The sequence below is a fragment of the Gossypium arboreum genome, chromosome 12, assembly GCF_025698485.1.
Source record: "Gossypium arboreum isolate Shixiya-1 chromosome 12, ASM2569848v2, whole genome shotgun sequence".
Taxonomy (NCBI): Eukaryota; Viridiplantae; Streptophyta; class Magnoliopsida; order Malvales; family Malvaceae; genus Gossypium; species Gossypium arboreum.
The window spans coordinates 86,663,296-86,735,384 of NC_069081.1; the positions used below are offsets into that span (position 1 = coordinate 86,663,296).

The 72,089-nt window shown below is 33.3% G+C and overlaps 3 protein-coding genes, 1 long non-coding RNA gene and 1 pseudogene across 6 annotated transcripts; 4 read left to right on the plus strand and 1 right to left on the minus strand.

Annotated features, from left to right (window-relative positions):
* The first annotated feature begins 2,600 nt into the window (after window positions 1–2,600).
* On the plus strand, window positions 2,601–3,703 carry LOC108482691 (ethylene-responsive transcription factor 13-like). Its single transcript, XM_017785812.2, has one exon. The coding sequence runs from the start codon at window positions 2,779–2,781 to the stop codon at window positions 3,559–3,561; it is 783 nt and encodes a 260-aa protein (XP_017641301.1). The 5' UTR covers window positions 2,601–2,778; the 3' UTR covers window positions 3,562–3,703.
* Window positions 3,704–6,736: 3,033 nt separating this feature from the next.
* Window positions 6,737–7,594, plus strand: LOC108481630 (ethylene-responsive transcription factor 2-like). The gene has a single exon (XM_017784739.2). It carries the CDS (start codon window positions 6,887–6,889, stop codon window positions 7,514–7,516), a length of 630 nt encoding a protein of 209 aa, XP_017640228.1. The 5' UTR covers window positions 6,737–6,886; the 3' UTR covers window positions 7,517–7,594.
* A 12,821-nt stretch (window positions 7,595–20,415) lies between these two features.
* LOC108480313 (COP9 signalosome complex subunit 7-like) lies at window positions 20,416–25,035 on the minus strand. 2 transcript variants are annotated; one of them, XM_017783262.2, is made up of 9 exons: window positions 24,556–25,035; window positions 23,834–23,909; window positions 23,087–23,175; window positions 22,685–22,774; window positions 22,426–22,470; window positions 22,279–22,349; window positions 21,932–22,070; window positions 21,590–21,678; window positions 20,416–20,761 (listed from the first exon to the last, which is right to left on the minus strand). In XM_017783262.2, exons 1-9 carry the CDS (start codon window positions 24,712–24,714, stop codon window positions 20,740–20,742), a joined length of 780 nt encoding a protein of 259 aa, XP_017638751.1. In that variant the 5' UTR covers window positions 24,715–25,035; the 3' UTR covers window positions 20,416–20,739. The 2 variants fall into 2 exon arrangements, with proteins under 2 accessions (XP_017638751.1, XP_017638752.1); XM_017783263.2 differs by having other exon boundaries at window positions 21,590–21,698.
* A 6,455-nt stretch (window positions 25,036–31,490) lies between these two features.
* Window positions 31,491–32,847, plus strand: LOC108482126 (uncharacterized). The gene is made up of 3 exons (XR_001870831.2): window positions 31,491–31,706; window positions 31,965–32,331; window positions 32,414–32,847. It is a non-coding gene; the product is annotated as an uncharacterized LOC108482126 (long non-coding RNA).
* Window positions 32,848–33,375: 528 nt separating this feature from the next.
* Window positions 33,376–40,486, plus strand: LOC108480356 (protein VASCULAR ASSOCIATED DEATH 1, chloroplastic-like; annotated as a pseudogene). Its single transcript, XR_008275918.1, has 18 exons — window positions 33,376–33,795; window positions 34,585–34,644; window positions 35,248–35,298; window positions 35,528–35,580; window positions 35,702–35,797; window positions 35,923–35,990; window positions 36,249–36,306; window positions 36,539–36,639; window positions 36,754–36,905; window positions 37,567–37,607; window positions 37,718–37,805; window positions 38,017–38,037; window positions 38,280–38,334; window positions 38,907–38,973; window positions 39,231–39,329; window positions 39,789–39,850; window positions 39,938–39,977; window positions 40,072–40,486. The product of XR_008275918.1 is annotated as a protein VASCULAR ASSOCIATED DEATH 1, chloroplastic-like (transcript).
* The last annotated feature ends 31,603 nt before the right edge of the window (window positions 40,487–72,089 follow it).

The window sequence follows — 72,089 nt, forward strand, 5'->3', positions numbered from 1 at the left end:
ATTTTAATTTATTGAAACTTTCAATATTTTTTATTATTTGTTCTTTTAGATTTTTATGAATTATATGTATACTACCACGTTCGTTTTTCCATCTAAAAGAAAATAATTTAATTAAAATTTGAAAATTAAAGGTTAAAGTGACATAATAAATAAATATTAGGGATTAAAATTTATCATTACACCTAAATAAAATCTAAAATATTAATTAATAAATTGCACAAGAAATTCAAAATCAGAATCAAGATGTAAAATCTTTGTGTTCATATGGAAAATTTTGTACGATGTATAAGCAGTCAACCTTCGTTTTAGAAAAGTTTTGTACGAAAAATTAACTCTTACAACACGAGGAAATAAAAAAGAGCCTTAAAAGTGGTACCACTGTACGTAAGTCATAAATCTTTAGGACAATTAATAGGACATAAACTAATTTAATGTCTGGAGAAGATCTTCTGTCGTTTTCAAATATTCCGAGTTTACGAAAATGTCAACACCGAGTCTTCCATTAATGTCTTCCTACTTTGTTTCTAATTATTGTCAATTAAGCATGCTTTGTTTTGAAAAGAATAAGAGAGGAAAATATGGAACATGAAAACCCTAGCTTGTGATGTAATTAAAATATGTTAAATTGGTGTCAATTGAGTTTTACTTCGATTAATATTGATATTGTTGTCAGTATAAGAGGTCATGAGTTCAAGTGTGCTGAAGTGCATTATTTCTCTATTTAAGGGTTGAAGAAGAGTTATGGATAATGATAAGAACTATATTAGTATACGTGCGGAAATCATGGATTTAAAACATAGTTACATATTTAACAAAACATAAAATAAATAATGAAATTTATAATTTGAAACTAATTAATCTTAATAACACATGGAATTAACAATATAATACATTAGACTAACAATACTAAATGCACTACAATTATTTATCATGGCGTTGTTATCGATCGTGAGTTAGTGTCGAGTTAATTTGTGACACTAACTCAATTAACAACATTATTAATATACACAACTGATAGAGATAATAATTTGTGCATATTAAAATAAAAAGGTATAAAACGTGTTGAAATGAAGTTTTTGTGGAGAGATAAACTTAAGATTTTATTAATCCAATTGACGTGAGTTCAAATTCTATCATATGCATATTTTTATTAGTTTTTATGAAAATGAAAAGACTAAAATACTTTCAAATAATATTTATTGGTTTTAATTACGAAAGAGCATTTCCATAATTTTCTTACCTGAGTTGGTGACCGGTTGAAGATAACACAAATTCAGTAAAACACTTAATAAATTGTATAAATATACAACTAATAGGGGTAATAAAAGTGTGCATAATAAAATTAAAATGTATATAAATATCAAAATAAAGCTTTAGCTAAATGGTAAATTAAAAGTTTATCTAATGTAATTGGCATGGGTTTAAATCTCACCATAGGCATATTTTATTGATTTTTTAAAAGTAAAAATACTAAAATATCCTCGAATAATATTATTTATTTTAACTACGGAGGGAGTATTCTCGTAACTTCCTAATTGAGTTGGTGACCCAGTTGAGGGTGGCACCAACTCAGTCAGGTAAGGGTGATATCGGTTCGGTTCGATCGAGTTTTTTAGTTTTTTTTTTAATCGTCCATCACAAATCGGTTTGATTTTCAAATTTTCCATGTTAATTTTTTTTATTTTCAAACTTATTTTGATAAAATGAGTTTTGTTTTATAGCTTTTGAATATTATTTGACAAAATTTCAAGGATTTTTCATTAATATTTCTAAAAACAATAGAACTTTTAAGTTATTTTCACTATTTTAAATATAAAATATTTATTTTTATCGTAAAAATTAAAAGTAATTATATATTAAATAAAAAATAGAATTCAATTCGTTTTCATGGAATCGTAGTTTTGAACTTACATTTCATATACCATCCAAATACTTGATCGATCTTCAATTTGATTGAATTTGAAAGTAAGAAAGATTAAAACATTTTAAAAGAAAATAAATATTAACAGTTATCCTAAGAATTAAAATTAATTATATATCAAATAAAAATAGAATTGATTCGTTTACATGGAATCGCAGCTTTTAAACTTAAATTTCATATATCATCCAAACACTTTGATCGATCTTCTATTTGATTGGTTTTGAATGTAGTAAAAGATTAAAACATTTTGAAAGAAAATAAATATTAATGTTATCCTAAAAATTAGAAAATAAATGAGGGCTACTTTCAAGATAAATTAAAAAAAAACATAAAAAAATATTCCAAAACCCTAATATTTCCATACATTATAAGCTTTGGAACAAAGAGAAAAGATTGTATCATTTTTATCTATTTTTAATAGGAAAATGAGAAAACAGATTTTTTCTTCCGGGAAAAAATTTCTTATTTTTCCTTTTTCAATTAGAAAAAAATATGAATAATATGAAATTACAGTTTGATAATCATCTCGGATGGAGCAATATGATTATGCTTTGAACTTTTTTGTTTTCGAAGAAATGATTGTAAACACTCGAGGTTATTGAAAACTAAAATCTTCCCCCAACCTCCTCCACTTCAATATTAATTATAAATTAATGACCCCAAAGGCCCTAAAGGGAACATTCATAGAAATGTCCTCGAAAGCAAAACATCAAGGCTTTGGCTTTAGCTTTAGTTCCCATTTTGATTATGTCTCCTTATATAACCCACAATATCCTTGGCCAATGGCAACCTCTTCATAGTTCACTTACACTCTCAAAAGAAAAAAAAGAGTTCAAAGCTTTGTGATTTTTAAGCTTATGGAGGTTATTTCAGAGTCAGAGTTCAATATACTTGAATCTTTTCATCACTATCTTTTTGATGATTTTTATGAAATTCCAGCAGCAACCATAACTTGCAGCAGTGATAATGGTGTTTTTGTTGATCAACCTTGTTACAACAGGAGTTTAAGTTTCAGTGGTGTTTTCTTGAATGAAAGTTGGGGTGATTTGCCCTTAAAAATGGATGATTCGGAGGATATGGTGGTTTACAGTGCTTTACGTGACGCTGCAAACTCTGGGTGGACTCCTTCTAACGAGGTTACGGCGGCGGAGGCGGTTGAAGAGGTGGTGGTTTCAAGCGGGGAAGAGAAAGAAGGGATAGTTAATGTGGAGCGTGAAGCAAACGCGCCACGTCCGCCGAGGGGGATGAATTTTAAAGGGGTGAGAAGACGGCCGTGGGGGAAGTACGCGGCGGAGATTAGGGACCCGAAGAGGAACGGCGCCAGGATTTGGCTCGGAACCTACGAGACGCCTGAAGATGCTGCTTTGGCTTACGATAGAGCCGCTTTTGAAATGCGTGGGGCTAAGGCTAAGCTGAATTTCCCTCACTTGATTGGCTCTAACACTTCGGAGCCGATTAGAGTTGGTTCGAGGCGCCGGTCACCGGCACATTCAGCTTCGACGATGTCCTACGGATTGAGAGATAGCTCGCCGAAGCCGAAGAAGAGGAAGAGTGCAAGCAACTCAGAGGATAAAGCCACGCCGGAAGTGGTTCAATTGAATACTTGGTCAACATTTGGAGACCAGTTTTGGATTATTTGAGTCCGACCCATTTTTACTTGGACCTAAAATAATACCCCTGAATTTTAAAAAAAAAAAAAACACTAACGAAATAATAGTTTTTTTTTTAATCTTGAAAATGAATTTTTTTTTACCATTTCTCATTAGTGTAATAAGTCCTTTATTTATATTTCTTATTTTTTTTAATAAACTCATTATAGGTTCTGAGCGGATCTCTTTTTGATATAATATTTACAACTATTCATAACCCCTGCTCTTAGAGTGAACATTCGAACAAGTCGAGTCGAATCGAGTAAAAAAATTTCGAATTAATCAAGTTGACAAATTTTATTTTAACAACAGAACTCAATTTTAATTTTTTAAAATCTAATCAAATTAACAAATCCTATTATTTATACTTAATATTGCGTGTACTTATTATTTAACTAGAAAATAAAGTACAAGACTATTTAATTATATAAGGAAGGTTGATGGATAAATATTTATCAAAATGACGTAGTTTTAATTTTTAACTTAATGGTTTTGACTTTTAATTTTGAAAAGATAAACATTTATCAAAATGATCGAAATTTTTTATTTTTTATTCAAGTTGATCCGAATAACTTGATTAACTCGATTAAGTTAAATTATTTAATTCAAAATTTAAATTTTTATTAAATTTTTCGAATAGAATCGATTTTGCTCAATCCTACCCTCCTCAATTAAAAAGATAATGCGCTTGATGTACTTGAACTCACATCTTCCTATATTGATAATAATATTCATACCAATCGAACTAAAACTTAATCAACATATTTTTAATTTTTAATCTTACTTTTCCTTGTGAATCGAAAATTATTATTTGATTGTTTAATAAAATATTTTAATGTAATACCAATTCAAATATCATCTTAATTAACTATCACTATATATTAACGACTTCAATTTAGACTGGGATGAAGCTAAAAATCATTTTTATTAATTAAATTTTCATATATAAATATTAACTCAAGTATTTCAATAACAATTCAATAAAAATAATATAATTTCTTTTAGCATAATTTTTTTCAATCTTTAAATCAAAATAAAAGCACATCTTTGTTATTGAAATACTTGAGTTAATGCTTAATTGATAAATAATATAATTTTTATATATCATAAATTTTAAAATATATATATATTTTTATGAATAATATTTTAGTAACTAAAATGTTTTTTCCTTAAAAGTAAAAGGCCACAAATTTTCCACCGAGATGGGCGATAAAAGACTAACATCAGCCAGTTGAGAGTCAATGACAATGAGCGATTTGGTCAAATAATAGTACAGTAAAAAGAGAGTAAAAACCGTATGAAAATCATGTTTATTAAAATATTTATTTGTATTAAAATAAATTTATTATTATTTATTTATATATTTATTATTATATTTTATTTTATTTAATAATTTCATGTTATTATTTATTGATAATTTACGAAATTTATACACAAATAATCCATTAAATATTATATATATGTCAATTACTGACATAAATTAATTATCTAATTAACCATAATTTAATACTACTACTAAATAATAGAAATAAATATTAAATTTATATATAAAGTTTAATTTAATATGTGATTTGATATATAAATTTTGATTTGATTAAATCTAAACACATTTAAAGAAATGAATATATATACATTTACTTTCATATCGAATTAATATTTTTATTTATATATACAATATATTAACGTAAAATACCTATAATTCTAAACATTCAACTTTATCATTGCAATTAATAAATATATTTTTTTACGTATTTTTCACTCCGTAATCTTATTATTTATAAATTGAATGACATATTAAAATTCATAAAAATTATATAAAAAATTAAGAGAAGCTTCATGGAAAAAGATAAATATTGCAAACACAGAGTAAAATGGCAGACATGTTACTCCAAGTTCCTATAAACCTTATAAAATAATATAATATATAATAATATGTAACATGTGAATGCTCATTTTAAAGTCCTACCCAACAAAAGAAAACTTCATTTTAAGTTAAAACCAATGAATAAATAAATAAATAAATAAAAAGAAAACAGTATGAACGCTTGAATAAAAGTTATACCACTAATGAAATCTATGACAAATAATGCAATCAAATTAAGTGCCAAAATCTTTGGAGATAATGGGGTTTTAAAAAGTATAAATTAATATTTAGTCAAATTTTTCTCTTTGGTCCTTTAAATTTTTTCTCTATATTGATTTTGGGATTTTGCGGTTTTTATAATTTACTTCTTAAACTTCGATTTTGTTAATATATTAATGACGTGACATTTGAGAGATGTTATAATTTTAATAATTTGTTGTGTTTTATATAATATTTTAAAAAATTCAATGATCAAATAGAAAAATATTATCAAATCTTAGGATTAATGTGGATAAAAAAAGTTTAGGGATCAAGTTCGAAAAAATTATTAAATTCAAGACCTAATGTTGCTTTACTCCAAAATCCTAACATGAAAGTATTTTAAAATAATAGGTAAACTACACCCCAAGGTCATTAAACTATTAGCAAAGCTTATGTTTTGATTACTCAACTTTAAAAAATTAAAAAATAGTCACTGAATTATTCAAAAATTTTCATTTAAGTCACCGGATTGTTAAAATTGTTGTTACATGACTTTCTCTGTTCGCACTACTTACACCAATAAAAAACTATCATTTCCCTTCTCTTCTACAATTTAGTTTCTTTTTCATGAAACAACTTTAAATATTATGAGTTTACAAACTAAAATCCAAACAATTTTTTTCTTTAAACTTCGATACTGATTATCAAATCAACTTAAATATAATATATGTTCTTCTACTCGCCGATGGGTATTAATCTACCGTATTGATCGCCAAATCAACTCTTAGACCTCACTAACTAGACTTTAAAAAAAAAATAAAAAACCTTAACAATCTAGGAATTTAAATAAAAATTCTCAAATATTGTAATGAGATATATGAAAATTTTTAAAAATAATTTAGTGTGGGAATTATTTAGTAGAGTAAGTGGGGGATTTTTGGTTGAGAAATATTTGGAAAAAGTGGATAATAATTCAGACAAGCTGGTCAATGGTGGAATAATATTGGACTTTTGTCCCAATTAATTGTTTAGTACAAAAGCAAAGGTTTAAACAAACATTAAAGAGGCACTTCAAAAACGTGATCAAATTACATATAATTTTCAAAGCCTCAACCCCCTGAGAGTGAAACTTCCCAGAAATAGAATCGTCATTGTAATAAAAGAAAATCCATTTATATATATGATCAAAGTGGACTCAAAAAAATTCAAACCTACACGTCCCAGTCTCAGGTGTCAACGTCAAACAGGAAAATGTATGGAGAAAGTGTCGATATCGGCCTTCTGGAGTCTATTGGTCGGTATCTTTTGGAAGATGATTTTGAAACCCAATGTCCGGCGACTGATGATACTATTAATGTTGATCAATGGATAACCTTTGATCAGTTTTTGGATGATTTCGCCGTCGCTGGAGAATTAAATGTCTCCTTTCCGACCAGAGAAGTGAATGCTGATTCCGAAGTGGTGGAAACTAAACCCCACGCGCTGCCGAAGAAGGCGCATTATAAGGGTGTGAGGAGGAGGCCGTGGGGGACATACGCGGCGGAGATAAGGGATCCGAAGAGGAAAGGTGCGAGGATCTGGTTGGGTACTTACGAGACGCCTGAGGATGCAGCGTTGGCTTATGATAGAGCGGCTTTCGAAATGCGCGGCGCGAAAGCCAAGCTGAATTTCCCTCACCTTGTTGGGTCGGATCAGGTGGAACCGGTAAGAGTGAGCAATAACAAGCGGCGGTCTCCGGAGCCTGCTTCGTCTTTGGCTTGGTTATCATCGGCTTCGTCCACGTCGGATAACGGAACTCCCACGTCGAAACGGAGGATGAATGAGATTAACTCAGTTGTTAAATCTGAGTTAGGAAGCGAATTTGAACTAAACATGTATTAAATCAGTTGATCCTAACTGAGTTTGTGCAGACAGTTATCTGATAAATGGAAAAATTAGTGATTTACTACTAATTTTATTCTATTTTTAGCAAAAAAAAGTTTTGGCCTTTTTAATTAAAAATTCGACATTCAAATTTTTTCGCTATTTTTATTTAATTTCTCGTTATTGAATATAACAATAAGGTGAAAATTCATAATTTTAAAACCTTTGCAAGATATATTTTATACATAAATTATAATTTTTATAAAATCAAAAAGATTTTATATTGAACCCCATATGATGATCGATGGTTAATAGTGTTTATCGCTTTAAAAGTGACTTGAATTTGAGTTGTACTAATCACATTTATTATTCGAGTTTTACTTTAATATTATAATTCACAAAGAAAAATAGATTTTATATTATTTTAAAGATTATTCTTTTCAGATTTTTAAATAAAATATACCTTTCCAACTAATGAAAGCAAAGAAATTAAAATATATTAATTAATTATTTGTGTAAATAATTCTCACGTGAGATGTTATCATTTTGTCGTATAAAGAAAATTACTTGAAAGTTGGTAGCCTATAATTAATTTAGGCCTACACTAATACGGTGTAAAGGACTAAACTAAGATCAATGGTGAACATCTTCAATAGTCAAAGCATTTCATAAAAAAGGATTTACGTCCGAATTAAATCAATTTGAAATTTTATCAAATTAAATCATAATTAAATTTTCTTTAGAGTATTGTATAAACTTAATAATATTAGATATTTTTATTAAAGTTAAATAAAGTATTATATTTTTATTATTAAATTACGTTCGGTTCAAATCTTTTCAAAGATTAAATTACTTGTGTCACGGGGTTAGAATTTTAGTCTTAATCCGTGTGACCTTAGATAATTTCTTGTGTTCAAATCCGTCTAAGTTAACCTAACTCTCGCAAAGTGAGAATTCTTTATAGAAATTCCCCAAGGCACTAAAAATAAAGCGGAAGTAGTCCAAGCCAAAATAACAATGAAAAAATAGAAAATGCCACAAGAAAGTAAAACACGCCAAGTGTTTGAATAAATGTTCTCAAATTATTCTATTACTCCATAAAGAGTACAAAGAATGGGATGATTACAAATAAAGGGGAAGAATTCTATTTATAGTTGAGCTCCCCCAAAATCAATGGTACAGATTGGGTTACATCAACAGTCGAGATTAAAGACTATCTACAATTGAGATTCTTAAGGGATTGACTCGATCCTTTAAGATTACAAAATCAAATCTTATCAAATTACATATCTTCAAATATTACTTTCCATATTTACCAAGGTAGTCCTAACTTTCCATAAGTGTTTCACTGGGCCAGCTCAAATGGGTTAAATGAGCCCCACTTAATAAGTTGACCTCCATGATACGCTTTTTGTGCAATGGTCACGGGTTTTGAATCGTGGTTCGTGACATTCTCTCCCACCCATCTCGCAATGCCTTCGTTGCGTCCTCGGAATGGAACTAGATTGACTCACTATTGAACTTTCTCGATGCCCTGGCTCTTTTTTGACTAGTCTCACTATCAGGTAGTCTCGCCCCTCAAAACCTTTGCCTCAGTTTCCATCGTCTCCTAGCTTGAACCATTCTACTCATTGGTACATCTAGTTTATAAGAGCCTACCACTCTTACTTGCCTTGATTGAGATCCCCTTGATCCTCACAAATAAGCTTCGACACACCCACATTGAACACAGGGTTAACCGTGAGTATTCTCGCCAACTTTGATTTGTCAGCCCCTCGACTTACCCACTTTAGAACTCTAAAAGGGCTATTATGTCATTACCAAGCTAACAGTAAGCTAAAATGAAAAACACTAGGAATGTGTTTGAGATGTACCTCGTTCACATCATTTACTCATCTCAACTACCTAGTCTGCATCACCACTTTACCCCCAAAGTCCAATGCACAACCCACCTCTCTTATAAGTCGTAGCCCCACTAATAACTTAATAAGCTTCATATTTGTTTCCTGCGCCTCTAACACTTTCGAGGAGGTCTTCCTGGTGCTCTATTCTACCAAGTCGATGTTCCTCCCATACGAAACATCCTTTACTAGCTGGATTGCTAAAAATACCTTCATCCCAACCTTCATGTCTTGATTTACTGACACAACACATCGTGGTTGCGAATCATCAAATATAAGAATGCAACCAACAAAATGACAAAGACGCGCCTTAATCCGGTCAAGGAAGTTCAAGCCAAGAACAAGGTCATAATCATCTAAGTGGATTACCTCAAAATCTTCCTTGCCCTTCCACTCGTCAATTTGTAACTCCACTCGTCGTGCTACTCCCATAGTTAGGACCTGATCTTCCACAATCCATTGTGGCAAATGAGGTTCTTTCCAGCACTTAATAAGCTTATTTTCAGGCAATTTACTTAGCTTTTTAGTAGTTTTTCATTTTAATAAATTTATGTCTGATTTCAATATAATAAGCATTTTTACGCACTTTTAGGTGCTTTGATGCTCCGTTAGGCCAATACGGGCCTAAGGAATGACTAATGGGTTAATTGAGTGTGCAGGATACCATTTCAGGCTAAGGAATTTAAAGAACGACTCCAATGTCGTGACATCCATTGGTAGCGTTGCAACAACCAACTTCAAAGGTCAAAATCTGGATTCAGATACGGCAATGTTGTGACACCAATTCTCAGTGTTGCGACAATGAACTTTAAATGCAAGCTAGGAGAGCAAAGTCGATGTTGTCGCGACACCAACTCTTCCATGTTGCGACATCCAACTTCAAAGGCATGTAAAGGAATACGAAGGCCTTGATATCGTGACACAAGTACTCAATGTCGCGACATGCAACTTTGATACTTCCAGGAAAGATAATTTATTTTCGATGTCGCGACACCGATTCGACGAGGGCCAAATTACAATTAAGGGTTTTTTAGTCTGTACAAATCATTTTAACTATGTTTATTCACTTGTAATGGATCTAATATGGTCATAAAACACGATAACTATAAATAACAATGCTTAATGCTTGATTAGGTAGCTTATTCCTTTAGTTAATTTTTAGTTTTCTAAATTAGGGTTTGTTTTCATTGGGAATTTGATGTCAACTTTTATTTTGGATTCAATTTCAATTTTTGTTTTGTTTTCTTTAGTAATTTTTAGTTTTTCTCTTGTGTTGCCTTTCAATTGTTGTTCACTTGACGACTGTTAACAGGTTTCTAGATTCCGAGCTCAATCAAAATCCAAATGATCAAAATTTTCTTTTCCCTTTACTTTTATTTTGATATTTGTTTTAACATCTGAATTGAATTTAAGGAAAATTGCATCTAAATTCATGATAAACTAAAACCTTAGAGAGATTAACGATCCGATGTAGAATTAATTAACTAAAGAATTAGGGTTTGCCTTAGTATTAGTTGGATTAAATTATGTGTGCTTAAACCCTAAGAAGTTATCTAGGTAAATGAGGTCAAAAGAATAGTTTATCGAGTACCTCTTAATTTAACCTAGTTTAAATTACAAGGCCAATGTTGGAAAAAAAGCATGAAAAACATAACGGAAAGTAAATTAAGGGAAAAACCAAAGTTTTAAAAAAAAAATCCAAAACAAGATCTTGGTTGTGATATCTAAAGTAATAAACATTTAATCAAAATTGTACCTTTTCGATTTGTCTAAGATGAGTGATTTGACTGAGTAGTCTTCTCCGTTATCCTCAAGCTCATGTTTGTCGAGTGTTGGCTCGCTTCAAATCAGAAAATTTTTCACAAAAATTGCCAGTGGGGTAATTTCGTAATTTCTCTAAACTTTTGGGTCAAGTTGTAAATCATAAAAAAATATCTAGACATTTTTAATTTTCTCTCTACAACTTTCTCTTGAATTCAAGTATGTGTAAAATAATGACCCAAGACTTTCTTTATATAGGAGAGTTTAGAGAGTTCAACTATGATTAAACTTAATCACTTTAATAACAAATTAATATAATATTAATATTAGATTAAATTTAATATTAAATCTTATTAAAATAATAGAATGTTTATCTACAAGATAAACATTAAATTAAATTTAATATTAAGATAATCACTTTAATATAAAATTAATAGAATACTATTAAGATAAGTATTAAATTTAATTTAATATTAAACTATTGAAATAATATTATTTTTAAAATTTTTAATTTTAAAAATAAAATTCTCTGTAGAGTCCTGGTTACAGTGTAACTCTTCCACTATTCAACCACCGAAGACCAACTATCGCCGACCATTGAGATGCTGTCGTCGTAGCTTCCGGAACCACCATATCTGGTGATACAGGTGCAACACCCTTACAACACCCCGAGCCGGTTCAGTTGCTGTTAGTTCGGTCCGGATCGATGACGACTCAGTCGGTCCAGTCAAGAAAAATCACTTAAATTTTCCAAATTAAATGTTTAAAAAAATTATTTAATCAAATTCTTTAGTTAAATTATTTAATCAAATTCTTTAGTTGAATAATTCTCACAACCACCTAATTTAATTCCATATTGAATAAATCGACTCAATTAAATTATTTCCAAAGTCGTAAAATCTTTTTCTGATTCAATGCAGTCCAATCGAGCTTTTGTTAAGCTAGCGGAGGGACCAATCGGATATATACAATTAGGCTCTAGTAACTCCAATTATGTCCAGAAGTATCGTTCCGATAATTCGCAATTACTTAATCATATAGTCAATCCACAAGAAGTACCATGATTGAAAACTCCTTATTGTACACTCTTTACGAAGTAATTCATCCAACTGCTTTGTCCAATGACCTCGTCATATGTGTGTTACTCTCATATGATATCCTTGATTCTTTTAAGTTAAATCCGTTCACTCAATACAATCCTATTTTATCTCATTGTCACCATTGTGTCTTCTTAATGATTAATATTGTAACAGCCCGGTTTAGACCTTAGTCAGAACAGTGCTTTCGAGACCACAAATCATAGTAAAAAAAATATGTTAATATTATTTTGTATGTTTATGGCATGAGATTAGATATCTGTGAAAGTTTAGTATGTTAACTTTATCGTTTAAGTGGTTAATTTGAGAAAAAGACTAAATCGCGTAAAATGCAAAAGTTACATTTTATTTGATAAAGGTGTCTAATTACTATGGCTTATTAAATGAAAGGTCCTTATGTTGTAATTAGTCCATTGATAGTGGAGATGGACATAAATGGCCATAAAATGAATGTTTTTAAATGGTTTAAATTAAGGTTAAAATTGTAAATTGGTTAATATGTTAATATTAATTAAACAAAAATCATTTCATTCATCATCTTCCATCTATATTGCCGAAAATGAGAAAAGAAATAGGGTTTTGAATGCTCAAAAACATTCGGCACTTGTGTGGCTTAATTGAGGTATGTATTTTGATCAATTTTTGATGATTTTTATGTTTTTGTGATCGTTGCTTTGAGTACTAGCTAGCCCGTACCCTAATTTTTGAATTTTTTGATGATTTTTAAAGTTTCCATTGATGAATGCTTGAGTTTTTGAATGTTTGATGATGAATAATGAAAGCTTGGTACTTGATATTCATGTTTTGTAAAGTGATTGTGAGTAAAAATGCATATTAGGGATTAATTTGTGAAAATGTGAAAATTTAAGGTTAAATGTGTGAATAAATGAAATTTTTGGGCTGCTAGAGACTATATGAAAATTCGACTAAACATGAGAAATGTGAAATTATGCGTATTTTGTGATTTTATGAGATAAATACTAAAATGTCAAAATGTGAACTTTTAGGGGCTAAAGTGTAAAATGCCCTAATTATGTGTTTTTGGATTGAAATGAATAAATGTTTGATTAAATGAGTTAATTTTGAATTCATATAGATTGAGAAAGAAAGGAATCGGATTTAGATCGAGGAAAATCGAAGGTTATAGAGTAATCGATTCGATTCGTCCATTCCGAGTACGAGGTAAGTTCGTACGTGATAAATGAAGTTACAATTATGTTTTCAATACTTTAATAATGCATAAATTGTATATTTGTGACTACAACTGTGTACGATGATAAGTCTACGATGTTTGGCACTTAGTGTGCGTTTTGAGATAGCTTCGGCTATATATAGCACTTAGTGTGTGAATTGAAATAGCTTTGGTTTATGTGGCACTAAATGTGTGATACCGAGATAGCTTCGGTTCAATGTGATGGCACTAAGTGTGCGATATCGTTATAGCTTCAGCTAAACATTTATGCACTAAGTGTGCGAGTTCTTAAAGTATTGAAAGATTTCCGAACGATTTAACGTATTGAACAAAAAGGTGAGGATGAAATAAATAAATACAGGAAAGTACAGGTACGTACAATACCTATGTGGTAGTTGATACTATGTGTACGAAGCTTGATGAAATGGTATATACATGATAAATGGTTATGGATTAGAATTGAATGAAGAGATGAGAACTATTAAGTGTTTATTAGTTGATGATTTAGATAATATGAACTATTGAGTATTTTTGGTATAAACTTACTAAGCTTTGAAGCTTACTGTGTGTTATTTGTCTGTGTTTTATAGATTATTGAAGCTAGTGCGGACTTGGGGATCGTCGGGAATACGTCATCACACTATCGATTATCTCGTTGGTATTTTGGTAACCTTGTATTTATGGTATATGGCATGTATAGGCTAGTGATATTTTGGTATATTTTGAGTCATGATATTAGCCATGAGATTTTGCTTGTAAATGTGGTATGTATAACCATCTAAATTGGCTTGAATTATGTGTTTGGTGAGTGTTATATGTAATGTATATAATGCTTTATGAACCGATTTGGTTTAAGATGATGATATGATGAGTTTTGTGATATGAAATAGATGATATTATGATGAATTAGTAAATAGGGAATATATGCAAGTTGTGATGATTTTGGCATAATGATTTGGTATAATTTGAATATGGAATTGATTAGTTAAAATGGTTAATTATATATGTTATGTTATGTGTATGTTTTAATGGGTTTTGGTTGCTTATAAGTGATTTGAAATGGTACCAAATAAGTTGATTTGTATGCATGATTTTAGGGTGGCAAATTGGTTTTCCAAATGGACTATTTTTGTCCACACGAGCAGAGACACGGGCGTGTGTCTCAGCCGTGTGCGACACACGGCTATGTTACACGACCATGTGTCCCCTGGGGTAGCCCTACGAATTTAAGTCAGTCTTGAGCACGGGCTAGACACACGGACGTGTGGTTAGTCATGTGACCCAAGTCAGTTTCGACCACGGCCAAAACACATTGGAATGTCTCCGGCTGTGTGGTACAAGTCAGTATGTATGCCCTATTTTCACACGGCCTGCGCCACGGGCGTGTCGGGTTCACACGGGCGTGTGACCTATGATTTTATGAAATTTTTCTAAGTGTTTGGAAATTTTTATATGCGATCGGTTTAGTCCCAAACCACTCTTAAACATGTTTTAAGGTCTTGTAGGGCCTCGTAAGGAACACTGTGAATGAGTTTTGTTTATGATTGTATAAATATATGTGAATGAGATGTATTGTCTAGTATTGCCTCATAACTCTATTCTGGCATCGGATACGGGTTAGGGGTGTTACAAATATGATCACTGTCAACAAATGACTGTGATAAATGCTCGTTCAAGAACTAGCAACCGGTGGCCACGTTCTATATTTATCAATCCACACAATGACAATGAGATGATATCATTAACTCTTTAATTGAGCTATGAATTCCGCTGTTGCTAGTAAAGCAATGTCATACAGAAGTCATGTAGACAAAATACCGGCTATAGGCTCGATCATCTTTAGAGCATAAGCCTCCACTTATATCAAAGCACATGAGTTGCATATGCATGGTCAGTGAGTAACTCAGAATTTAGTAAATCACACTATGAACGTCACAAGTGAATTAATTCACAAATGGATTAAAAAATTAATTCATCTTGGGTCCAGTCCAATATATCATTCTACCAATGAGTACATCTATGTCTTTACTCGTGGAGTCAACTGCTCTGATAGCCAAGACTAGTCATCTTTCTAATTGGAATTATAGATAACATAATAACCCTTCTCAGTATTTGAATCAAATGCTTACTTCGATTCTTTTATTGGATTACGGACTTATTTAGATGATCTACTGAAGTAAGTTGTCTTTTTCGTAATGTAAACATTCTTAGAATGCCACTTATCTTCAGTTTGAACTTAGACAATTAATGAGCTTATATTTGCTTGTCACAATTTTGCTATGCATGCAAAATATAAAATAAAAAATTACAAAAGACATAATAGTGAAATGTGAAATTAAATTTATTTATTTATAATTCAAATAAATATAAAATAATTATATTTACTACAATATGGACACATTTCCCAACACTTTGACCGCTTCTCGTCATCCTTGCAGACTACAAGAAAAATCAACACTAAATACAACAATTAATCAATAACCATGTGCGATGTCTATAAGTGTGACAAGTCAGTTGTAATATAATTGTAAAACGAGGTACGGAGTACTCTGAGGATCGAACCTACAGGAGACGACAATTGAACCGATTTTAGCTACAAGCATGCACAATAAAGAGTCTAACCAACTAATCGCTAAACACTATAGTACGAGAAACCATAAAGTCAAGAGAAATTATACTGATTAACAAGCTAGCTACAAAGGACTAAATTATAAAGTGTGCAAGTTACAAAATTAACAAGTAAATAAAAAATGATGGTTGATTATTTTTTATATGGTTCACCAATTTTTGAATCAGGGATCTAAATTGCTTAAACTCCTAAAATGGTTCCATTTTACCTTTCGATCTCAAATTTACCAAATTAGACAAATTAATCTAGTTTATCTCTCGATCTCAAATTTACCAAATTAGACAAGTTAATCTAGTTTATCTCTCGATCTTACAGGCTAACCTAGGAGTAACGAATAGATGCTCAACAAGATTACCTATCGGTCTCACTTGCCTAGATTTTCCCTTAGGGGCGTCAATCCTAAGTTTTTAGGTTTGTTCAATTTAGTCCAATTTATTGCGTTTTAGCCCCTTACTAAAAAATTAGCTTACCCACATCTCCATCAATCAACCCCCTTAAGGTTTAGTTACTCATGATAAAAACTAAACGAACAAACAATAAATAAGGAAGATGGCAGCCATTAACATCAAGGTCAACAAGAAAATGAAAGTTCAGATTTTTAACCTAAAAAACTTAAAAGAAAAGTAAAGACAAGTTTCTAACAACCAAATAATAAACAAAGAACACTAAAGATGAAGTTTTTAACATATGAAAATAAAAGAAACTGAAAGAGCATTAGCATAAAGAGTTGAATGACATTATAACTAAAGAAGAGGTACTAAAGGTGCAAATAAACCCTAGCTACAGTAATAACAAACTTAGGAAATGGAAACAAATACAGAGAAAATGAAGCTACAACTATGGAAAAAGATAGAAAATGATAAAACCTAGAAAAGATGAAGAGAAAAACTAAAGAAAACTATCTAAAACTATGCCTAATGCTCTTATTCTCTCTCCTCGGCCAAAATTGGTTATTTTAGTAGCAAATTCTGACCCACAATTGTTGACCAAAAAGCCCTTGAACATTTCTTTCTGATTGGTGCTTCAATTGGAAAGGGCTACCCATGGTGTCATTTTTTTGTTTCCTCAAGATGTCGATATCGCAATACCCTGTTATAGATGTCGTGATATCATCGGCAATTTCAAAGTGGGGGATCCTTAAGGTGTTGGGTATTGTGATACCCAAGGAGGATATCGCGATACCACTATAGGTGGTTTCCATTCTCTTCATTTCAGCATTGTTTAGGTTATCATGGTTTTTAGGCTTTGATATTCTGATACCCCTTCCTTTAGTGATGTTCTTGCTCGAATTCGACCACCAACACGTTCCTACAACACTCAATCAGTTGTTAGGGTCCCTAATGGCACAATTGGCCAATTTGGGTCTCAAAATGAGTAAAAGGACGCATTCACACTTACTTAATTGCAAAAACTAAAATTAAGCTAAACTGCTAAAAAAATATTTAAATTGCTTAAGAAAAAAAGCTCGTTAAGTGACACAATGAGCCTAATTTGACATATCAAATTACGGCAAATGAAACTCCCCTACACTTAAGTCTTTGTTTGTCCTTAGGCAAACACACAAAACATGCAAAAAGAGATGACCCTTAAATAATGAATTTATTTGACAATTGATGAATGGGCATACACTATGTACCAAGTTTTGTTATTGCACTACTTAAAATTGATGCATTGCAAACTCATAGTTTTGAGAGTAATTTGTTTTAGTTCAAGAAATTACAGAGTAAACAAAAGTAGAGGTAGTTTAAGAAAACCAAATTTTACACATTATTCTATCACAATAAGAGAGTAAGACATGATGTATCTATGTATGAAAGAAATCAACTTATTCATTTTCAATAAGTTTCCACAAGTTTCGGTTTGTAAATGAAGACGCTAAGGTCACATAGAGTTTAGTGGATTGTAATGTTCTGAGGCTTAGGTTGGTACGAATTCAAAGAAAGGTAAGCTCAAAACGGTTCAAGCACTATGAACAGTATAGCATGCTAGTCCTTCAACGTTGCAACAAAGAGCTCCCGTAGTCGCGACACCAACATGGCATTTTGCAAACTTTACAATTTGGATCTAATCCAACCTTGGGTTAGCAAAAAAGCTTTCGTAAGCTTAATTGAGACTCGATAATGATTCTATATCCTATTATACAAATTTTATACTTGTATTTAAATGTTTTAATGTTCTCAAATTGAGTATAAACGATCATAGTTGCTCCGACAATGAATGTGACATTCTATAGCTTGGACCCGATGATCAGGTCGAATATGAGATGTTACATGCCAAGTGTTTAAATAAATGCTCTCAAAATATTCTATTACTTTAGAAATAATACAAAGAATGGGAAGGGATGGGATGATTACAAATATGGGTGAGCACTCGATTGAGTCAAGTCAAACGAGTAAAAAAATTTCGAGTTAGTCGAGTTCACAAATCTTATTTTAACAATCAAACTCAATTTGAAATTTTTTTTTGAATCAAATCGAATCGAGCCAAAAAATTTTGAGTCAACTAGACTCGAGTTAACAAATCCTATTATTTATACTCAATGTCATGTTTACATGGATCGAGAAGTGCAAGATTGTTTAACTACATATATGGACCGATTATTTAATTAGTAGAAAAAGTACAATATTATTTAACTACATAAACAATATAATGGTTTTGCCTTTTAACTTAATGGGTAAACATTTATCAAAAAGATATAGTTTTGCCTTTTCTTATTCAGGTTTTCAGATAACTCGAATTATGTAATTCATATTCGAGTTAAACCGAAAATTTTGATTTTTTCTTCGAGTTGATCTGAATAACTTGATTAACTTGAATAAGTTGAATTGTTTAATTTCAAAATTTGAATTTTTTTATCAAATTTTTTGAATCAAATCGGATTTTGCTCACCCCTAATTACAAATGAAGGGGAAAACCTCTATTTATAGTTGAGCTCCCCCCTAAACTAATGGTACAAATTGGGTTACATTAACAGTTGAGATTAAAACCTATCTATAATTGAGATTCTTAAGGGATTGACTCAATCCTTTAAGATTACAAAATCAAATCTTATCAGATTACTTTCCATATTTACCAAGGTAGTCCTAACTTTCCATAAGTGCTTCGCCAAGCCACCAAGGGAATAAGATCAGTTCAAGTGGGTCAAATGAGCCCCATTTAATAGATTGACCTCCATGGGACACTATTTGTGCAATGGTCACGGGCTTTGAACCGCAGCACTTGTTCAGCCTTGAAAAACATCTCGATATTCAAGAGAGTTTAAACAAAATATTAAATACGAAAAATAAGTTTAAACAAAAAAAAATTATACCACTGTAAAATACAAACCAAGCTTCGACTCTCATGTTTAAACTTGATACTGGATTCAACTTATTTTTAAGTTTATAATATATTTTTCTTTTCTTTTGTAACACCTTGACTCTCGACCCTATCGTTGAGTCCATGTCACAAGGTGCCACGTTCATTGTCTGAGCAACTACAATCAATCATACTCAATCCAACGCCATTATACATTTAATATAAGTAAATTATGCGTATACTACAATATGTTATCTATTTCGGGTCTTATACAAGCTTACCAAAGCTCTTTTTCTAACCTGGATTCGAAATGAGACCAAATTGTAAAAATTTCAAAATATCGTGTTGACGTCACCACATCAAGGAGTTCTTTGTCGCGACGCAACATACTGAGTAGGCCTTGTCGTAGCGTTCAATACTAGGCGTCGTGCCGTGGCATGACAACTTTGTCATGTCACAATGTCGAACGTTTGTTGTTGCAACGAGACCAAGTTGCGATACTACAATGCGACGCCAAGTATTGAACGTTGTGACGAGACCTACTAAGTATGTTGCGTCACAACATCAACCTAATATTTTGAAATTTTTACAATTTGATCTCATTTCATACCCAAGTTAAAAAAAGAGCTTCCGTAATATTAAATGCACATAATTCACTTATATTAAATGCATGATGGCATTGAATCGATTATGATAGCTCCGACAATGAATATGACACCTTGCGACTCGAACCCGATAATAGGGTCGAGAATCGAGATGTTACATCTTTTATGTATTGCATAATTTATACCATATATAGAAAATAAATTATACTATAATTGTAATTATTAAAAATATATTAATTTTTTGTATTATTTTTAGGAAAGACATTAAGTTTATAAATCTAAAGTTGTAAATAAAAAAATAAAAAATTACTAAATATTAAAAGAATAACACAATTTTCAAAATAAAGAAAAAAACAACATTAATGTTAGCTAATTCAAGATATTAATACCATACATAAACCAACCCAACATCGATCCAAAACAATTCAACCCGTGTTTTGCAAAATAAAAATAGATTCATATAAGACGATCAGAAATTTAGTTTAAAATTGTATATCTTTGGGTATCTAAATGTTTAAAAGGTTTCTAGCCACACCACCAGATTTGATCCCTTTCTTCTTTCCCAACTCAATACGAATTAACAATGAGTTCAACACAAGCTTAACACAATCCTCAAATTCTTAAGCAACAATGACACATTCACTAAAAAACCAAAGCAGCTGTCCCAAATGCAGAGAATCATCTGTTGCTGGAATGTCCTGAACAAAAATCTGGTTTGGTCACTTTAAACACCCATCCGATCAGTTTCATGCCCTATCTTCAGACTAATGGATGCCGTCTCCTGTAAATTTGCCCATATCAATAAGATGCAAGTCAGTTTGTTGTCATATTTTACAGGGTTAATGTACTATTTAATGTTCAGTTTGGTACTTGAGTTTTTTCAATTTGATATTTCGAGTTTTTGTTTATACCATTTAAGTACCTGAATTTGGCTTCAATGTTCAATTTGGCACCTGATTTTTTTCTATCCCAATTAAGCACCTATAATTTTTTACTAGAGAACATGTGTTAGACATTCATTGTACCATATGATATCATTTGGTTTGGGTACCAAATTGAAAATTGAAGACAAACTCAAGTCCCAAATTGGGAACCCAAAAAACTTGGTATCAAATTGAACCTTGAAGCCAAACTCAAGTAACAAATGGCATAAGGTTAAATCACTATTTGGGGCCTAAACTTAGCAACTTTTCCCACATTGGGGCCTGGATTTTTTTTTTTTGTTCAAGTTAGGCCTTGAATTTGGCAATTGTTCCCACATTGGGGCTAAACTAGGCAACTGTTCCCACATTGGGGCTTGAACCTTTTTTTTGTCCAAGTTAGTCCTTGAACTTGGCAATTGTTCCCACATTTCAAGGACTAACTTGGACCAAAGAAAAAGTTCAAGCCCCCATATGAAAACAATAGCCTAATTTAGGGCTTAACTTGGAAAAAAAGAAATTCAGGCCCAAATATGGGGAAAATTGCCAAGTTCATGCCTCAAAAAGTGATTTAACCCAATGGTATATTAACCCTATTTTACAAGTCATCCTAACCAAATTATCTACAACATTAAAGACAGTAAAGATCGGATTTGAGAATATAGAAAGAGAGTAAAAAAAGAAATCACCTCTTGGGTCGGATTCGGTCTTCTTCATAGTCCATCACTCCACCAGGTTCAGAGTAGATCTCTTCAATCCCTCGAAAGTCAAGGTCGGCCTGCTTACAGTGTGTAACTTCTGCCACAACGTAAGTAAGCCATATCGACCAACATATCTTGATATTGAATGAGTGAAGTTCATGGCATGCTATGTAATTATATATGCATATTTGCAAGAATTAAAAGGACTCGCTTTCCTAGCATCACCCCCTCCTCATATATATATATCAATATTTAAGGGGACCATGCTTTTTAATAGTCCAACAATGAATTACAGCAAAAACGCAAACAGGAAAACTAGATTCAACCGACCTTGACGGCAACTGACTTCTTTACTTCTTCCACCTTATCTTCGACCTCCTTCCGCTGCTTCTTGTCCAACTCGCTCATTGTATCAGCCCATTTTATCTTCTCTTGAATTGAGATGAGTAAGTTGTCTGATGTGCCCAACCTAGGTTCTCATCCATGGACAGATGTTAGATATATAAGATGATATTGATCAAATTTAACATTGCATTGCCATCAAGCCTACTTAAACTAGCTAGCTCCATTTGACAAAGCCAAAAGCAAATATAACATAAGACAGTAAAAAGTATCAATAAAGACTTCAGCATGAACAGAGACCTTAATGGCATGCCTTACTAGAACCAGAGATTTACCAGTTTGATAGTGTTTGTATCATGCTCCCAAGTTGTCCTGGCCTCAAATCCCTTCCAGCAGCAAATTGGACCTTCCACAACAAATATTAGGAACTTCAATAAGCAACAAATGAAAAGAGAAAAGCTTTGAAAGGTGAGGACTCATACCTCAAAACATCTTCGCAGCTGATCCAGCTTTCCTCTGACTATACCCTAACAAAAAGGTAGAGAAAGAATGAACAATCAGCATGCTTTCAGTTTAACAATGGTACAATTTGCTTCCCTTAAAAGTCAACCCTCCTTCTTAAAAAGCACATGGCATGTATTGAATGAAATCAAAGCATCAAATCCACAAGGCTGATCCAGACTTCCAGAGTAAGTTTCTGGATTAAAAAGGAATAAAGAATCATGCAAGGGAACTACCTACCGCATATATGCATTCATTGATGATAAAATCTTCAAGTTCACGGACATTTGTGACATCTAACTCCAGCATTAGTTGATCATATGGTAGGACCTGAAGGAGGTATGTTATAAAAGTGAACATACTTGATGCAATCAACATGAAAAACTTGCAGAATAATTATCATGCAAAGATTTCTCACGAACATACACATACATCTCATTCAATTAGGGAGAATAACAGAATTCAGAACAAAAAAAGTATTAAACATTTTGCAGGCGATTCTAGAGAACTTGTTCCATCCTGTAATTAAGTCAATTATATGAAAGTGGCATGATTGAAGAATATCAAAACATACTATAACCACTAATAGGACCAGAAAATAGCATATTTAGATCTGCAAATGCCTCATATCTCAGAGAATACCTTGTTTGTCTCTGCAAGTGTAAGGACAGTCAATTGCTTTAGCTTGAGAACTTGATCGGGGAGCAGTTGAGGAAGACTACCACTATTACCTAGTTATACAGTTTAAACAGCTAAAGTTAATCACATTATGTTGAGTAGAAGAAAAATAAGAACAATCAAAACTGAGAAATAAATCAAGTAGCTTAGTTAGGTAAAAGGAATCCTAATGCCTACTGTGCCTGGAACAATAAACATCAGAGACAAACACTGTTAGACTCAAGATACTAGCAACAATGAAGAGAGAGAATATGGAAAGGGTTAAAAAAAGCCAAATCACTAAGCTCGACAATTGATATTTAAATGTAATGCCTTGTAAATTAGCAGTCCTTGAAATTTCCATTTGGATAATCACATGAGTGTAAATAATTACCTTAACAAGATTAGCGAACAACAGTTTACATATTATGATTATTCTCAGTAGCTCTATATTCACAATTATCATGAATTTCACAGAAAGTTGCCACAAGAAAAAACAAAAGTTAAATCCTTAACATTTACAAGAGGCAAAACATCTCTAACTGACCACTTTTCATGTTTAAATTCAACCACCAAGGAAAATCACACATTCACACTCCTTATTGTTCAATAAAAGTCTTCACACACACAGAAGCAACAAATATTTACTACTAATAATCCTCAAATTTTCTCAAAAGAAAAACTTATGGTACGAAAAGGAAATAAGTGTATTAAATTCAGGTTCCAGCTTACTCTTGTAATCACTCCATGTGCCATGTGCAAACACCCGAAGCACCTCAAGGTAAACTGAGTTTTCAGTTCCTTCAAGCTGCAAAGGTACATTGATTTCAAATAATTATAAGGAAACTAATAAATGACACCAAAAAAAGAAAAAAAGAATTGATCATCAAGAAAACTAAAACAACATATATAGAAAAAAGCAACAATCTAATAGAAGACTAATCATTTAATTGCTAGGACAGTGCAACCCGCTTTTATGATTTATATACATAAATTCCCCATAAATCTGGTAAAGCTAAGCCAAATTTGAACATCATAGACTAATGAACAACCCCAACAATCATCATTAATGAAAATAATAGGAAAACAGTAAACCACTCTGCCAGAATTCCTTCTCATTTTATTATTATTATTATTATTATTATTATTATTATTATTAAACAAAAGAATCCCTCAAATGTCAAACCTAATTTACGTGAAGGTATCCTCTGCTATGTATAAAAATTCAAACAGCTAAAACAAAGTACAGGTCAGGAAAATAGTGTACAAATATATCAATCTCAAAAGTCAGTTTCCTTGGTTTTCACTCAATTTCTTCATCAGCCAAACAGGGTGCTACTATGGCCGGTATCTGAACAGTAAGCAAACTATTTATACAACAAGGATAAACTAATTACGGCCTTGATTTCTTAGATTTAAGGGAAAAATAAATAGAGAATGGAACAGGTTCTAACCTCAGCGACTGTAGGCACGGCAAGGATCTCGGAGAAGGCGAAGAGTGAAGCATGCGACGTCGCTTCGACAATTACGGCGCCAATAGCTGAACCAACTTGAGCTGACGCTTTCTTCACAAAGTGATCGATTAACTCTGCTTGTTTTTGCTCGATATCCATCCTCAAAATATTAAACCCCTCAAATCACACACGGGAGGGGGGCAAAAGCAAAAAAAAAAAAAAAAACTTTAAATAAGATGATTGAAGAATCTTCTTGGAAAAAATTACAGAGAAAAGAAAAGAAGAAAACTAGGGTTTGGTACTGGGAATGGTGAATCCAATGAGGGGAAATTAAATTATAGAGTTTAAATAAAATAAAAATACTGCAAAATTTGTGGAATTTGAGAGATTTTCATTTGTTTTAGAATTAGAGAATTTAGTTTAGGGACATAAAGATGCCCCCGCTTTAGCTTCTTTTTTCTGGGTTTTGGTCTCTTTGTTGACTGTGTTTTATATGATTAAAAAAAATTAATTTAACAATTACTATTTTTTTAATTTTAAAAAATATTAAATTATTTTAAATTATTTTATTTAAATTATTAAATTATTTAAAAGTTTTATTTAACTAGATGTTAACTTTCTTTTATTAAAAAGTTCAATTAATAAGTTTAAGTGACAATTCACATTATAGATTAATACACATTAATGAGTAAAAATCATATATTAAATTTAAGTAAATCTAATTTTAATACGAATATAAAAAAAGTATTTAAATTTTAATTTATAAATTCGTAATATTTAAAATTACTTTATAAAAAATTAATATATAAAGAGAATAAAATAATAATTATATTTTAATTTTAAAATAAAATCATTATAACATAAATTTATTAATAATTTATTTTTCTTCTTAGAGAAAAAGAGAGTGAAAATTGCTGATGTTTTCTGTATTGGCAACTTTCGGCAAAAAAATTCACAGGTGTCATGAGGCTTTGACATTTAAGGGTTGAGATAAAACCATATATTAAAATGATTCATTGGATGCATTTATTAAGCGCACAATAATATTTTTTAATTTATATATAAATAAAAATAGTATTGTTTTATGGTAAAAAATGGGGTTTTTATAACTTCAGTGGATTCTAATTTGTATGTATTTTCGGTTACAGATAAATATGAGATACTCCAAATATATTGATTTAAGAGAATGTAATTAAAAAGTTAAATGGTGCTATTAGTATTCAGTTATAGATTTAGATTGGATATGCATTGTGATTAGTATAATAGTGGTGACACTAACAGATAAAAAGGTAAGGTAAAACATTATATTATAGCACTCATCTAAATTTAATTATCTTTAATTTTTATAATTTTCAAATTTTAAATTTCAATCATACTCAAACAAGAACTATTAAATTCATTAACTTATCGTTTTGCTGGAACTAGAATTTTAAAAGTTAAAAAATAAAAAAATTAAAAATTACCAAATTAAAATACAAGAGTAAATAAGTAACTTAGGCACGGTATAAGACCCTAATAACATATTTTAACATAAAAAATTACGCATAAAGAAACTCAAAAAATAAGTTAAATTGATTTTTTTTGGTGAAAAGAAAAGATTACAAAAGACTAAATCCACATAGGAGGATCCTCAATTAATCTTAAACCTAGCCTTCTAGAACGAACTGATTTGGCCAAGCTATTTCTTCTCGAGGAATATGTTGAATCTTCCACTGCTTTAGAGTTTTAAAAATAAAATGGATTCTTCTGACGAGAGCAGAATTAGAAGTCCCTGAATAACCTTATTGAATAGCATTAGTAGCTTCAATACTATCAGTTTGGATAACAAACCTTCCGAAACTTCTATCCAAAATAAGATTTAAGCCATCTAAGATCCCCCAAAGCTCAGCCTCGACCACTGTGCAATTACCCAAATATCTACAATAACCCATGATCCACTCATCATTATGATCACACACAAACCCTCCAGCAACTGCAAAGCCATCATCAAGTCTAATTGAACCATCAGATTTCAAATTTACCCAACTGCTGCCTGTATGCGAAATGTGTAAGTAACAATGCGCCTTGTGATGAGCTATTTTTGAAGCTAATGAATATTGTTTTGCCCAACTGTAAGAAACTTTAAGAATCTCCTCATAACTCTAAGAAAAATCTTGAAAAATAAAATAGTTGCGGTTTTTCCAGATGCGCCAAGCGATAATCCCAAAAAAGCACGACCAGTCCACTCCATCAAGAAAAATAGAGAAATGATTTTTAAGATTAATTGTCATCCAATTTTGAAGGGAACCATTATAGAATCTGGATCGTTTTTCTTCTGGGATAATATTATCCCAGATGATTCTAGTTGCAGAACAGTCTCAAAATACGTGTAGAACATCCTCGCATTCGTGTCCACAAAATCCACAAGCGCTGTTGTTTCCAATGTCTCTCTTTGTCCTTTCGGCGTTCGTAAGGAGGCGATGCTTGAGGCGAGCCATAAAAAGTAACGGATTCGCTGGGGACCATTAAAACTGCAAGGTATCTTTCAAATATGTTCTTTAGGATTCAATGTACCATCTCGGATCTTCTCATAGGCACTTTTGATAGAGAATAAACCTGTCGAGGTAGCTCCCCACACGATTTTATCAGGTCCCAAAGAAGGGTGCGGTGGTGGAATTCCAACAATTTTATTAACGATTTCTTCTAGAATCCACAAACGAAAAAGGTCTAAATTCCACGATCCATTACTTGCAAGCATATTACTAAGCCTACAATCTATATTAAAGTTAAAAAAGCATGGAATATAAGATAATAAGGGACCTCAATTTGGGATCCAAGGATCTCTCCAACATTGAATACTTTTACCATCTCCAACGGACCACAGGAGATTTTCATAGATAAGGGGCCATACCTTAGCAATGGATCTCCATAGAATAGAACAACGCCCCATTGAAACATTATCGGGTAAACTACTAAGGATTCCGTACTTTGATCGAATAACCTGAACCCACAGAGCATTGATATTGTAAACAATATTAAAACCCATCTTTATCATGAAAGAAGTGTTATGATCTTCCAAATGTCTCAGACCAAGGCCCCCATGAGCTTTCGGTTGGCACACTGAGTCCCAACTAACCAAAGCTACCTTCGCGTTGCCATTAGTGGATCCCCAAACGAATTTTCTTACAATACGTTCGATCTCGTCACATAGACCTTTAGGAACCATCATTGTCTGCATAAAGTAACTTGGGATCGGCAGAAGGACAGATTGAGCTAAAGTCACCCTACCTGCCATGGAAAGTTGCCTTGCGTCCCAATTAGATAGCTTGCTATGCACCTTATCAACTACAAAACGTAGTGTATTATTAGTAACCCTTTCGTGGAAGAGGGGTACACCTAAGTAAAGCCCTAAGTCGTCTACTTCCTAAAAACCAAAAAAATTGCTAATACGCCTCCTTAAATTGCTGTCCACACCTTTGGAGAAAAAAATATTCGTCTTTCTCATATTGATTCTATGACCCGAGTAGCTACAAAAATCATTAAGAATATTCTTAATGATCTGAGCCTGATGTTCCTCAGTATGACCGAAGAGAATCAAATCATTTGTAAAGAAAAGATGAGAAAGCGGTGGACCATTGCGAGCCAGCCGAATAGGAGTCCAATTACCAACACCAATAGCAGCACGAATATTGTGACTCAACCACTCCATGCACAAAATGAATAAGTACGGAGATAAATAACAACCTTGTCGTACGCCTCTGGCTGGTCTAAACTTTGGTGTTGGAACCCCGTTCCAAAACACCTGCATAGTAGAGCTAGAAATTGCAGACATAATAACATTAAGTAAAAAATTAGGAATATCTACAGCTTGAAGCGACGAGTCAATAAAATCCCAGCGCACTCGATCATAAGTTTTTTCCAGATCTATTTTGATGGCCATCCACCTCCTATTTTTTTGCTTACTCATCACAAAGTGAATAACCTCTTGAGCAATGACAATATTATCAGTGATATTTCGTCCTGCTAAAAAACCAGTTTGCTCAGGAGCTATGAGCTTAGGGAAAACCACTTTAAAACGATTAGCAATAATCTTCATAATTAGTTTATAAAGAACAAAGCACAAACTGATTTGTCAAAACTAGGTGAAGCTTTCTGGATATTGGCTTTTATGCAAAAGAACAATAAGCAAATTATTTAACTCCGAATCGATGCTTTTACCAGAAAAAATACCCTTAGCCCAACTACAAACGGAGGCGCCAACGTGGTCCCACTGACTTTGGTAGAAAAGTGCGTGAAAACCATCACTTTTTGGAGCTTTCAAAGGTGCCATATCAAACAAAGCAACTTTGATTTCCTCATCCAAACCTGGATTATTAAGGAAGTTAAAATCCTTGTCAGTGAGGGAGGGGAAGGCGCTTGTGGGTAAACCATTCATCGGGCCTGAGTGTTCGCCATACAATACTTTAAAGAAATTGACCGCTTCAGTTTTTAGCTGCTCTTCATCCATGATCCATTCCCCCAGATCATTTTTTAAAGCAGTAATTTGATTCTGCTTCCTTCTTCTCAAAGTAAGTGTGTGAAAAAATTTTGCATTGCGATCTCCCAAGACTAACCAATCACAACGAGCTTTCTGACGCTAAAGGATTTCCTTATGATGCAACACATTTTCCAAATCTTCTCCAACTTCCATCTTAACTTGGTAGAGATAAGCCGAATTGAATCTATTGCGCTTGATCTCGATGTTATGAAGTTTCTTAGTCAGAAACTTCTTGCGAGTAGGAATATGACTGTCCACATCTTTATTCCATCTTTTGACTTGAGTAGTAAACTCGGAGTAAATCATCGCCATATTAGTAGAAAGCCACCAATTTTCTTTAATGAAACTCGAGAAAGCTGGATGTTCAACCCAACCAGCTAAAAACCTAAACGGTCTCCCTTGTGAGGAAAGAAAATTAGACATCAAAGATAGTTTGAGGCGTCTATGGTCCGATTTAAGTTGTGGTAAGTGTGTCACTAGAGAATTAGGAAAAAGAGTACACCAAGGGCTGTTACAAGTAGCCCTATCCAGAAGCTCCATAATCCCCCCTCTCTGCCAAGTGAATTGCGGTCCTCTAAAGCCTAAGTCTTGCAACAATGCGGAATCCATAAGCTCACCAAAAAAAGGGTACATTTTCCCCAGAGTCCGGCCCCTTTCTTTTCAGAAGGAGAAATAATGGCATTAAAGTCACCAATCGCCATCCAAGGAGACCCATCCATTAGAATAGTTTTTTGTAAAGCCTCCCATAAAATTCTCCGTTTATTCTGATTCGGGCTAGCATACACAAAAGTAACCAAAAGAGGTTGTCTAAATGAGGTACCGGTAATTCTGACTAACACAAATTGCAAATGGTTTTTTAGAACCTTTACTCCAACAGATTCTTTCCAACCAATCCAAATACCACCTGAAAAGCCCACTGCCTCTACTAGTTGTGAGTAATGAAAACCAAGCTTCGCAATAATCAAATCAGCTTTTCCCCTACTGACCCTTGTTTCAATAAGGCTGATCAAATCGGGTTTATGTTCCTGATTGTATTCATGAAAAACCCGAATAAACTTCAAACTAGTACAACCCTGACAATTCCAAGAAAAAAATAGTAAAATTCATAGATAATAAATTAAAAGTAAGAGGACTAACCTTTCAAAGGCCAATGGAAGCTTTATATCCCTCATCGTTGGTACTGACCGTATCAGTAAAGGTCTCCACTTACTCACCAATAAGTTTTGCCATGGAATTCATAGCATCATGGAGTGAGGCACGCGAATTTCCAGCAATTTTAAAACGTCCCCTCGTCCACGAATTGTCTTATTAGCGCTCTACCACTATGCCCTCTTCCTTTTTTATTATCAAGTCCATGTCCTTTTGAAAGAACAGCCAAGATATTAGAGTCACTTGGTCTATTATTCGACTCTGTAACTATGGAATTGTGATTTGAATTTCCTTTAAAAATTACAGCCGAATGTCTTTTGGGATCCAACACGTTAAAATTTAAAACCACCTCTGACTCAATAGGTCCTTCGAATGTAGGATTAATATGCAGAGAGGAGTTTTTGTTTTGTGAAATCAGTGTGAGGCCCGACTGCACAATATGGTCTAAGTGTCCTGAATCATTTAAAATCAACTTGCCAGTCGAAATTGGTTGTGACCCGTCCGAATTGAAGCCCATATTATTTTCTAAAATTAAATCCCCATGCGTCCGGCCTTGTCCAGCTTTTCCTTGTTCAACTTCCAAATAGACTAGCCCACTAGCCTTATCTTTCAGCCCAATACAACTGCTCTGGCCCACTATTTCCTTACCCTTTTTTTCTTTAGTCCGCTGCCCATAATTACCCCCAGGCCTGCTCTCTTTTAATTTCTTGATAAAATCTCATTGTTTAAAAGCAACCTCCTTCAACCCCGAAATTTCAGCCCCCGAATTTCCAACCCCTGATTTCGTAAACTATAGTAATGAGGCGTTACTATCAATATCATGATGACATGTAAAAATCTCATATTTTAATATAATTTTTGAATTTTGATACCGAATAGATATAAATTTTTAAGTTTAAATATTTCTGTATATATTAAACTAGATTAAGCCCGCTCTCTGTTAATGAAATTTGCTAATTTGCTTGGACCTAACAACCCACCGACCGAACCATCAAATGATTACTGGTTAATAAGCCCAACTAAAACTCTTAGTACTAAAAAAGTCGTTAGCCTGGCCCTAAATTTGGGGACAAATTTTTTTTTGATGAAATCGACTGGTTTTATCTCTTTATTAAAAAAAAAAACAATAACAGTAATCAGAAACTCCTACATCTTGGACTTGGATCCAAAATAAACAGGTCCAATAAAACAGAAATCAGGCAAAAACAAAAAGGCCCATAAATAGAGAAAGAAATAAAACTAGTTAAAAAAAATAAAACCTACTCATACTAATACCAGTCGACAGCAACAACTGCCCTTTTAAAGTCACGTCTTGTCATCTGAACCGTCACAACCATTGGAAATAGTAGATAAGCTCAAATCTCATCAAATCTTTAATCTTCAGCTACACGTTTTCAGAAGAGCCATTTCTTTTACTCTAATCTGGTTCTCTTTGCTTTTTCCTCTCCACTGCTCTTCGAACACTCTCTGGGATGCTGCCCTCCAGGTAATGACTTTCATTTCTCTCTAATACTTATCTAGCAAAAGTATAAGCAAAGAGATTTTCTGATTTTGGAATGAAATGAAAATCCATATTTTGAAAATGTATTTTTAAATTTTGGATATCTCTGATGACTGCTCCGACGATCGATCTATCATAATATGTACTCTGGCATTTTTTAATAACTGTTCTAGAGTCACCCAAGATAATGCATGTAGTTAGGCCCATGGAAATACTTAACCTTATTACCTCTAAACCTGCAAGAGCCTCCGCCGCAAACGGTGATGCAACGTCGACATGGAGTACCGATTTGTAAGCCAATATTTCCCCATCCATCGCTTGGACTATTAACCCCGTAGCTGATCTGAAAGACTGCTGGTCAAAAGCTGCATCAAAATAAATAACTGGGCACGTTCTCTGATCAACCTGTTAAAGAACTCTATCAGAATCTAAGCTAAGTTTTTTCTCTACTCCTTACAACTCTGAAACGTAGCTAACTATTTGATTGGAAATTTCAGTGCTTGTTGTGTTTCTATTTTCATAAAGGAGTTTATTTCGACTTGTCCAGATAATCCATAACCCACGGCAGAAACGACGACACTGTTCACTTGTCCCCTTGTTGAAAACCCAGGTAAGCCACTCCCATATGCCTTCACTGTTGCTATTAAGCACCCAAGAACACTGTAAATTTCTCCATACTTCCTTTGTTGTAGGGCACTACCAGAAAATGTGGAAACTGTCTTCTTCAGTAAGACGACACCTGGGACAATGAGTTTCAACGACTACTCGTTTAGTTTTAAGATTCGCAAAAGTAGGAATATAGTTCCAGGCAACTTTCCAAACTGTAATTTTGATCTTTGAAGGAATATGTAGATTCCATAATTTCCTGTAAAATTTTTTATTCTCGGCCCCTAAATTATAACTACTAGGATCCAGTGTAGTCTGTTGTAATAGTTTGTAGGCGCTCCTAATAGAGAAAATTCCAGATGGTTCCCCCCATAATTGGAAATCGTCGTGCTCTGTCCTTGTCAAAGGGATCTGCTTGATTTTTTTTAACAATATCTGCATTGAGTAAGCTGGAATAGATTGAAGGACTGCCTTAATAAAAACCTCCTTTCCTCCCTGCGAAAGATGTTTTATACTCCAATTATCTATTTGTTGCTGTAACCTATGCTTCAGGCTTTCCTCTTTCCTCTTTCTACCCACCAAATTAGGTAAACCTAGATATTGTTCTGGATCGTTCGAGCTGATTTGGGGACAAATTTAAAATAGAGGTTAAGTTCTAATTTTGGAGTTTCTAGTATACTATTATTTGAAAAGAAAAACAATTATCTTTAATTAACATAATTTTTTTGGATAAATTTCAATAACGAGGCAAAACCCTTAATCAAGTCATTATATAAGATTTAATTAAAATAATTTTATTTTCTTATTCTTATTTTTAGTAGGTAATCCCAAATATTAATGCTTTAGTAACTAACAATTTTTACAATTTAGATTAATTACTAACCTTGTAAAAGTATCAATAAATTAAAGTATAGGAACTAAATCCAAAATTTAATATAATATAAGAACCAAAATTAGAATTTGACCTATTATTAAAATAAAATATTAAAGGTTGACGGATTTCTTTGAACCCGAAACGTGGTAGAGTTCACGTCTTATGCTCACGCCACGTGTATAAAATAGTCAACGTCTTTCATTGACCTTGGGACTTGGCGCGGACTGCAAAACTGCACCGTTCGTTCACTTCCAGTCTCTTTGCTGTCAAGACGGATGATGAGATTCTCTCAACGAACTCCTCTCGCTTTACACTTCCATTGTTTTGGACAAGAAATAAAGCACGTAAACTCAGATCTCCGCCATCTCTATTGGTTTATATCCCTTCCCCATGGCAGTGGCCTCCGCCGCCGCAGATGATCGATCCGCTAAGGCCGCCGCCGCCGCCCATGGATCCTTCTCTTTCTAAATGTGCTTCCGATGTCGTTTCTGAATCTTTAATTTTGCGGAACGTTTCGTCTCCTAACGACGCGACCGGTTGCAACGATCCTTCCATTTCATGGCAAACACTAGTCACAGAGATGTTGAAATTCAGGTTCCTTATCTTTTTATCACTCTCTTAAGAACTTAAGTCATTTCTCTGTTCCGTTTATAAAAGGGAAATAAGCGAGAAAGTAGATTTGGATTTTTTTTTACATTAGTTTTCTCAATTATTGATGATTATGCGTGAGCTCGAAACAAATTTCCATTATTTAGGCGTATTTACTTTCATTAATCTTTATATTATTGAAAATCTGTTGAAAATTTCTTCTTCTCGTGGTTAAATTCGTAATTTAAACTCTGAAAGTTTAAATGCATTCGATATTCTAAGTGGCAAAGGACCATCTTAATGAAGACAATAGATAGAAGTGCCAACCTTTTTGGTAAAAGTGCAGTAATAGTACTATGAAGTTAAATGATATGGGCATTTTAGAATCATCATTTAGTTCGTTAAAAGCGGTGCCAAATTTCTTAGGCTGAATGCTTGTGAGAGACCAATAAGGGAGTGTGCTCATGGTTAGTAGCGAACAAGTAGCTGTTTGGCAACAAGCTCGATCGAAGATAAATGTCGAATTTTGTCTGGTTGGCGTTCTGGAAAAGAGAAATATGATTTTTAAATATTTTTATCTAATAATATTTTGAAAAGAGGTGGTTTATTAGAGGTTGTAATCAATGAATAAAGTGTAATGTACTTAAACTTGGAATTATTACATAAGGTAGGCATGGAGACTTACTATACTAATAAGCCTTTCCAAAAAGGAGGAACCAAATGCATTTAAAAAGAAGAGTTAAATACTTGATAATTTTTAGCGTAATGGCTAAATCTTATACTTCTGAATTTCAGTCTCCAACAACTTTGAAGAGTGAAGAATACCGCCAACTGTTTAGGCTTCCTCCTGAAGAGGTGAGTGTCTTTAGTCTGTTGTGATCTCTTGCTGTTAGCAATTCTCTACTTGTCTCTCGTTTTTTGGGCATTCTTTGGTTTGTAAACATGAAAATCCTTTCCGTGATGGATGAGAAAGAGGTACTTTAAGTTTGTAGTTAAGTTTTGGATACCTAAACATTCATGTAGTACACGCACCAACCAAAGAATATGTTATTTTGTTTTCAGTCAATTTTTTGAAAATGCTTGTTCATTCTTTCTCTCCTACTTTATATTCTAAACAATAATTCTGGTCATTTTTGAACATTTTTAAAACAATCTCTGAATTTCAAAAGAAGTGAGTGTTTCTTGTCTGTAGTCTACTCATTATTCCCAGGGGTCAACAATCCTTTGATTTTCTCCTTTTTGTTTGACAGTCTTTGCCCTTAAATGAACTTGTCCTTTCTCCTGATTAACATGATAGAGATAATGAAACATTGCATAAAGGAAGATGCCAGAAATCAAATCTTTTTATTTTTACTTTTGGTCATATATTTTTAACTCGTAGTTTGAAATTTCTCACTACTTTGCATTTTAGACATCTAACGATATTGTAGGAACATTTTCTTTTGACCTCCACTGCAGTTCCTTGTTCAAGATTTCAACTGTGCATTCCAAGACGGTATTCTTTTTCAGGTACTCTACATCTTTATATGTCCTTAACTAGTCTTGGACTTGCATGCTATACTTGGATGATTTCTTTACTCTGCTGCATCTAGTAACTTTTTGCTAGGCAGATCACCTCACCTTACTTTTGTCAATCTGTGGAGTTTCTGGAGTAGATGATGTATATTCATTCAATATTTTATGGCTCTAAGTCTAATTATGTTCATTCTCTAATTATCAGGTTTTATGCTTTTTGCAGGGCCACATGTACTTATTTGCTTTTATTCTAATATATTTGGATTTGAAACAAAGGTAAACTTTGAACATTGATTTTACTCTTAATTTGTTTCCCTGTGTCCTTTTCTTGGCAGTTCTTTTAAGTTTTACCTGGAAATGAAACAACTTTGGAAATTTTTGTGGGTTTCTTCTGCAGAAGATAATCGCTTTCAATGAAATTAAAAGTTTTAAAAAAGCAAAGACTGCTGGAATCTTTTCTAATGCAATAGAGATTTTTGCTGGAGGGAGGAAGGTAGTAGGGCTTGGCATTTATTGTCTGTTCTATGTGAATATGCATGCATTAATTCTTCTATCTCACTTTGCTTGTTGACTTCACTTGGCATTACTTCTTTACATCATTCATTTCTCGTGATGAAGCTTTCAAACTCATTAATGATGGATGGGTGCAGCATGGTAATGGAGGCAATGAAATTACAGAACAGCAGGTATCTAAAATTCAAAGCTTATACATTGAAAAAGAAATATTCAAAGCTTAGTATCATTGAAAGAGGATGTACATTTTAACTTAGATGATTGATTGCAGTCAATTTTGATTAGATCTTTCGATACCCCTTCTTGTGCATACCATTCATGCATATCTTGAGTGCAAACTAATGTATTTTCACCACGTGTTTTATTTTGAGCATTTTGTTTTGTATAACATACTGTTTTTGCAATTTTGTATTACTTTATCAATTCGTAAGAATTTTGAGGAGATTTTCCATTTCATTCGATAAATTTAAGATATTTAGAGGTTTTGCGGTGAGCTTGGCATCTCATATTATGCTTGGTGCATCACGCTTGATCTAATTACTGCAATGGAATAAAGTTGGAAGTTAAACATTTGCGCATTAGTCCTTTTTTCTATTATTTTTTTCCCAGTTGAAATTCATCAAAACATTGAGCTTCATAGCTAAATTAGAGCAAATCACATATCTCTCCATTGGTTGTTTTCTTGTACCGATATTTTTTTGTTGTTGTTGTGTCTGTGCAGGAACTGATGTTGGAGTCCTGCAGTAAAGAGAATGGATTTGTTGCAATTGAAAAGGTCAATAGCTTCAAAACCCTCATAAATGACATGGAATCTAGAGACGGGTATCATCTATGAACAGAATGGTTTGGAGAATTTTATTGTGAATTCACCAGACCTTTTTTTTTTTCTTTAATGTGAAATTGTGACTCATTTCATTTAACTGCATTTTTATACAGGGGCGAGGACGTTTCCACCACTAATAATTTTAAGGTTCCATCCACTTTTGAAAATGATACAGAAGTAGGTCTTGAATCAATTATAAGTACAAATTCTTCAACACCAACAGATACTTGTTTCTTTGTGCCTGAGAATTGTGATGCACCAAAGGGTAAGGTTATCCCGCTTGAATCATTACTCTCCCATGTTCTACATATTGTCTCATTTTGAGCTTAACATTTCTAGTTGTAGTTGTTTAATGTATTTGTTGTCTACACTTTGCTGCATTGTTGCTTCCTTGATCATGCGTAAAATAGGCAGAAAATACGGTGAAAACAAAGAATCTGAAGGGTAAAGGAGAATAGTAAAGGAAGAAAGAAAGAATTTGTGAGAGAAGAACGTGGGAGGATTTGGTTGTCCAATCTTTTGAGGTGGTTCAACTACATCAACCTAGGAGACTGAAAGGAAGTCATAGCTTAACTGATTTTGGAGTTGTTTAAGGAAACTGAGTAGTAGAATATGAACGCTCATCATTTCTTGTAGAAATGGGGAGAATCATCTTTAATTTTCTTTTGCAGATTTGGGTGGCAAGAGATGGTATGTGAGTTTAAGTTTAGGTCTTGTACCATGAAGGCTTAAAAGCATTTCTAGCCTTGGTAACTAAACTGTCATTCTTATTCAGATAGACATGACGTCATATATTCTCCATCGTCTTCCTCTATATTGGGTGGTGATGTATTGCATCCTGTTTTAATCTCATAGTTATGCATGACACTACGCCTTCGTTTTCCTCAAAGTCATGATAATCTGAATTGGTTATTTCTTGAATGCAGTTCCTGATTATTTTATCAAGGTTGCAGAAACAAAGTTCCCGGTAGTAAATTGTGAACTCATTTCCTATAAGTTCTTCCATATGGTAGAACATTGATAAAATTGATATTTTCTTGTTTTGTTCTTATGTCAGTCATGTTTCTTGGGCTGCAGATTAAGGTAGAGGAGTTTTTCAATTTGTATTTTTCAGATAATGCAATTAATTTTATCAAATCTTTCCATAGAAGACGTGGAGATAAAGGTAATCTCTTTGAACTTTTGAGGAGTTATATATTTCTATTATGCATTTTTAGTTTACGCTGTGGTTAATATTTTGATTATATTCATATCATACAAGTGAGCATTTTTTTTTTTCGTATGCCTTTATGTTTAGTAAATGGGTATGTTTTACAGAATTCAAGTGCTCTTCATGGTGCCTTCATGACAAATTTGGACATGTCCGTGATGTGTCATATCAACATACGTATATGTTGGTATGATTTTATTATTGTTTGTAAACATTTTGGCCCAGCATTATTATCCTTGTTGATATTAGTATTATTTCATATAATTGTTACAATTATTTTATGGATTTCTAGTGCAAGGACGAGGATAATCATAATGGCACAAAAGTTTTATCTTTTTTTCCTTTTTGAAGATGTAGTATTGGTTTATTTGTCAAGTCAGTTTAATGCACTTGGTTTCATTTAGCATTAACCATTTTTGTTTTTACAAGGTGCAAAATTTTGTAGCTGCAAGGAGTCCCAGAAATTTCAAATTTACAGAAACAGGTTGTTTTGTATTTCCTTGCGGTGCTTTACTGCTTCATATGCTATTCTACAGTTAAAGACACTGTTGATTGGTTAATATTTCTCATTTTGAATGGATGCATCATTGAATAGAACCTATTTTCTCTTGCATTTTAATCACTCGTATTATTAATATGTCAAAGTACTATGTTTTTTTGTTATTCAAAACTTCAGTTCTGCTGTGCATGATATTTTTTTTAACATGAGTAGGTCTTAGTATGGTGTTAAACTATAGCCGTTGATAGGTTTACTGTTAGTGAGAAACATTTATTGAAGTTCTAGTAGTTGATGCGTTGAACTATTACATATCGGTGGTTCTGATTCATATGACAAAACTCAATTTATCAGTGTGCTTTCTACTCTCAACATTTCATCAAGTAGTTGATTTTTTTATGCATTTCACAATCCTTGAACTGGGAATAGATATTAAATTAGAATTCTTGGATTGGGTCACCCTGCCTTCTTTTTTTGTGATCTCCTTTAAATCTTTCATATTCTTTTTTTTCCCTTATTTCTTGTATTTATCCCAACGATATCATTTTCACTTTTGACAGTCACTGGGTTTTGGAGACATCACAAGAGGTCAATGATGTACCATATGGAGATTATTTTCGTGTAGAGGTATATGCTAGACCTGAGCCTGTTGACATGCTTTTATGTGTAGAAATGTTGTCCCTTCCCGAGTTTGTTGTTTTTTAGGCCAAAATTTATCTTGCTATTGTTGAGAAGATTATGGACCAGAATTTTTCAGATATAGTAACGAAAACTGTTGTCCAGCCCTTCAAATCGAGAACTAAAGATAAAACCATATTGTAATGTCTTCATCTACTGGAAATTTTCTTTCTTGTATTACTGGGCACTGCTGTGCATTCTGTCAGGGGTTTTGGGATGTAGAAAGAGACAGTGATGGCCCAGTAGAAGGCTGCATTCGAGGGTTTATGTGAATGTGGCTTTCAACAAGAAAACTGTTTGGAAAGGTTTGTCTGCTTAATGCTAATGGATCTCTTGTTTATAGTGTGTTTTATACTCTCTTCTTTTTGGTACTAAGCTTATCTTGGTGTGGCTCCTGTTAAAATTCTTATATATTCATGTCAATTTTTCTTAAGTTTCTTTTTAATTAATTTGCCAAAGTGCCAAAAGGGTATTTCCTTCAAGAATGAAATAGATTTTTTATTGTTGATAGAGGAAGGAATTATATGACATGAAATTTAGAATTTTTGTTAGTGTTGACCTTAAGGACAAGATCCTTTTTTGTGTTACATCCAAATTGTTTTGAACCTGTAAATTTGGTTGTTCTTTAAATTTTCCGATGAGCTTCAAAGTGTTTGTGGTGTTCTTTCTCTTGAATATCTCCCTAAGTTTACCTGTTGCTGTTATGTTAATGATTATATTTCTTGTACCTCTTCCTTCATCTGATGCCAAGCCCCATGGTACAGGGAAAATAGTGAAGTCTACTCTGGAAGAATGTCAAGAAGCTTATGCAACTTGGCTGGACATGGCATTGTCTTTCTCCTCTATTTTTATGATCATATTGTAAAGTTTATTTGAATATTGATCTTACAAATTTCATGATTGCACGTTTCAGGCACGTGAATTGTTGAAGCAGAATATTGATAAACAAGGAGGTTCTACCATCTGAAGACTTTCCTCTAATAATGATTCTTTGGGCAGTGATGCAGATACCGGAATCACAAATCTAAGCTCCTTTGTTGCAAGCAGGGGTAGATCCTTCTGGAAGCTCAACTGAAAACGGTGAACACCAAATTGAAAACAAAGTGGCTACTATCGAGAAACCTTTAGAAAGATCACAGAACTTGAGTGATCCAGTAAGGACATTGCAGATGTCTACTTTTATGGATGTTAACCAACGAATTGCCGATCTTTTGCAAGGAACTTTGAGTAATGCTTTGTCGATTGCATCTTTTTTAAGCAAAGTTTTTAAGGAAGTCCTTCTCGTACACGAAAAGACGAGGCCATATTTCACTACTCTTAGCTGTTGCTTTTGCTGTGATCTTCCTCATGCAAGTTTGCTATTTCCTGTTTATCTTATTTATCTTTACTCGTTTTAAATTGGTAAACTATACAACTTTCGTAAAATTTCATATTGGGCATTGAAAATAAAAAGTTTGCAATATGGGCAATGTTGTTATATATTTTTTTATCATTTTAGTTGTCCGCAATTAATTTGTCATTACCGACACTCGTTTTAGTCACCCGAGTTTAGTAAGGCTTCATTTTGGTCACACATTTAATTTTTTTATAACGATAAAAGTATGTAATGGCAATGACCATATTCAAACTTTTTTATAAATTTCTGAAAGTTGGGTGACCAACTGTGTAGTTTACTCTTTTAAATCATTGGTTTTACTCAAAATATTATCACCTTCTACAATTTAATAACAAGTCACGCCAGATTGGACTGTTGAAATATATATATTTTAAATTTATTTATGTAGATAAATTTTATTTAGGTAGATAAGTTTTATTCATATTCTAAGAATATTTTTTCAATTAGGATTAGGACTCTTTTCTCTATCTAAATTTAGTTCTTTAGTTAATAATGATAGAACAGTATTGTTAAAAGCTCTCTTGAAAACTTTTATGGCATTTGAGCTAGGTTAATTCTCTAGTAACATCATGGTTAAAATAGCCTTCACTGGAGATAAGAGATCTAGCAATCAAACAGAAGAAGAAAGTTCTACCGTTGAAACAACTACCGAGAGTACGACGACTCAAGGGATAGAGGCGTCTCACCTTTCTTTTCAACTGACATCTCACAAGCTTAATGACAAGAATTATCTGAAACAGTCGCAGTCTGTGAAATAAGCAATTGATCGGCGCGGCAAGCTAGGTCATTTAAATGGAGAAGTTGAGCAACCACAGGTGGGCGATCCAAAAATGAGCAAGTGGAGGTCAGAAAATTCTATGATAATTGCGTGGTTTATTAATTCCATGGAAGCATCTGTAGGTAAACTTTTTCTTTTTCTCCCAACTACTAAAAATGTTTGGGACGCTGTGAAAGACACCTATTCAGATTTAAAAAACGCTTTACAGGTTTTTAGGTTAAAAATAAAACTTTGGAAAGCTAGGCAAGGGAAAAAGAAGTTACTTTTTATTATAACGAGATGATGTTTTTTTGGCAAGAATTGGATCAGTGTTATAATGATGAATGGGAATGTCCCGAAGATGGTGTAAAAGCTATGAAAAAAGAAAAGAATGAAAGAGCTTATTTGTTTCTAGCTGGTTTAAAAAAAGAATTTGATGAAGTGAGATCTCGAATCTTAGGGAAAAAATTGCTTCCAAAACTTCGTGAGATTTTTTTTGAGGTTAAAAGAGAGGAGACAAGGAGAAAAGTAATGTTAAAGTCAGGGTTTGAAGCTAATGATGATAATTCTGCTCTTGTAACTATTAAAAATAATGATGATAGTGAAAAAAGAAAAAAACCTTGGTGCGATCACTGCAAAAAATATTGGCACACTTAAGAAATGTGTTGAAAGTTTCATGGAAAATCGACAAATGGAAGGAAAAAGAGTGGCAATGGTCGTGGTTCACAATCAAGGGATAGCAGAGCTTTCCAAACAACTAATGGAAATTATGAGGTCAAAGTTCTCTAGAAGGGTCTTCATTCACTAAGGAACAAATTAAGCATCTATACAAGTTTTTTCAATCACCACAGTTTCGGATGAATTCTTCTATTCCTAACTCATCCAATAATCCTTCTTCCTCTTTTGCCCAATCAGGAATTGATTTTTCTATTTTTTTCAGTGTCAAGCCTTGTAAAACAAACACGTGGATCGTTGATTCTGGAGCTAGTGATCATATGACTAGTAGTCATTTTCTTTTTTCAACTTGCACACATTGCGCAGGAAACAAAAAGATCAAAGTAGCAGATGGGTCCTTCTCGGCAATGGCCAAGAAAGGCACTGTTAAAATTTCGTCTTCCTTGGTTTTACATGATGTTTTACATGTGCTAAATCTATCATGTAATTTCATATCGGTCAGTAAATTATCCCAGTCCTCAAATTATCATGTTATATTTGACTCCTCAATGTGTAAGTTTTAGGACATGGTCTCGGGGAGGATGATTGGCAATGCTAAAGAATTTGGTGGAATTTACTTTCTTGAAGACGACCATCTAAGTCAACCAACAACTACTTTATGTTTAAATTCTATTTCTGATTTTGATAAGGTTATGATTTGGCATTATAAGCCTGGACATCCTAATTTTTACTATTTAAGATATTTGTTACCTAATTTATTTAAAAATAAAAGTCCTTTGTATCATTGTGAATTTTGTGAATTGGCTAAATATCATAGGTCATTCTTTCCACCTAAAAAATATAAAGCCTCCAAATCTTTTTCGTTAATTCATAGTGATGTTTAGGGACTTTCAAGAGTCCTGACTTTTTCAGGAAAACGTTGGTTTGTCACATTTATTGATGATCATACTCGAATTTGTTGGGTGTTTTAAAAGATAAATCTGAAGTTAAAAATATGTTTCAGTCTTTTTATGCTATGGTGAAAACATAATTTGGTGTGAAAATAGAAGTATTTCAGATTGACAATGGTGGAGAATTTTTTAGCGACCAATTAGGTGTTTTCTTAACCAAACATGGAATAGTCCACCAAAGTTCTTGTACAAATACACCACAACAAAATGGAATTGCAGAAAGAAAAAGTCGACATCTTTTGGAAGTAACTAGAGCCTTGATGTTCACTAGTCAGGTACCACGTTATCTTTGGGGCGAAGCCTTGTTAACGGCTACATATCTTATTAATAGAATGTCCACTAAAACTCTAAATTATAAAACTCCTTTTCGTCTCTTTAAAGATAACTTTTCTAACTCTAAATTGGTCACAGATTTATCCCTTCGAGTTTTTGGGTGTAGTATTTTTGTTCATTTTCACAACCAAGGTAAACTAGATTCTAGAGCAAAAAAAAAAAATGTCTTTGTTGACTATGCTTCTAATAAAAAAGGGATACAAATGTTATGATCTAATTGATAGGAAGATTATTGTTACCATGGATATCACATTTGTTAAACACAATCTTATTTTGATTCTAATCTTTAGGGAGGGAGTTATACTAAGGAAGATTCTATAATTGATCAAGAAAAGACTAGGAATATATAATATAGAGATTCTAACAATGGGGAAGGCGAATTTATGAATAACACATAAATTAATGATGTTAATGTTAATGAAAAGGAGTATGGAGGTGTAGAGTCTGATCATGAGAATAAAGAACAAACAAATGAGTTAATTGTTTACTCAAGAAAAAATCGAATTCAAGAAAGTGGAATTTACTAGATTCATCACCAAGAATTCGACCTGCAAAATCCTGTCAAAAGTCTAGGTAAAGCTCATAATCTAGCAAATGAATTTTCTGATTTAGATATTCCAATTGCCAAAAGAAAAGGTGTTAGAAATATTGTCAAATATCCCATGTCTAACTTTGTATCCTATAAAGCATTGTCTTCGACATTCTCAACCTTTGTTTCGTCTCGATACTGTAAAAATACTAAAAAATGTGAAAGATGCTTTACAGGTTCTTGAGTGGAAGAAGGCTATTTTAGAGGAGATGCGTGCTCTTGAAAAACAGGTACATGAGAAACAGTGAATTATCTGTAGGAAAAAAAATGGTGAGCTGTAAATGGGTGTTCACAACTAAATTCAAACCAGATAAATTTGTAGATAGATACAAAGCCCGGTTAGCGGCTAAAGGGTACATTCAAACACACGGGATAAATTATCTTGAAACATTTGCTCCAATAGACAAATTAAATTTTGTTAGAGTTCTTTTATTAATTGCTGTTAATCTTGATTGGTCTTTACAGCAGCTAGATCTGAAGAATGCTTTCTTAAATGGGAAACTTGGAGAAGAAGTTTACATGGATCCTCCTCCAGGTTTTGAAGAAAAATTTGGAACTCGAGTATGTAAAATCAAGAAATCTTTATATGGTCTAAAGCAGTCTCCTCGAGCTTGATTTGAACGATTCACTCAAGTTGTTAAAAAACAAGGTTACTCATAAGGGCAAGCTGATCACACAATGTTTTATCGACATTCACAAAAATGTAGAATAACAGTTATTATAGTTTACGTCGATGATATAATTCTTACAGGAGCTGATGTGGATGAAATAAGGTATCTTAAGGAGCATCTAGCATTGGATTTTAATATCAAAGACTTGGGTCATTTGAAATACTTTCTTGGAATGAAAGTTGCTCGATCAAAGAAGGGTCTTGTGATCTCTCAGAAAAAATATGTGATTGGTCTTTTAAAAAAAGCTGGGATGAGTGGTTGCCGTCCGGTTGATACACCAATTGATCCAAATGTAAAATTCGAAAATAAAGAAGGTCGATTAGTTGGTGAGTTAATTTACTTATCACATACAAGGCCAGACATAGCTTTTGCATTGAGCTCAGTGAGTCAATTTATGCACTCCCCAATGGAGGAACATGAAGAAGTAGTGTTTCAAATTCTAAGATGCTTGAAGAGTTCACCAGGAAATGACTTATTCTTCAAGAAATCCGAAGAAAAAGGAATTGAAGCTTATACAGATGCAGATTGGGCAGAATCAATAATAGATAGAAGATCTGCATCAGGATACTGTACATTTGTTTGGGGAAACCTTGTGACTTGGCGAAGCAAAAAAAAAAGTGTTATAGCAAGAAGTAGTGCAGAGGCTGAGTTTAGATCAATGGCTTAAGGAATTTGTGGAATGATGTGATTAAAAAGAATTATGGAAAAGCTGAGGAAACCAATAACTTCACCAATGAAGTTGTACTGTGATAGCAAAGCTGCCATTAGTATTGTTCACAACCCAATCCAACATGACAGAACTAAACATGTTGAGATTGATAGACACTTTATCAATGAGAAGATTGAATGCCGTTTCTTTCTTTCAAAACAACAGATTGCAGACATACTCACCAAAGGACTCTCTAAGACAAGTTTTGATTTTCTTGTAAGCGAGTTGGGCATGATTGATATATATGCACCAACTTGAGGGAGGGTGTTGAAATATGTATATATTTTAAATTTATTTAGGTAGATAAATCTTATTTAGATAGATAAGTTTTATTCATATTCTAGGAATATTTTCTCAATTAGAATTAGGACTCTTTTCTATATTTAAGTCCAGTTATTTAGTTAATAATAATAGAACAGTTTTACTAAAAGCTCTCTTGAAAATTTTCATGGACTTGCTAGAGCTTTCCTCTCAAGCTAAATAATCAAAAACTACAATTTAGTATATGTTTGTTGTCTTGTTGAATATCCTTATAGCTTGATTTCCTCTTCTTGGTTGGTCTTTAACTGCAGGCAAGCATTGTTGTGCTATTAAAAAAACCGCAACAGGTTCTTGTACGTTATCCGGTAACCTATATGAGTAGCGTGGGTGGTGGAGCTAGCGAGAGGCAAGCTGAAGCTGTGGCATGGTTGGAGAAGCAGATACATGAGCTTAAAGAACAGATGGCCATGGTTGAATCTCTGTTAGAGAGGATGCGGCATGAGCATGCTGCTCTAAAAGCACAATTAAAACAACTGGGGTAACAAAAAAGAACATCTTAAATTTATTACTTTTCCACAATAAAAACATCTTCATAGTAAATTAGGAATTCTTACTTTCTTTTCTGACCGGAAGGTATGAAAAATTTAGTTTTTAATATTTATATATTTTATCAATTACTTTTTAAAAGCAGCCAAATTTTAATATTAATTTTTAAAAAAGTTGAACTACTACTTTTAAATAAAATATTTATTAAAATGTTAAATTTTAAACATGGCAACTTCCATGATAATTTGCATGTATTACATTTTTAATTTTTATGATTTTTTATAACATTTATATTATTTATTGATGTGGCTTATAAGACAAATAGTGTCATGTTGACATGAAGTAAACATGAATTGTCATATGTTGCCAATTAAACATTGTTAAAAAGGTTTTTAAAAAGTATTTGAAATGTTAAATGGTGAATTTAGCTTAAAAAAAAAAGGGTTAAATTGATGAAAGATGTAAGAAGGTTAAATTTATCATTATACTTACCTACATATAGGAAATAAGGGTATAATCAAGTTAAATCGAGTCTGAATATTGGTAAGTTTGAGCTCAATATTTTGTTTAAGTTCAATCGAACATCTATCTTTTAAGTTTGGGACCAGCTTCAAATATAATTGAGTTATTTGAGCGCAAGCTTGATGAAGCTTGTCTGTCAATTTTCTTACTCAAAATCGCTTGAGTTTTTTCGGTAAAAGAGAGCACTACACCCTTTAAATCTAGTGTGTGATTTAAATCTTGAGTTTTTTCAGTCAAAGAGAGCACTACACCCTTTAAATCAAGTGTGTGATTCAAATCATAATATTATATACACTTGTCGTATATACTCGTACGTTCTTTCTTGTTATATACATGAGTTGACATTTTTGTCAGTTATACATAAAGTATCGCATTTCATTGTTGTTTTCTTAATCGCAATAGTTGAGATTTGAGTTTGAGCATTCATGATTTGATTCAAGGATTGTGGCCATAGTTCGTGCATGGTTTGTGTGCAGAGTTGAGGGTTGAATCTGATTGGTGGGGAGGTGCCTATTGTCTACCGACTGTGAGAGCTCTAACACACAGTCAATCCTATAACAACACGGCTGTTCTTCCAGACCCTCGTCCTTTTGATAATGATTGTTGGAGATGAATGAATGACTTGAAGGAAAAGCAATTCCCTACATTTCTCTTTTTATGCATGCTAAAATTCATCACAGATAAAGAAAACATTTTTAAAGTAACAATATTTATTGAAAAAAGTAATTTTTAAGTGAATGGTCAACTTTTAATGGTAGTTATAATATTTAAAATAGAAAAATTAACCTAGTGGGTAGTTTTGTTAAGCAAAATAGTATCTTTACTCTTATTTGATATATGTTTATTGTAATTGAATTTTTGTCATTTTATTACTGATTTTAAAATAGTATTAGATTATATCATATTTATAATGTGAGTGAGAAATAATTTTAAGTAAAAATTATATTTATGCAAAATAATTCATGGAAGAGGGGCAAAAGTTTGTATACAAATTTCGTTTTTTTTCACTCAATTTATTTTAATTAGTTGTTTACAAAAGTATCAAGAGATAAAAGTAATATTATAACAACATTGATGAGTATTTATTTATTTTAAATGTTTTAAAGTATATAGATTAGTTTATGTTACACCATAAAAAATATATATCAATCTTTAAAATTAATACACGAAAAGTGATGAGTTTCTAATTGAATGAGATCAACTCTATTATTTTTTTATAAATATATATATATATATATATATATATATGTAAAAGGTGAATAATAATAATATACTGTGCAATGTGGAGGTATCATATAGTAATAAAGTGGTCAACATATATGGTGAAGAAAAATGAAGCCAAAATTGAGTTTTGAAGTACAAAATGTTGTAAACCAATCCCCCTCTGGTTCTACTCGTTGGAACCGTCCATTGTTGCAGGTCGTCCACGTTTCACAATTCCTACTTGCCTGGAGCCGGAGGTCTTTAAATTGTGAAACATGCTTTACTTAAGTGAAAGTTTGGGTTATGTCTGATATTGATGGCCCATGACCCTTCCTAGTTTTCAACAATAGTACGACTATTCCTTCATTTTTTTCATTCCAATTTTGGGGAAAAAAAAAAAACTGGTGCAAAAGCATGAAGAGGGGATCCATATACACTGAATATATGTGATTGAATGATGAATGTGTTTTTCATGTATATTTTAAGGTAAATGAAAATTGATTTTTTATTTTAAAATTTGTGGCAACATTTTTCAACAATATCGTTTTCAATGTTCCAACTCTTTACTTAAGAGATATTCTATATTAGAAAAATATTCACATTTTTTATTCAATTAACCTTTCTTTTCTTGTTTCCTGGTCAAGTAATGTAACATATGTTAAGACAAAATGGAACTCATATTACTATCTATACACGATAAGAGTATGGGTGTAACAAGACTTGTCCATGATTTTAGTATTGAGGATAATGAAAGTTCTTGGTTCCCTTTTTTGTGGTTAAGAGTTTGTAATGGTATGTCAAGATTTATTTAGTCCACACACAAAATAAACCTTTTTATTACAATTTTACAATCAAAATGTCATAAACTTTTTTAATAAAGTTTTGTAAACATTAATTTCATTTATTATAAAATATTTAATTAAAAAATATTTTTAAAAATATTTTTACTTTCTTTTATTATATTTATCCATGCAAACAAATTAATGTGAATACTAGATTATGTAATTAAAAGAAGCAAATGACATAATTTTGCTCAGGAAAATAGTATGTAGGTAAGGAGTTATTTATTACTTAATGTAAAAAAAAACTAATTAATTTTTATTTTATTTTTTTCTTGTAACATTATATTTTAAATATTTTATTTTAAAATTTTGAAGGTTACATTTATCAAATACTCTAATTCATATATAAAAAATTTATAACTTAAATTCAATACTTAATTGTCCATCACTTAATTTTTTTCAGTTTATCAAATAACACCTAATTCACTACTTACGTATAAAATTATGCATTTTCAATTCATTAAATATTTATCTTAAAATTAATTATCATTATCCCTAGCTTTTTTTTTAAATGTTTTTCGGTTTTCTCTCACTTTTGTGTTTGAAGTACTATGAATATATGCTTTTAATAAATAAATTTGAATTTAAAACATGTATAACCATGTCTTCTAAAGATTATATACAATAAGATTCTGGTTTAATTACAAGGTTTAAAATTATAGAAAATTTAATATTTTAACTTCAAGTATCATTTTATATAAAATTATTCAATTTAATATTTATAATATTATTTTGATAAAATAATACTTTACTAATTAATTTTATTGAAACTATTATAACAAAAACCACAACTTATACTCTTATAGCATATAAATATAAATATAAAAAAATATATACATCCAATTAAGAATATTTTTCAATATAACATATTGCTACTTACAAATCCCAACACTCACAGCATGTAAGCTCTGATTTGCTACTATTAACGTGCAAAATGGACAACCATGCATTAAATATAGGATATTTAACACACGAAACACGACGTCCCTAGTTTATTTATCCACATATAGATTATGAAAGGCACTTCTATATCCACTTTTATTTATATGTTGTTATACCCTAAAATGGGATCCTCCTCTTGAAAAAGTCACAAGAAGAACTCTTGAATGTTACTTTTCAGGATCTTAAATAAATAAATCATTCGCTGAAACCCTTTATCCTAATTCTTTGAGAGAGAACCTTACATTAGATTCATCCGAACGTAAATCATGCAAAGATTACACCTAATCGCTATTTATGATACCTGTCATTGAATACCAATCCCATTTGGCATAATTGATAGCTAGTCCAATCACCACCCTAATGACTTCACCTACGTCTGCCATGACAAGTCGATTGACATAATCATTCTCGACCACCTATAATCGGATGACATATTCCAAGATTCTAATCCATCATATTTATATAAAACCACACCAGACCCCATGAAGGGGGACATCTCTCTTTTCCTCTACTCTCACATTCATCTATCATTATCCTTCTTCGCAAGCCCTGCTCGAAGAATACCTTTCAACTACCACTTACATCGGCCCCCCGCCTTGCTTGAAGCTAAGTGAATTACTAGTCATTACCGCATCACAACTCTTGTTTGATCCTCGCATCAACATTTGTTGTAACACCCTTAACCTGTATTCGACGTCGGAACAGGATTACGGAGTATTACCAGACTTACAGAATAAACAATCAAAAATTTCATGTTCATTTCTCATTCAAATCAAAATCCATTCATAAACAATCATATAGTCCCTAATACAAGCCTTGAGGCCCTAAATAAACATTAAAAGTGGTTCCGGACTAAACTGAGTACTCAAAGAATTTTTTTTTGGAAAACATTAAAAATTTTCAAAGTGCAGGGAACACATGCCCGTATGGCCAGGATGTGTGTCTCACATGGCCAAGGGACACTCCCGTGTCTCAAGCCGTGTGGGCATTCGAAATGAGATCACATGGCCATGTCCCAACCCGTGTAACTTACTAACTTGGGTCGCACGGCCAACCCACACGTCCTTGTGCCAGGCCTTGTATCATTCGAAATGGCCTCACACGTTCGTGTGCTAGGCAGTGTAAAAATTGGAGATTATACTGACTTGTACTACACGGCCAAGCCACACGCCCGTGTGGTAGACCATGTGAAGCTACTGACTTGATTTCTATAGAAGTATCAGGGGACACATAGCCATGTCACCTAGCCGTGTGCAACACATAGCTAAGACACACGCCCGTGTCTCTACCCGTGTGGATAAAAATAGGCCATTTTCCAAGCCATATTCGTCACCCACATTGGTACCAACCTATACACATCAATTTGTACATAACCATGGCATAAATAGGCACTCAAAATTAACCAATCTCAAGTTTATAACATATACTTTCACACATACAACATGATACTCATAATCACATCCATTGACCACTTTAACACATACCAATTATGCTTCTAAAATATACCTAAATGGTCACACTCATATATGAGACATTGTGCCTAAACTTAACATGTATGACACATATAAATCTCAATTATTTGATACCCAAAATATCAATTCACAACCAAGGCATTTATATGGCATTCATTCAACTCATACCATGGGCTATTTACATAATTAGATAACAAAATATATGCCCAAATTACAAGCCAATTCAAATGACTAAAACACAACAAAATATGTAGACTATCATTAGCCAAAACGACCAATACATGCCATTATAACCAAAATTATAAAACCATGAGTACCACAATAGCCGATAGATAGTATGATGATATCTCTGACACCTTCAAACCCGAACGAGCTTCCGATACCTAGATACACAAAGAAATTAACACAAAGTAAGCATGAAATGCTTAGTAAGTTCGTAACTCAAAAATAAAGTTTACCACTTCAATTTATAAGCGTAATCCATTTAAATCAATCCAACGTGTCTTGGCCTTAGCCTAAACAACAATAACCTCTCAAAGTAAAATATCACAATAACTAGCCAATTCATCTCAATATATCATGACATAAGTGCACACTACTTATGTGCATATATATAATCCAAGCCTGTGGCTAAACATATTTCAATCATCCAAAAACTCATACCTTTCCATGCTTTCATAACAATTTTATTTGGCCAAAGCATAACACATGTTCATCAACCAAGTTAGCTATGTATTCATATAAAACCAAAATCATGTATGAGTTCAACAATTATTTCGATTCCATGTACATGTAACATCTATACCATGTATATGTATATCATATATAAACCATTTCTCGTATTTCACATAAATACCTGTAATAGTTCGTATCGAACTCATGTAACCTCAAATCATCACTGTGTCCATTGAACCATTTGGAATACTATCGGATACTTGGGTATCTCGTATACTAAGTGCTAATACATGTCAAAACCACCTTTATCTCATATCTCATATAGATGCTCACTCTCGAGCCATCACTGGGTCTGCTCACACAAGCTGTCAGTCAAGACGTAGCTACTTGGTGCTACTCACACAAGTTGTAAAGTAACCGCACATGTTGGAAACTCAGCCACAGGTAGGACGTACGAGACCAGCACCCAAAACATGGTAACCCCTAATGACATGTCATTTATATCCTATCTATTCCTAAGGTTCAATCGGGATCCATACTTTGTCGAATCTTCGTTAAATATTTTCGTGGTGTCATATCATCACAATTATAACAATTAAGCATTTAAACACATATATAATTTAATGCTTATTAACATATGAACTTACCTCGAATTATACGGAGACAAACGACTGATCAATCCACTACTTTATCTTTGCCTCAATCTAATTCTGAACGTGTAATAGCCTGATTTTGGGTCTAGTCAGAACAGTGGTTTTGGGACCATAAATCTGATTCAGATAAACTTATTTTTATTATATTTTTATGGTCTATAGCTTTATGGAATGATTTCGTGAAAATTTTGTTAAAAAATTTTGACGTTTAGGCACCCAATTTGGTCAAAAGGACTAAATTGTAATAAGTGCAAAATGTGATTTCTATTGGTTAAAGTTGTCTAATTGTTATGAAATTTTAAATTAGAGGTCGTTAAATTTTAATTAGACCATAGGTTAAGTTGTGGACAAAAATAGACATGGTTAGGTATGTTTCTAAAGTTTTCATTAAGGGCATTTTAGTAATTTGATAATTAAACGGATTAAAAAGTCAAAATAAAGCCAAAATTTTTCCATCTTCTTCCTCCCATGTCTGAATATACCAAGAATCCATAGCTAGGGTTTTGGATAAGCTTCCAAGCTCGATTGTAAGTCCGTTCTAGCCCCGTTTCTAATGATTTTTATGTTTTTGAAATCTTTGTAACATGATCTACCTATTTCTAGTACTAATTTGAGAAATGGTTGAAGGTATAGGGTTTGAACCATGTTGAACATGTATGTATTTTGGTGTTTAATGGTAGAAAATGCATGTTAGTTGTTAGATAAATAACTTTTGCTAAGTGATTTTCGATGAAAATGCCTAAAAAGGACCTATTTGTAAAAAGTTGTAAAATGGGTGTTAAAATGTGAATAAAAGAAAAATGTGGGCTGCTATAAGTATGTATAAGGTGCAGCTAGACATGGGTATTGAAGAAATAGAGTACATTTTACTTTACGAGCCTAGGGACTAAAATGTTAAAATGTCAAACTTTAGGGGCAAAAATGTAATTTTGCCATAATATGATTTTGGGATGATTTGAATAGTATAAAGATTAAATATTTAAATGTGATATTATAGATTAAGAAAAATGAGTTTGGAATTGGAACGGGAGAAAAACAAGTAGTTGACGGACAGACCTTTTTCGTCATTTTTATGTCCAGGTAAGTTCGTATGTAAATAATGCATTGTTATAATTATGTTTTAAATGCTTTAACATTGTATGAATTGTGATTGACTCTTTGGACACATTCGAAAAAAGTTCTGACAAGCGAGAAATCCTGGTTGAACCTTAGGAATAGAATAAAATACAAGTGACATGTCACTAGGAACCCATATGTTTATGTGATCCGGGTGTTGGTCTCGTACGTCCTACCAGTGGCTAGGTAGTCTGGCATGAGTTATGGATACCTGAAAGCTTGTGTAAGCAGCACTGTATAGCTATGTCCTGACTGACAGCTTGTGTGAGTAGACCCGTGGATAGCTCGAGAACGAGCCTATATGTGTTATGAGATATGAGGTAGCATTGGCTACATATGTGGCACTTATGTGCAAGATTTTCTGTGTATCCAATAGTATTCTAAGTGGTTCAACAGGAAATTCAACGTGTATGTCAAAGAAGAAAAAGAGTATGTCAGTATTACGAATTGGTACAGGTATGTACGTAAAGTTTATGAGCATTGACTTCATGAAATTGTGAGTTCATGATTTCCACGAGAATGATTTGTGAAAACCTTCTGATTATTGGTCTATACTTGTGATGTATGAAATTCATGGTAAATTTGATTGAAGATTATGTGATTGGCTTTCGGGCCAAATTGAGTTATGATATAGCATGTTTTATTCACTTAACTTTTGATTTATCGGATATGAGAAAAAGAAAGATTGGCATAATTGCCTATTAAAAATGGTTATGAAAGTAAGGGAAGATAAAAGTTTAGGCAATTGAAAGATATTAAGATATATGCTTAGAAATATGAGTACACATAATTAATGTTCATGTTTACTGTGAGGTTTGAAATGATTTGTTAATTGCTGTAATATATTACAAAGAAGAGATTACGGTTGTTAGGCTAATGCCAAGATATGTTAAATTATGTTATAAGTTGATAGAGTAAACATTGTGACTGAATAAAATTATAACCGTGAGATTCATAGCAATTTGTATTATCTTATTTTTAAATTGTTGGATTTGATGAAATATTGGTAAGAGTTGCTAATTATTTTCGTACGGACTTACTAAGCTATATAGATTACCCCCTTCCTTTCCCATGTTTTATAGTGCTGTCAAGCTAGCTCGGGTTGGAAATCGCCGGAGATCCTATCACACTATCAAGCTATTATTTTTGGTATTGATGGATTCAACTATTTTGAGTTTATGGCATGTATAGGGACTTGGTCTTTGGCCATATGAGTCGACTTATAATGGTTCATGGTTCATTTTGTATATAGCCTTGGAAGTTGACTAATGTTGGTTATGAGTATATTTATATTAATGTCATTTGTGAATGTGGAAATTTGCATAAATTGATCTGGAAAGGCTGATGTTTTAAGTATGATTAATAATGGTATGAGAATGACATGTTATGAACATGGTTGTGATTGTTAGGTTGCTCTTACATGCTTGAATTTGTACCATGTGATGTTATGTAGATGAGTGCAAGTAAGGGTGGCAAAATGGCTTGGTAAATAGCCTTGTTTTTGTCCACACGGGTGTGTGTCACACACGGCCAGCCCCATGGGCGTGTGATCCGGCCGTGCGTCCCCTGCACCTAAATTGTTGCAAAACATAATGCTCAGTATCGAACACACAGCCTAAGCACACGGGCGTGTGTCTTGGCCGTGTGACTTCATTTTGCTCTAAGATGAAAAATAGAGAGTTACACGGGTCAGGGACACGGGAGTGTGTAGCCACACGGCCTGCCCACACAAGCGTGTCCCAAACCAGACGGGGGTGTGACCCTTGTTTAGGGCAAAAATTTTCTAAGTTTTGTAAAAATTTCTAAAGTTCTCGGTTTAGTCCCGAACTACCCCCAATGCATGTTTTGGGCCTCGTAGGCTCGTATTAGGGACTTTATGATTGAATATGAATGGCTTTAAATTTGGACACAAATTTGTGTCTCGAAATTGTATGATTATTTGTGTGGCAAGTCCGATAATGCCTCGTACCCGATTCCGACGTCGAATATTGGTAAGAGGTGTTACAGAACGTGGCTTTTCTTGATTTAAATCATCAAATTTAACTAATTTAATCATTATTCTATTCAATTCAATCCAAAATTCATGTTTTGGAAAAAGTACTATTTTACCCTTACACTTTTGACCTTTTTACAATTTAGTCCCTAGGCTCGTAAATTGAAATTCATGAAATTTCATCCATAACCAAGCCTAGACGATTTTACTACATGCTCATAGCAGCCCATACATTCTTCAATTTCACACATTTAACACACAATTTTCACATTTTTCAATTTAGCCCTTATTTGACAATTTCATTAAAAAACTCTTAACAACAGTTGTTTAACTAACAACAAAGATTCATTTTATTCCATTAAACATCAAAAACCTATTATAATCATCAATGGAAAATCTAAAACTATTCAATAGTTTTACAAATTAGTCCCCTAGTTAGCTAGGTTAAGCCACAACAATCCCGAAAACATAAAAATAAACAAAAACGAGACAAGATAGCACTTACATGCAAGGGAATTTTTTTGCAAAATTTTCAAGCCTTTCCAAACCTCTTATTTTCTGGAAAAATCAGCTCATGCATGAGTGGAAAAGATAACCCCTTTTTGTTTTATTTAATTTTAACCTTTAATTACCTATTTACCAAATTACCTTTACCTAACTTTAAAATTTTCATAATTGCCAAGCCATGCACATCCACTATAACCTTTAATGGTCCAATTACCATATAAGAACCTCCACTTTAAATTTATATAGCTATTTAATACATTTAGCTAATAGAACACAACTTTCGCACTTTACACAATTTAGTCCTTTTCATCAAATTGAACGTGCAAACGGTAAAATTTCTTAACGAAGTTTTTATACTATAATATTATCATGTTTTAGATCAAAAAATAATATTAAAATAAAATTTTCAACTTTGAATTTTTGGTCCCGAAACCACTATTCTAATTTCACTGAAAACGGGTCGTTACAACTCTCCCCCCTTAGAAATTTTTGCCCCCGAAAATCTAATAAGAAAAATAGGTTAGGCTATTGTTTTCTCATAGTTTCCTCTATCCCATGACGATGCCATAGAACCTTCATTAATGCTATACTTTTGTTTTATAACTCTTTAAATCTCTCGTGTCAAAATTTTGATCGGTTTTTCATTATACGACATGTCGACTAAATCTCAATGTCTGTCGGAGAAATTATATACGGAGGGTTTGATCAATACGCTACTGGCCTTATTCTCTCATTAATCTCATACAGATTGATAAATCTTGGACTCAACTCTCCTTTGCGACCAAATAAAAAAAAAATCCTCTTCCAAGGCGATACTTTCAAAAACACTCTGTCGCCAATCTGAAATTCAATATCTTTACGTTTTAACTCCGCATATGATTTCTGTCAATCTGAAGCTACTTTCAAAATTTCACAAATCACTTTGACTTTTTCCTCAGTATCACGAATCAATTCAACCCCATTTATCTTTTTCTCACTAAGCTCCGTCCAGTATAACGGAGTTCGACACTTACAACTATATAAAACTTCATACTGTAACATCATTATGCTCGAATGAAAACTATTATTATATGTGAATTCAACTAACGGTAAATATTTTTCTCAATTATCTTCGAACTCTAAAACACAGCAACGAAGCATATTCTCAAGAATCTAAATCACTCTCTTAGACTGAGCATTAGTTTGAGGATGAATTATAGTGTTAGAATGCAACTGCGTACCCAAAGCTTCTTGTAACTTTTTCCAAAATCGCGATATAAATCTCGGATCTCTATTCGAAATAATAGAGACTAGCACTCTGTATAAAATTTGACAACGTTAGAAACATATAATTCAGCCAATCTGTCATGTGAGAAATTTGTATGTACTGGAATAAAATATGCAAATTTCATCAAACGGTCAACAACAACCCATATATCATATTTCTTTTTCGGTGATAGGGATAACCCCGATACGAAATCTATCGTAACTTTATCCCATTTCCACTCTGGTATCATCACTAGCTGTAATAATCCTGAAGGCACTTGATGTTCGACTTTGACCTATTGACAAATCAAACATCTGAACACAAAATTAGAAATTTCGTGTTTCATAGCTGACCACTAATACATTTATCTCAAATCACTGTACATCTTATTACTCCTCAGATGAATAGACAGCTACCACTGTGAGCTTCGTGAAAAATTTTCTATATAAGCTTTGGATTTTTCGGTACACAAACTCTACCTTGAAACAATAAACAGTCATCAGGTCCGACCTGACATTCAAAATCAGAAGTCGACTCACACTGTACTCGTTTAGCTTGCAATTCCCTATCACATTTCTGAGCTTATTTAGATTAGCAATAAAAATATCGGTTTATCTTTTAACTCCACTAAGATCGAACTATCATTAGACAAGGTCAATCGTGTAACCATCGCTCACTAAGTAAACAAAGATTTTCCACTCGAGCATCTGCAACTATATTTGCTTTTCCCAAAGGTTAATCAATGACTAACTCACAATCCTTCAATAGCTCGAGCCATCGACACTGTCTCATATTTAGATCTTTCTGTGACATCAAATACTTTAAACTCTTGTGATCAGTAAGTATGTGACATTTTTCTCCAAACAAATGGTGTCGCCAACTTTTCAACTCAAACATAATAGTGGTTGATTCTAAGTCACGTGTCGGATAATTCTTTTAATGTGGCTTTAACTGTCTAGAATCATAAACTATCATTTTACATTCTTGTACTAAAACACATTCCAATCCGTTCAATGCCGCATCATTGAAAATTTAGAATTATTTACCTGATTCAGACTGAACCAGAACTAATGCTTTAGTTAACAATGCTTTCAACTGTTTATAACTTTATTAACATGTATCAGACCATTCAAACTTCACAAGCGCGATAACTTCGTCAATCAGAACAACTTTAACTCATAATAACGTCTTTCGATTGGAACTAATCTAATAGGTATATTTATGTATCATGTTTTCTAGAATATGAATTCTCCATTCAGACTGTTCATCTATTTACCCATGAATGCACAATTTTTTTCCAAACTTGAGGGTAAACTTAAATGCATATAACTCAATTTATTTTTCAACTCAATAACCCGCTCTAATTAAAACAACTGAGTCAATCTTAACTATCAAATAATAACATTTCAAAGTTATCACTTCTTGTTGTTGTTAGGACAACTCAAACATACAATCTTTCATAATTCCCTTAACATGCTAATCAAAGATCTTTACAAACTACATTAGCTCAAATGAAACATAACAACCCGATTTAACTCATTGACCTTAATCAAGCTTACCTGAGAAAAGAAAACCATTATACAAATTTGAGCTTGATCTTCCACCGTCTATACTTTTGCCAATGTCAACCTTTTCACAAAAACTAGAAAAACCTGAGATTAGTATCACCATGTTCCTATGGTCAAACTAGAAATTATAATCGTAATAGACATAGTTATCTCTAGCCAATGAATATCCTTTACAAATGAGTCATGTTTGATAATTTAGACAATAAGAATAATAAGAAAACCAATATAATGACATCCAAGATATGAAGCTATACTGAATTTCTGAGAACATAACCCATATTGAATGATAAAAATCTTGATGATTCCTCAGAGAAAGTCCAGAAGAAAAACATCGCTCATACGCACTGAAATCAGTTGTGACAGAGACAATATACTTTCCATATATATAAAGCAGAGCAACAACCAATAGGAACAGAATAATAGCATCATATGAATTTTACTGTAGACTTTTCTATCAAACGTAATGGAATAGAATACCAAAGAAAGATAGAGCAATGTCGATCATAAACCAACCAAACTATTAATGCTTCCGATTAACATTATAGTTAGCTAGCATTCTCAAATGATAATAATTACATCTGACAATGAATAGCTACATATACCTCTGAGAATAATTAAACATGTAGAATACCCAGAAGAGATTGTCGTAAGCTACTCAACTATAACTACTGCTCTCAGATATCTTTACAATTTAAACATTATTCCACTGACTATTACAGTCATCACTAATCCTACATTACTCCATTCACTAACGAAAATCAATTCAGAAGAAATTTCTGTTAATACATTCTTTAGACATCATACCTGAATGAGTCGATTAGTTGAGATTAACTTTTTCTTTAAAAGTGACATTGCGTAATTCGAATGATCTTCAAAACAATCTAATATATCTTCTAGAACTGTCTTTACTTGCTAACCCATTATCATCTTTAACTGCATTATTAATCATTCAGCCACTGAACTCTTTGGTTCCACACTTGTGAGCTTATTAAATCTAAATCTTGTGGATTTCGTTGTATCATACTATACTGGTAAAGGGGTGAAGGTCGTAAGCCTCATAATTTGACTCTTACATATATACGCATATAACATAACAGCTATCATTAACATAATATTATGAACTATTATTCATACCTTTATGAGTTTCAACTAATCATAAACACATCTTTTCTTAGATATTTGAGTATCACTTTCAACACTATCGGAATTAGCTCGATTGGAAAGCATCTATGTCTAATTAAAACAAATCTTATCAGAGTCGAGAGATATCACACTATCACAGGTTATGTAATAACATGTATAGCTAGACTCACATACGCTACGTTAGTCCGAGAATCGACTAAATCGTAACTTTGATACCAATAAATGTAAACCTTTAACCCGTATTTGACGCCGGAACAAGGTTATGGAGTATTTCTCGACTTACGGATTAAACAATCAAACATTTCATGTTCATTTCTCATTCAAATCAAAATCAATTCATAAAAAATCATATAGTCCCTAATACGGGCCCTCGAGGCCCTAAATAAACATTAAAAGTGGTTTGGGACTAAACTGAGTACTCAAGGATTTTTTTTAGAAAAACATTAAAAATTTTCAAAGTGAAAGAGACACACGATCTTATGACTAGGCCGTGGGTCTGACACGGCCAAGGGACACGCCCGTGTCTCAAGCCGTGTGGGCATTCAAAATGGGATCACATGGCTGTGTCCCAGCTCGTGTCCAACTCCGTGTAACTCACTAACTTGGGTCATACGGCCAACCAATACTCCCGTGTGCCAGGCCATGTACCTTTCGAAATGGGCTCGCATGTCTGTGTGTTAGCGTCACGGGTCAGAGTGCAAAGCCTATGACTATGGCATAAGATACGCCCCATGGAGGTCTGTCGATAAGATGAGGATCATTTAGCCCATGAGAACTGACCCGATTCAAGGAACTATTGGAGAAGCCTATCATATTGAAGCCTGGTTGGCCCGATAATAAGGATATGGCAACTTAAGCTATTGTGGCAACTAATCTTAGAAGATAGAGGGAATCATATCTTGTAAAGGTTAGATAGGATTTGATATGGCATATCTTGTAAATCTCTAAAATCAAGGGATATGGTCGATCTCGCCTGTTGATGTAACTTAATCTTGTCCATCGATTTTGGGGGAACTCAACTATAAATAAAGAACCTTCCCATCACTTGTAAATTATCCATTGTATTTGTGAATTCTTAAAAGTAATAGAATTCTGAGAGCATTTACTCAAATGCCTTATGAGTGATCTTTTATGTGGCTTTCTATTGTTCTTTGTTGCTTTTTTTGGTATAAGTTTGCTTCCTCTCTACAATTAGTGCCTTGGAGTTCTTAAGAATCCTCACTTGAGTAAAAGCTAACTTAGGCGAGTTTGGATAAACGGATCGCCTAGGACCGCACGGATTGCAAGATAAAAGATCTAGCCCTGTGACAAGTGGTATTCGAGCTATTGGTTTGAAGGCATTGTTGGGATGTCGAAAGAAGTTGTTGGTCAGAGTGAGATGATGGAGACCTGAGGAAGGGCTAAAAAAGTAAGTCGTTCGAGGGACTTGTTGTTAGCTATGGAGGATCGAGTCGTCACTCTCAAGGAGTCCATGGAGGACGTTAAGGAGAGGATCGACGATGTTAATGATAGACTCATTGATGGGTTGCAAACGATGAAGAAGTAACTCAGGGAATATGTATGGGATGCTATCGGTTCCTCTAAAAATAAGCTGGCTGGGAAGAACGATGCTCTCGAGGCTATGGTGACAGCTTTGAAAGAGGAGATCAATGAGCTTAAGGGGGAGCTCAAGATTTTCAAGGTTGCCATAGGTAATAGGATGTTGGCTTCGAAGCCGAAGTGACAAAAAATAGATGTACCCAAACCGAAAGCATTTAAAGGGGCAAGGTTTGCAAGTGAGGTGGACAACTTTCTTTGGGCCATAGAGCAATACTTCCATGCGATGAGCATCAAGGATGACACCACAAAGGTAAACACTGTTGCTATGTATTTTACTGACGTTGCTTTGTTATGGTGGAGACGTAGGTCCACTGATATGAGACGTAGTGGCACCGAGATTAGGACTTTAGAGGAGTTCCAAAAGTAGTTTAAAGTATAGTTTTACGTTGAGTATGCCAAGAATGAAGCTCGAGCAAAGTTGTGGCGGCTTATGCAATGAGGCATGTTTAGGGAGTATGTGCGAGAATTCAGTGAACTCATGCTACAGATTTTTGATTTGAGCGAGAAGGAAGCATTTTTCTCCTTTACGGATGGGTTGAAACCATGGGCGAAGCAAGAATTGCAACGTCGAGGAGTTCAGGAACTTACCAATGCCATGATGGTGGCAGAGTCCTTAGTGGAACTTGTTCTAAGAAGAGATAGGTTTGAATCTTCCAAGCCCAACGGGAAGGGAAATGGTAAGCACCATAAGAAAGATGAAGAGGGACATAGCTATTATGGCAGCGGTAGTAGCAGCGACGGTGGTAATAGGAAACCACAAAATAGGAAATGGAGACCCAATAGCTTGAAAGAGAAGAGGGGAAAGTTGAGATGCTACTTTTGTAAGGAACCGCATATTAAGAGGGATTGCCCAAAGATATCTTCGTTTTCGGTTATCAAGAGGGATGGTGAGCCGGAGGAGGCAAAGTTTATTAAGAAAAAGCCATCGATGATCAAATTGATGATTCTCATACTGAAGAAAAGGAATGGTGGGGAATGGTTGATGTTCGTATACATCAACATTGTAGGTCAAAAGAGAAGTGCTCTTGTCGATATGGGAGCATCGGACTTGTTCATATCGGAGAAGGCTGCGAAGAAACTTGGTCAATCGATTAAGAAATTGAATAGCAAGATCAAGACGGTAAATTTTGAGGAGGCCCGAACTATGGTAGTGGTTCGTGATGTGGAGCTACAAATCGACGAATAGAAGGGCAATGAAAAATTCGAGGTAATCTCATTAGATGATTATGATTATGTGCTTAGCTTAAACTTCCTTGATAGGATCCAGGAAATTCCATTTCCATGGGCCGATCGAATTCAGATTGTCACTAACTGTTATCAAATATTGTTGTGCCGGTGTATCGAGATATAAAGGTTGGGACAAAGGTGTTGTCGTCAATCCAACTAGTCGAGGATGTTTCATATGGGATAAACATTGACTTGATAGAATGGAATGCTATGAAAGCCCTTTCGGAAGTGTTAGTAGCGCAAGAGATTGATATGAAGCCTACAGATTCGATTGTGGAGTAGACACCTTTAGGAAAGGTGGGTTGTGCATCGGGCTTCGAGGAAAAAAGAGCGATGTAGAAACAGTCGGGATGAGTAAATGCAGCGAGTAAGGTACATTGCGAACACTTTGATAGTGTTTTGAATTCTGACTTGTTGGCTTGGCAAGGTCATAGGGGTCCTTTCAAAGTTCATAAGCAAGGAAGCTGAGGGACTATGGGCAATATGAAGCCGAGGTGTAAGAATCAAGGCAATTCAAAAGGGAACAAGTCAAAATTGGGGAAGTTAGAGCAGCAACTTCTTGCCAATGAGTGTAACGTTTCAAGATAAGAGGTGACGGAAGCCGAGATAAAATTTCCAAAAGAAGGGACAACCCGATCGAAAGGCAAGTCGGGAGAAAGTCAAGGCAACGAGAGGAATCCAAGTTGAATCAAGTTAGTGCCATTCGAAAGTCGCAACGAGGGCGTTGAGAGAATGAGTAGGGGAGAATGTCACGTGTCAGAGTGCAAAGCTCGTGACCATGGCACAAGATGCGCCCCATGGAGGTCTGTTGATAAGATAGGGATCATTTAGCCCACGAGGACTAGCCCGATTCAAGGAACTGTAGGAGAAGCCTGTCAGATTGAAGCCTGGTTAGCACGATAATGAGGATATGGCAACTTAGGCTATTATGGCAACTAATCTTAGAAGATAGAGGGAATCATATATTGTAAAGATTAGATAGGATTTTATATGGCATATTTTGTAAATCCCTAAAATCAAGGGATATGGTCGATCTCGTCCATCGATGTAACTTAATCTTGTCCTTCAGTTTTGGGGGAGCTCAATTATAAATACAAAGCCTCTCTCTCACATGTAAATCATCCATTGTATTTGTGAACTCCTAAAAGTAATAGAATTCTAAGAGCATGTACTTAAACACCTTGTGTGTGATCTTTTCTGTGGCTTTTTGTTGTTCTTTATTGATTTTTTTGGCATAAGTTTGCTTCCTCTCTACAATTGGTGCCTTGGAGGAGTTCTTAAAGAATCCTCACTCGAGTAAAGGCTGACTTAGACGAGTTTGGACGAACGGATCGCCTAAGGCTGCATAGATCGAGAGACGAGAGATCTAGCCCTATGACACTAGGCTGTGTGAAAACTGGAGATTATACTGACTTGTACCACATGGCCAAGCCACGTGCCAATGTGGTAGACCGTGTGAAGCTACTGACTTGATTTCTATAGAAATTTCAGGGGACACATGGCCGTGTGTCACACATTGCTGAGACACATACCCGTGTCTCTGCCTGTGTGGATAAAAATATGCCATTTTTCAAGCCATATTCCTCACCCACATTGGTACCAACCTATACACATCAATTTCTATATAACCACGGCATAAATAGGCACTCAAAATTAACCAATCTCAAGTTTATAACATATAATTTCACACATACAACATGATACTCATAATCACATCCATTGACCATTTTAACACATACCAATTATGCTTCCAAAATATACCTAAATGGTCACACTCATATATGAGACATTGTTACTTAACTTAACATGTATGGCACATATAAACCTCAACTATTTGATACACAAAATATCAATTCACAACCAAGGCATTCATATGGCATTTATTCAACTCATACCATGGGCTATTTACATAATTACATAAAAAAAAATATGCCCAATTTACAAGCCAATTCAAATGACTAAAACACAAAAAAATATGTAGAATATCATTAGCCAAAACGACCTATACATGCCATTATAACCAAAATTATAAAACCATGAGTACCACAATAGCCAATAAATAGTATGATGATATCTTCAACACCTTCCAACCCGAACTAGCTTCTGATACCTAGATACACAAAGAAATTAACACAAAGTAAGCACGAAATTCTTAGTAAGTTCGTAACTAAAAAATAAAGTTTACCACTTCAATTTATAAGCGTAATCCATTTAAGTCAATCTAACGTGTCTTGGCCTTAGCCTAAACAACAATAACCTCTCAAAGTTTAATATCACAATAGCTAGCCAATTCATCTCAAGATATCATGACATAAGTGCACACTACTTATGTGCATATATATAATCCAAGCCTATGGCTAAACATATTTCAATCATCCAAAAACTCATACCTTTCTATGCTTTCATAACAATTTTATTTGGCCAAAGCATAACACATGTTCATCAACCAAGTTAGCCATGTATTCATATAAAACTGAAATCATGTATGAGTTCAACAATTATTTCAATTCCACGTACATGTAACATCTATACCATGTATTCAACAATTATTTCAATTCTATGTACATGTAACATCTATACCATGTATATGTATATCATACATAAACAACTTCTCGTATTTCACATAAATACCTGTAATAGTTTGTATCAAACTCATGTAACTTCAAATCATCACTGTGGCCATTGAACCATTTGGAATACTATCAGATACTCGGGTATCTCGCACACTAAGTGCCAATACGTGGTCAAAACCACCTTTATCTCATATCTCATATTGATGCTCACTCTCGAGCCATCACTAAGTCTGCTCACACAAGCTGTTAGTCAAGCCGTAGCTACCTAGTGCTGCTTACACAAGCTTTAAAGTAACTGCAACAAATGCCAGAAACTCAGCCACCGGTAGGACATATGAGACCATCACCCAAAACACGGTAACCCCTAATGACATGTCATTTGTATCCTATCTATTCCTATGTTTCAACCGGGATCCATACTTTGTCGAATCTTCGTCAAATATTTCCTTGTTGTCGTATCATCACAATTATAACAATTAAGTATTTAAACACATATATAATTTAATGCTTATTAACATACGAACTTACCTCAAATTAATACGGAGAAAAATGACCGATCAATCCACTACTTTATCTTTGCCTCGATGTAATTTCGAAGTGGCTTTTCTTGATCTAAATAATCAAATTTAACTACTTTAATAATTATTCTATTCAATTCAATCCAAAATTCATGTTTTGGTAAAATTGTTATTTTGCCCCTATGCTTTTGACCTTTTTACAATTTAGTCCCTAGGCTCGTAAATTGAAATTCATGAAATTTCATCCATAACCAAACCTAGCCAATTTTAGTGCATGCTCATGACAGCCCATACATTCTTCAATTTCACAAATTTAACACACAATTTTCACATTTCTCAATTTAACCCCTATTTGACAATTTCATTAAAAATCTCTTAACAAAAGTTGTTTAACTAACAACAAAGAGTCATTTTGTTCCATTAAAAATCAAAACCCTATTATACTCATCAATGGAAAATCTCAAACTATTCAATATTTTTACAAATTAGTCCCCTAGTTAGCTAGGTTAAGCTACAATGATCCCAAAAACATAAAAATCAACAAAAAACGGGACAAGATAGCACTTACATGCAATGGACTTTCTTTGAAAAATTATCAAGCTTTTTCAAAGCTCTACTTTGCTGGAAAAATTAGTTCATGCATGAATGAAAAAGATAAGCCCTTTTTTTCTATTTAATTTTAACCTTTCTTTACCTATTTACCAAATTACCCTTATCTAACTTTAAAAATTTCATAATTGCCAAGCCATGCACATCGACTATCACCTTTAATGGTCCAATAACCATATAAGGACCACTACTTTAAATTTCTATAGCCATTTCTTAATTGCCAAGCCATGCACATCCATTTTTGCACTTTACGCGATTTAGTCCTTTTCATCAAATTGAACATGCAAAATGGTAAAATTTCTTAACGAAATTTTTATACTATAATATTATCATGCTTTAGGTCACAAAATAATATTAAAATAAATTTTTTAACTTTGGATTTGTGGTCCCGAAATCGCTGTTCTGATTTCATTGAAAACGGGCCGTTACATATGTACATATTTTATATATTAAAATACCTTTTTTTAAAACTAGTTGCTTCTTTAATTCATCAAAATTCAAAAGTTTTAGATAACACTAGAACAAAATAGGTTTTTACGGTATTTTTTTAGCCTTATAGCAGTGCTTCTGCTAAAACAGTTTGCAGCACTTATCAAAGCATAGCAAAAAATGCCGTTAAATTTTACGGTATTTATGTGGGAAAACGCCGCAAGAGAGGCAAGCATGTTGTGGCGTTTGTGGCTAGAATCGCCACAAAAGATCATGTTTTTTAGCAGCGTTTGTAAAAGAGCCGCTAAAGATCATGTTCTTTTGCGACGTTTGTGGGAAAAACGCCGCTAACATTAATAGATTTTACAAACTTATTTTTATTTCATATAGAACCCGAATTTTCAACATATTTTTCTGTAACTTCAAGTCCAACCAAAAACTTCAAATCGAGATGATACTATCACAAAAGAAATATGTATATGATCTAAATTAATAAATGAAATAACAAAATATATTCAAAAGTTATATTGTTAATATATTCTTACAATAAGAAAAAAAAAGTCTAAGATGGTGGATTCTACGATTGATTCTGCTGAAACATCTTCATCATATTTTGAAGCTGTAGCTGGAGTTCGTCATATTTTCTTGTTGCCTCTGCTACCCTTGTTGCTGCCTCTGTTTCCCTTGCTACTTCCTCCGATTTAAGTGTAGCTAAAGTTCATCATATTTTCTTTGAACCTCTGCTTCTCTCGATGCTGCCTCTACTTTAAGTTTGAGCAATTTGCTCAATTGTGCTCGCTTGCATCTGATCCATCTGGTCTCTTAACCTCTGAACTTCGGCTTGAGCCTGATTCACCGAAGGCATGTATTATTGCGAGCTGATCCAAAATATTGGGTTGGGCTAACAAAAGATCCTTGAAATCAAACCTGACCATACCTTTCAGGACCCAAAAATTCAGTAATATTTCGGTTATCTATGTCTCCCAAATTAATAAAACTATCACTTGAAGCCATTGCTTCATACTTCGCCCTTTTTTCCTTTAGTTTCTCTTAATAAATCAATCAATGAGTTAGAAAGGAAATATATAATCAAAAAAATACAACATAACTTGGCAGTATTTGCATTACAAATGACGAATTAAACCATTATAATTAAACATGATAAATATACCTTAATTTTTGCAGCTTTAGTAATCATAGGAGATTCATCTTTCTTTCCAAGTGTAATGTCAAAAAAGCTGAAGGCATCCAACTTTTTGACCAGATGACAATTTCTACAATATGGTAGGAAAAATATTATTTAGTAGAAACTAATTAATATTTGACACGATTAACAAATTTAAAATACTCCTCCATTAGCTACACAAGCAAAACTTTTTGACTCAGCTGTGTGCATGAATTTTTGCTTTTGCCTACTTGTAGTTCCAACTCGCTCACGATCCTACATTATGAAATTATTAGGATGTATATAGCACATAATATAAACAGAAATAATTATAAGAGTTTGGAAGTATGTACTACATCTCCTTTCTTTGAATTCCAAAATCTAACTGCATCTTCCCATTGGTACCTCCGCATTCTCGGCGGGACATTTTGCAATTTCTCTTTGAGGCTTATATTATCTTAAAATATTCCTTCTTTAAAGTAATTTTATGGTCTCTCCATTTCTTTGCTAATGTTTTCTTCACATAATTATTTGAGACCGCTAAAGTAAATCTCTCCTGCAAATAACATAAGTTTAGAAAGTAAATATAAATGAAAATTAAACCAAAGTATTATAAATTACATTCAGGTTATTAACTTAATATTATCGAGAGCTTGATTTTTGTTACTATCAGGCATATGATGCCATGACTCGTAGTTGATTGACAACAGATTGGCATTTTGTGCTATAATGCCAAAGTATCCTGCTAAAAGTCGAGCTTTTGATCCAATAGACTGACCATGACTATTTCTAGATACTTTGACACGCTCCACAGAATTTAGATCGTATAAATCCTTTAATAGCGTAGTCCTCGAGTTTTGCGCCTCCCACCATTTTCAGCTAAAAAAAATTGTATATGATAATATAAGTGTTTGAAACAAAAAACAATAATAAAAGTTAACATGCATTTAAATTACAGTTAACATTACTTTGAATTTCTACAGGTTCGTCAACTGTATTCAGAACATTCGAAGATGCAATAGCAATATATTGATCACTATTTGTTCTTCCGAATTTAGAGGATTTTGAATAATACTTAGATCTTGCAATCTTCTTCTAGGCATATTATCTGCAATGCACATAATATAGTTGAAATATTAGTAACTAATTACAGAAATAATAGTAATGGATATATATATATATATAACAAGATCAAGATTTAAATTATCATACAACATATAATTAAAAAACGTAAAATATTAATACATCATGATTTGTAAATATCTTCATTCACATCCTGGCGAACCAATTGAAATTGTGTACTAGTACTATGGATAGTTTCATTTAAGTTCTGTTCTGGAAAAGACAAAGTTTCTGATCTTTCGTTAATGTCATCTCTACTTCCATTTCCCATGTCAAACAAGTCTCTAGGGGTGTTACGGAGTACAACGTACCAATCGTCATCAATTGGATCTTTCGAGTAAAATATTTGATTTGAGAAGAAAATACATACGGCTCGTTTATCAATTGTTGTCCAATGTGAATTAATCGAGAGAAGTTTACCATTATAAAACCAAATTGATCTTTTTTAATTTCGCGAGCAGTATTAACATCACCCCAATCACATCGAAATAAGACAACCTTTTGTTTTCCATAGTAATCCAACTTAATAATGTCCATAAGAAGTCTGGAATACTCCACTTTTGCCTCAACAGGATTACTGTCCCTAGCACTAGCATAACTTGTAATTGAAGAATTAACAATTATTCCACAATTTTGAGTCCTTCTCAATTTTTCGCTAGATTTTGTATGAAACTTGAATCCATTAATGAGGAAGGCATTATATCTTTTTACTATTCTATTCGGACCTTGGGAAATCCATTTAACTTCTTCACTGGCGTCCTTTCCACTCCAAACCTATTGAATTAAAAGTAAATTGATTAATTATAATGTTATACGAAAACATTATTATTTGTCACTGAAAGCTTCAATTGTATACTGTTTGCCCTAACCATTTATGACAACATTCTGTAAATAACTTATGAATCTCTTGATGTTGTAATCTTCGGGAGTGTGAATGAGATTTTAAGACTTGTTTAAACTCACTATGTTAAAAAGTAGATTACTTGGTTAGAAAATAAACAAATGAAAAAGATGAATATTTATCAAATTCTAAAACTTACTTACGTAATGGTTCAATTGAATCATGGTGAACAAGAACATATCGATGTGCTTGTACCTAAGATCTATCATCTAAGTGTGCAATTTCAACTTTACCTTTTGGTTGTTCATAACTTCGAAATAGATAAGTTCAACTAAGTTATGATTAGTGAGCCCAGTATTTCTACTTGGTCTATTCAGTCTTGTTTTAACATCTTCTAAATATCTAGAGAAGAAATTCATACACTCCTTTACTAAGTAACTTTAGCAATTGATCTTTCTGGATAACGTTTACTACGACAATAAGACTTCAATTTGCATAGAAACCTAAACACAATATACAAAATTACCAAAAGTTGTAATTAATGGTATATTCATGAATGAATGAAAAGTTTTCAAATAAATTACCACCTCTTTATATGATACATCCACTAATAAAAATCGATCCACCAAGTTTTGTTTCATGAGGGAGATGGATTAGCAAGTGCACCATAATAATGAAGAAGGAAAGTAGAAAGATCTTCTCCAAGTTGCATAAATTCAAAGGCGGTTCGATCTTGTACTGTTTCAAGTTCTTCAACAATCAAAACTTTGCCAAAAATAGCTTTCATTATATTGGATAGTTCAATTAAACAAGACGTCACCTTTTTTAACATACAACAGCGTAAAGCAACTAGCAGTAAATCTTGCATCAAGATGTGATAATCATTTGATTTTAGGGAATATAGTCTTTGATATTTAAGACTCAGACATCGAGATATATGTGATGCATACGCATCTGGAACCTTTATATCTTTCAACACCGTGCAAAACACTTCTTTTTCTTTCTTCAATATTGTAAAAATAAAAGGCGGCAATCGAGATTTTCCATTCGGAAGTAATTAAGGATGAAGATCACGCTGAATTCCTATGTCAACTAGATCAAGTCGACTCTTAAGATTGTCTTTCTATTTTCTATCAACATTGAGAATTGTCCCGATGATATTTTCGCAAACATTTTTTTTTAATATGCAAGACATTGAGATTGTGTCACAAAATGTGATGCTCCCAATAAGGCAACTAAAAAAATACTTCTTTTTTCCCACAATTTCGCCTTATTAGGATCATCCTCTTCATCAGATTCATCATCACTCTACAGGTTAACATCGCCAACATCGCCATCATACGCCTCTGTAACACCCCTAACTCGTGACCGTCGCCGGTGTCGGACACGAGAGGTTAACGGCCAAATCCTCTCAGGGTACCAACCAATTTGTCATTTCCAGTCAGGCTGGAAAACTGCGTCACCGTCGCCTTAAAAATCATATCTCGAGTTTCAAAACTCGGAAACTGGTTTCGTAAATTTTACCTGAATTTAGACTCACATACCCATCCATGGATTTATTTCTAGAATTTTTGGTTGGGCCAATTGGTACAGTTTATTAGTTAAAGTCACCCATGTTACAGGGATCGACTGCTCTGACCTTTGCGCGTTACAACTTGAATATCTCTCTGTACAGGGCTTTAATACTGGTGCCGTTTGTTTCTAATGAAACTAGACTCAAAATGGAATCTGTACATATAAGGCATGACTCCTAATTATTTCTGGATAATTTATGGTAAATTTTCAAAGTCGCGTTAGGGGACCCAGAAACCGTTCTGGCCCTGTCTCACGAGAACTTTAATATTTCTCAGTATACTGCTCATATGGTCGTTTCGTTTCATCCATATGAAAATAGATTCATCAAGGTTCAATTTCATAATTTACCCACTATTTAATTCTACTTCTACTATTTTTAGTGATTTTTCAATCTCATCTCACTGCTGCTGTCCGCAACAGTTACTGCAGTAGACTATGCCAATTTCATGAATCTTTCCTTGGCCTTAATCATCCATCATACATGACACAAATTGTGGCCACCTTATCAAAATTAGAGTTTCTAAGACTCGTGGCTATAGGTTCTAGCATCCCACTCGGCGACCACATAGGTCATTTTCACATGGCTTAAAGTTTACAACCCACAATTCGACAAAATATAATAGCCTATACATGCCAAA

Coding starts and splice junctions, on each gene's coding strand:
- LOC108481630 (XM_017784739.2), top strand. CDS start 6,887: ATGTATGGAGAAAGTGTCGATATCGGCCTTCTGGAGTCTATTGGTCGG.
- LOC108482691 (XM_017785812.2), top strand. CDS start 2,779: ATGGAGGTTATTTCAGAGTCAGAGTTCAATATACTTGAATCTTTTCAT.
- LOC108480313 (XM_017783262.2), bottom strand. CDS start 24,714: ATGGATATCGAGCAAAAACAAGCAGAGTTAATCGATCACTTTGTGAAG. Junction 23,910..24,555: donor CCGTGCCTACAGTCGCTGAG/GTTAGAACCTGT, acceptor GTACCTTTGCAG/CTTGAAGGAACTGAAAACTC. Junction 21,679..21,931: donor AGAAGTCAGTTGCCGTCAAG/GTCGGTTGAATC, acceptor CACTGTAAGCAG/GCCGACCTTGACTTTCGAGG.